Source organism: Thalassophryne amazonica, chromosome 15 (genome assembly GCF_902500255.1).
Source record: "Thalassophryne amazonica chromosome 15, fThaAma1.1, whole genome shotgun sequence".
Classification (NCBI taxonomy): domain Eukaryota; kingdom Metazoa; phylum Chordata; class Actinopteri; order Batrachoidiformes; family Batrachoididae; genus Thalassophryne; species Thalassophryne amazonica.
The window spans coordinates 53,024,279-53,096,367 of record NC_047117.1 but is presented as its reverse complement, the minus strand read 5'-3'; the positions used below and the strand labels follow the sequence as shown (position 1 = coordinate 53,096,367).

Genomic DNA, 72,089 nt, shown 5'->3' with positions numbered 1-72,089 from the left:
GAGGGACTTTGTGGGGGATTCTTGCAAATAAATTAGCTTCACACAGGCGTCTTCTAACTGTCACAGCACTTACAGGTAACTCCAGACTGTCTTTGATCATCCTGGAGCTGATCAGTGGGTGAGCCTTTGCCATTCTGGTTATTCTTCTATCCATTTTGATGGTTGTTTTCCGTTTTCTTCCACGCGTCTCTGGTTTTGTTGTCCATTTTAAAGCATTGGAGATCATTGTAGATGAACAGTCTATAATTTTTTGCACCTGTGTATAAGTTTTCCCCTCTCCAATCAACTTTTTAATCAAACTACGCTGTTCTTCTGAACAATGTCTTGAACGTCCCATTTTCCTCAGGCTTTCAAAGAGAAAAGCATCTTCAACAGGTGCTGGCTTCATCCTTACATAGGGGACACCTGATTCATACCTGTTTGTTCCACAAAACTGATGAACTCACTGACTGAATGCCACACTACTATTATTGTGAACACCCCCCTTTTCTACTTTTTTTTTTTACTAATAGCCCAATTTCATAGCTTTAAGACTGTGCACATCATGAATGCTTGGTCTTGTTGGATTTGTGAGAATCTACTGAATCTCCTGGTACCTTGTTTCCCATGTAACAATAAGAAATATACTCAACACCTGGATTAATCTTTTTAGTCACATAGCACTACTATTATTCTGAACACTACTATATCTTGCAGTCGCACAGTGGTGCAAACAGTTAGTATGTTTGTTTCCCAACAAGAAAGTCCTTGGTTCAGGTGGTTCTTGCACATGTGGACTTCGGTCAGGATGGACATACAGCATAAACATCTTGCCAAATTAATATGCGGATCCTTGCTGGATGTGCTGTGGCATCTATAATTAAAAAAATGTGAGAATCTAAAAGAAACCAAACCTCAGTCTTCTACCAATCGTAAAGCAATTCACGCTTAATTCCTTGACCAGTGAAAATGTAATTTTCACTTACTTGGGTATGTTGGGCAAAAAAAAATGAGGTGTGGTTGGACCATTCCATGTTATGTGCGTTGCAGTTCATCGTTTGCGTAGTTCCTGTACTATCAGCATTCCATTTGATTGTCGTCCAACTTTGTCCAACCTCCCAGTCCGACGTCTTGCACGAACGTTGACGGTATCTGAACGGATCAATAACTAAAGATCCGATGAGCTAAATGTGACTCGTCTATGTGTGTGATGAAAAGCAATGTTGTCATACAGAAACAATAGCGGCAAGAATGTTTGATCAACTACTATTTAATATTTACACATGTTCCAGCCATCTGTGGTTGGTAAGGCTGTGCACACATGTACAATCCAGCTGTTTGTGGCTGGAACGTCTATGCGCACAGCCACAAATGGCATGTTTCGTTTTGATTTTATTTAAAGCGTCAAGGTCGGCGTTCGGTTCGTTTTTCTTTTGTTAGTTCTGGTTTTGTTACGTTCCTTTATGCACTCTTGATTCGTAGGTTTTTCAGTGATGGGAGAAGTGCATGCTCATTTGTCACCTTTTCTCGATGATTTGTGACTTTGTGACTTTTTTCCTTCATTCAGCTATCACCGTATGCCGTGTGACTGGGCCCTTAGATGAACTGGAAACTTTAGAACTGTCAAGGTCTCCCTGCAAAAGAGATCTCCATCTCAATGGGACTAACCTGGTTGAATATAGGTTGAATTAAAATTAAATTCAAGCACAAAATCAAAGTAATGACCAGCAAACTGGAGCTGATCCCACAGTGCATTTCTCCAGGGGTGGAGCAGTGAATTTAAAAGTGGGGGAATACTAATGTGAGACATCAACCCCACTACCCACACTTCCATCTTCAGCATGCCTAGTCTAAATGCCTAGTCTACACACCCCGTGTAGTTCTACATTTTCTGCACCACCACATACAAATAATATTGAGTTCAAAATGTGTTGTGTCACCGCACCATTTTACTCAATAATAATATCTTTACTCAGATTAAAAAGCAAAGCTAATGAGGCTGAATCCCAATATCATCTTGATAGATGTACAGAGATGTCTGATAAAAAAAAGATTTTTTCAAACTTTATGTCTGTTCACACTGAATAAATAATGTCTTCACACTATATCTGTGTTCTTATTTCAACAACAAAAAAAAAAGGAGGAGCTTTTGACGTTTCACCGAGTGGCATGCAGCAGCAGGAGGAAGTAAAAACACTGTGGTTACTGTGAACTGAAGAGCACACTGGAATGGTCTTTCATTATCAGTCTTTTATTTTTATCATGAACAAAATATGCATTCACCTGTGTCTTCTTTCTGGTAAGTTATTTCTTTAACTCAGGGAAGTTCACAGACCATAGTTTCAACTCAAACCTGCTCAATGATATGCTGCATTTATTTGATTCCTTTTTAAATGTCATAGTGGAAAAAGTGGTACTTTGAGTTTGCAAATTAAGAACATGAACATGAATGCACTTCTTTGAATTTTTATGGAATGTTGACCAAATGAGAATTTAAGTATGTTTCCTTGATTTCCATTTGTAGTGATCAATACTGTGGTGACAACATCTCTGTACATAAAAGGCCACGTTGGAGAAAATGTCACATTCACGTGTTCAAACTGGAATATTGAATTTGATGAAAAGTCTTACGTGAAGTACTTCTGTAAAGTGCCGTGTACACAAGAGAAACACGTCCTCCTCAAAGTGAAACCTGGGACAACTGCATCTAAAAGCAGATTAAAGCTAAAGAACAGTGAAGAAGGTTTGTCTGTGACAATCACTGACCTCCAGAGGTCAGACTCCATGGATTACTATTGTGGACTGGACAGAAATGGCCTTGATTCATACATCAAGGTGATTCTGGACGTTACAGATGGTACGTTTATGATATTTCAGAGCTGACTTATCTGTAATTTATTATTTTAGTCCAGTTGATTGTTGAACAGTGTTGCCACAGTAACTTCGAAACGTTACTTTATTAGTTACTTTATACAGTTACTTCATTACCAGCTGTGGACAACTTGTCAGCAGCTGCTGAATGTACCTAATAAAATAACTAGTAATCTAAGTTGGTTATTTTCAAGATTGAGTACTCAGAAAAGTAACTATTAGTGACTTTGCTGATTACGCAGTCTTAGACTAACCAAGTTAGATTACTAATTATCTTATTAGTTACATTACTTATTTATTACAAGTTGTTGACAGCTGCTAATGAAGTAACTGTACAAAGTAACTGTGGCAATCTGTTGTTGAATAAATTTGGTGTCTGTTGTTTTCAGCTGTCCCTCCACCTCATAGAACAACTCCTACAGCAGTCATCGTCACAGCAACTGTCCTCCCTCATGTTGTAAACACTTCCTTTTTGTCTATAGATGGATCAGTGATGATGACCACTGAAGAAGTGACAGCGGTCACATTTACTGACGATGCAAATTCCACAACAGTATCTACTACACCTGTGAAACAAGGACTTGGTGAGTGTGTTGATACTGTGGTAAATCTCTTTCCTCCCCCTGTCTTGTGGCAGCATGATGATAGTTAATATGTTTACCTCCAGTGAAGTTCTCCTTGTGCAATCTTGAGTTGGATCATGAAGTGCATCAAGTGAAAAACTTGTGCCAAATCCATGTGCAGATCTAAACCACATCTGCTGCAGCATCCCTGAGAAAAAAAAAAAAAAAACACACAAAGGAGAAGGCAAAGGAAATTTGGACTCATTCACTCTGTGCAAAGTAGTGCACAATGCTATTGTCATTAGTGATGCAAATATCATTTTTACAACTAGCACCTACATCAGGGGTGCCCAACCTTTTCTGAACCCAGATCTATTTTTAAAGTTGAAAGTGTATCGAGATCTACCAAGCGAAAGCCATAGTGTAGCCACAATATAATAACACAATTTTCTGGCACAAAGATAAAGTTTTAGCAATAATAATACATTACTGATGTAAATGTACATGGTGCAAAGAATAAGCACAAGTAACCGAGGACTGGTCTGTAACAACACAACAACAAACAACCCAAGTAAAACAATGCCTAATTTAAGTTGGAAACATTGCTCCCTACCTTAGCTGGAGTTCTGGCACTGAGAGGAGGAAGCTAGTCTCTCATAGTCCAGACAGGAGCTGAGTGCCAGCTGTAAGCAGGACACAAGGTGGTCATCAGTCACGGGGGATCTGAATTTTGACTTGATGATTTTCATGTGTGAAAAGGCAGACTCACACAAATATGTTGATCCAAAAAGTGCAGTCAAAATTTGTGCAGCTTGTCTGAGGTTGGGGTGCTTCTCTTTCTGCATTAAATTCCAGAATTGAACATTCATGTCAGGTGTTGCTCTGGATTTGATCTCAGTGTCATTTTTTCAGTGTGAGGATCTCCTTCTCAATAGCTATCCAGGTTGAAAAGTGATGCCACTTTGGATGTTATATACATCTGTATTTCCCCCCAAATTAGTGCAGCAGATAACAGAATATTTGCAAGAGGAATCCTTCAAATCCAGTTACAAGCACCAAAGTTTGACTGTGTATATCTTTTGGTACATATTTTAGAAAAATAACGTTAGCCATTTGAATTTTCAATAGGGCCAAGTAGGGGTGAATTGAAGAACTGCATAGGGGTAAAGGTATAGTTTGGACTATCTGTGACTGAATGTTCTGGAGTTATGGGGTAGAAACAGCAAGAATGGTGACAAAGGTCACTTTCAGTTTGTACAGGGGACAAAAGTTAAAGTTGCTCCAATTATGGTAAAACATGATGGAAATTATTGTTCGAGTTAGTAGGATTTTAAAAAAGGAATAGTTTGCACCATGTGACATGCTTAGTTAACATGTTACGGTGTAACATATGCCACATGTCATAGAATCCAATGGACGTCGACATTGTTTGGCCTTTACTTTGGAGACCAAACATTCAGCACAGTCAGAACTATTCCATTTGTTAATCCTGTTAGTTCAACCAATAATTTGCACCACATTTGACCAAAACTGGAGCAACTTTAACTTTTGACCCCTGTACAAACTGAAACTGACCTTTGTTACCATGCTTGCTGTTTTTACCCCATAACTCCAGAACAGTCAGTCACAGATAGTCCAAACTATACCTTTTTTGAAATCTTGGTGATCAGACACATAATGAGATATAGCTTTCAGTATGACTGGAACATTTTTTTTTTTACCCCTATGCATTCTTCAATTGACCCCTACTTAGTGGCCACCTATTGAAAATTCAAATGGCTAATGTTATTTTTCTACAATATGTACCAAAAGGTATACACAGTCAAATTTTGGTGCTTGTAACCGGATTTCAACAATTCTTACAGTTATCTGCTGTACTAAATGAAACACGCAGAAAACTGACAACAGGCTCAGTGGATGCAAAGTCAGTAAAGCGCCTATCAAATTCTGATAAGATGCTCTGCACTTGATCATCATAACATGCACTCTCAAGCTCCACACAGGCTTCGCCCTGATGCTTAAGTTCTTTGTCCATGTGTGAAAAGTTCCACAGATCACTGTTGCAACCTGCTTCATAGCAGGTGTAACTTGCTTTTAAATGTGTTCATGGAGATGACCATGTTGATGATGGGTTTGTTCTTCAGCTTGTCAGTCAGATTAGTAAGAAAGGCTAAATTCAAGAGCCACTGTCTTCCAGCTGTGCATAATCAGCATGGTTTGAACATTTTAGAAATTCTTTAATTTCAGGCAACAATTCAGAAAACTGTTCCAGAAATTTACCTGTGTGTGCAGCAACAGATCTTTGTTGCATGCGGACTGGCTATTTACACCACTGGTGATGTAAATATGGTAAAGCTAAATCCTTATTGACACCACAGTGGTGTAAATAGAGAACTACAAAATCTTTGTTTGCACCATCATCGTGCAAATAAGGGGATATTAAACTTTAATTTGCACAACGGTAGTAGATGTTTCTAATATAAATTAAATTTGTGGAGATGAGGGTGGTGCAAATAGGAGTGTACTAAATCCTAATTTACACCTCAGTGGTGCAAATAGCCTTTTCCGTCTGCACATCTCCTCCACCTGCACACTGAATAAACTCTTCTGCAGACTCCTGGCCTGAACAGAGTCTTGAACTCAATCTTGTCCGCCACATCCAACATGTCCTCCATATTTACAGACTGTCTTGCTGTGTGTAAACTTTTCATTTCCTGGACTTTTCAGACATGCAGAGATGATTTAGCTGGGATGTTTGTGGCTCATTTTGAAATGCTGCTCCAAATTTCCTTTCTTCGGTAAAGCCACATTTGCATTGCAGATAATACAGATGGTTTTGGCATTTGAATAAATGAAAAAAATAATCCTTCTCTACCTCTGAATGAAAATAAGTTTTTGATTTCTTTCGCATGACCTCACTTTTCTTTGACGGCATTTCTTATACCCCGTCACACATAGCCGGAAACATGCAGAATGGTGTCGGAATTATGAATCGGCACACATCTGAAAAGTGTTGGAATTCCGTTCCAAAACATTCTGACAGCCATCTGTGGAAGTCGACACCATTGGTCAAAATCAGTCAGTGGCCAGAGTGTGATGCACATGTTCAAAACTCTCCGGGCGCCGTCGAGATGGGACATGTATCCAACAGCGGTCCACGTGCAGTCTGAGGACCATCTTACCGCAATTTACATATTCCGATGGCGGCAAAATGATTTATTATTATTATTAATAATGTGTTTTCTTTTTCTTGATGGTGGATCTAGAGAGCTCTTAACAAGCCCCCGACTGTGTTCAGTATTTGTCAAAAAACATGTGTAATGTTGTGAATGTCACACACTGTCAGCCGCCATGCACCTAATATGTTTTTAACATCAGTGTGTGTGCGCTGCCCTGGCCTCAGCATTTACACACACAAACACATTCATTTAATTTTCGTTTTACAGTGCGGCGAGCTCCGTGAGAGAACGACGACCGAGCCACACCTTTCGTTGTTTTTCTACACTGTCTCTAAAAGTTCTTTCATTTTTACAAACAACACAGAGATGATGACTACGTTTACATGCAGCCAATAACCCTTTCATAACCGGAATATTAGCAATAACCCGGTTGCGCACGGCCACGTAAACACCCGCAAAACCCCGAATATGCTCATATTCCGGTTTTTAAAAACCCGAATATGACCCCTGGGTTACATCTTTTCTAAACCGAATATCAGATCATATAAACGAGCATTGGAATATCCCCATAGAAAGGAACATTATTTTGTGTTCTGCGCATGTCCAATCTGTAAGGAATCTTGGTCTTTTGAGTATGGCAACTACTTGTATGCGGCGTGCGCAGCCCACCGGACACCACAGAAGCAGAGGTAAACAAGCATGGGGAAATCCAGACGCAGCAGCACAGCACCACACTTCTGGAGCGAGGAGGAAACCGAGTACTTCATTAGTATCGTGAAAGACATGAATATAATGTCTTTTATTGATGGTAGAAAGAGGAAGAAGAAACGGAAATGATGCATATTTGCGTCATGACATTCTGCGTGTCTGGACGTTGCTCATGCGTCGCTGTTTAGATGGGGATATTCCAAATGATACCAGTGACCATGTATACAGGAGTAACTCTGTCTGCTTAAGCATGTAAACGGGTTATTTCTAATGATTCAGAAACTGGAATATTGACCTTAACCTGAATATTAACAGCATGTAAACGTAGTCAATGGCACAAGTCATCAAACAAACAACACTCCACACTTATGGTGCTGTCAGCAAAACACAACCAAACAATTTGAATAAATTTGTAGTGGGATGTACAAACGGAATGTGCATCGATCCATGCCTACGCACACTTTGATACATCTCAATTTTTTGTGCTTATGCCAGTTTCTGGGTTTTGGCATATGCCATGTTTTAGTAGGAAATTCATGCAAGTCTTTGTACACGAGGCCCCAGGTCTGCACTTTATAAGCCAGCCTGTCAGGAGGCAAGCCAGAGTAAGCTGTTTCATCTGTTTTTCCACTTTTTTTGGGATCGTGGATGATCATAATACAATGGCGCCCTGTGAAATGGGGTGTAAACTTGCTGTCAGTCTTTGCTCATGTGCTTTTCACATGGCCACAGCAACTTTCTATTGCAACTGTCATGTTTTCTCTACCATTTCATCTACCATCCATATCTTTGCTTTCAGCTATATTTTGACTGGTTCTCTTTTTTATTCTCTGCTCAGGATATTCCCAGTTGGTGCGTTTAATCATAGTTCTAATGTTACTGATCATCCTACTGATCTTTACCAGGAAGATTTGGAAGAAACTAAGTAAGACAGACTAATTCATAATGTTTGTATTATCCTGGTCAAAATTACTGGCAACTTCCTTTTGAAGCACAAAACTCAGAATATTGCAATCACTATTTTTATATCATTATAATATTTCATAAATGTCTAAGATTGTTCAAAAAATTTAATTAATTCAAAAAATGATATTACATAAGGAAAAATAAGTTGTTTTTTAAGTTGATCTGGTGCATGAAAGTTCTCCATGAATTAATAAGCCACAATATGGGGACTTCCAAAGTGATAGTATTTGTTTTTGAGGTATTATCTAAACACAATGGCTGGAATGGACTAACTCATTCTACATTTTTGCTGTACAAGCCCTATGTAGATACCATTACATCGAAAACTGGTGTTCTATCAATACCTATTCTTAATTTCTGATGTTATTCTGAATTATGTTCTTGTAGGGGTGGTGGCCAAGGTGTTAGTGCACTTGGTTTTGATGCAGAACGTTCTCGGTTCAAATATGTGGAGCTGTGTCAGGAAGGGCATCCGGCATAAAACTTGTGCCAATTCAATATGCAGATCCAGCTCAGGTTTTGAATAATCAGGTCCCATCTTATCTTAGGGACCTCGTAGTACCATATCACCCCAATAGAGCGCTTCGCTCTCAGACTGCAGGCTTACTTGTAGTTCCTAGGGTTTGTAAGAGTAGAATGGGAGGCAGAGCCTTCAGCTTTCAGGCTCCTCTCCTGTGGAACCAGCTCCCAATTCAGATCAGGGAGACAGACACCCTCTCTACTTTAAAGATTAGGCTTAAAACTTTCCTTTTTGCTAAAGCTTATAGTTAGGGCTGGATCAGGTGACCCTGAACCATCCCTTAGTTATGCTGCTATAGATGTAAACTGCTGGGGGGTTCCCATGATGCACTGTTTCTTTCTCTTTTTGCTCTGTATGCACCACTCTGCATTTAATCATTAGTGATCGATCTCTGCTCCCCTCCACAGCATGTCTTTTTCCTGGTTCTCTCCCTCAGCCCCAACCAGTCCCAGCAGAAGACTGCCCCTCCCTGAGCCTGGTTCTGCTGGAGGTTTCTTCCTGTTAAAAGGGAGTTTTTCCTTCCCACTGTAGCCAAGTGCTTGCTCACAGGGGGTCGTTTTGACCGTTGGGGTTTTACATAATTATTGTATGGCCTTGCCTTACAATATAAAGCGCCTTGGGGCAACTGTTTGTTGTGATTTGGCGCTATATAAAAAAATTGATTGATTGATTGATTTGCTGTGGCAACCCGGAGTGCAAACATGGGAGCTGCCGAAGGAACTTGCTATAACAAATTATGTTCTTGAAAGTAAGGGGTGCAAATAACTTTGACCAGGACTGTCATAAACATGCTTGTTTTCATGAAGTCTTTTCAAACAAATAGATGTACTAAATGCATTTCAGAGATCATATCGAGAGATAAGACGCAACAGGAAGATACAAGAGAGGTGAGTTTTTAGCTTTAGTTTTGTGTTGTTTTTTCTTTTCCTCTGACACTTATTGTGAATGTTCCTGGTAGATTTTTGCAAGCGTGGACTTGAACTTTTGTCTCAGGTTGTGTAAGGCTCAGGCGTTTTAGACTTTGTTTTGTTACTATTTTTTATTTCTTCTTCTTGTACAGCACATTGAAAATGCTTTTTGCATTGAGAGTCCATAGAAACAGGAAGTCCATTTCACCCTTTAGAATTGTGGGCCTGGAGCCCACAATTTTTCAGACATCTTTATGAAATTTTTACTGAAGATTCATATCCTCATAGGAAAAAACTGATTTAATTTTCATAGGTCAATTTCAGGAAAAACATTGGAATATTGCAAATTTAGTATTTTTAACATTGAACAAATTTTCAAAAATTCTTATCTGTCAAAAAGATCAAATTTCTTTCATATTTGAAAGCATTATATAGCATGGTATCTTTTATCAACTGACAAAGATTGATCCGGATTTGATCCAGATTACAGATTTTGTGGCCATTTAAATTTAAGACTTAAAACCCCATTTAATGTATATTTTACATTATATCTTAATCAAACATGTCCCAGTCACTCTCATATTTGAAAATGAGGTGCAGAAGGGCACTCATTATCACCTGACAAAAGTTGATCTGGATCTGATCCTGATTCTGGATTTGTGAATTTAATATTGATAAGCCAATTTGGCGGACATTTTACATTATATCTCAATCAAAAGTGCCTCAGTCACTCTCATTTTTCTGTTATGGATTTACCTACACCACTAAAATTGGATGGAGATCCAATTTCATACCTGCTTGTCTATCTTCCTGTTATCAGTCAGAAAGCAAGTGCCAAAAAGCAATGACAAATTGTGCATAGCAGAGATAATCAATGTTCTGTGAAAAATTATCTGGAAAAAAACAAAAAACAAAACTGGCAATACAACAAAAAAAAAACTTTTATTCAAGTGCATTAACTAAATACATACTCCTGACATTTGATTACATCTAATTTAGCTTATGAAACAGGACTTTAACAGGACTTTGACCTTGAAAAATTTTTTAAAGGTAAAGTTTTGTGGAATTGGAAAATGGGCTCTATGAGCGCAGTGCTATAGTTTTGTTTGTAATTTGTGAGAAGTGTAAATTTTAACTTTTTGTGCAAAAACCAGACAACTTTAAGCTATTGACATTTTGTTTCAAAACAGGGACAACTATGGCACTAAATGCAACAGCATTTTTTTTTCTAGTTTGTTGAATAATTTAAAACCATTCTGTGGTCAGAATTTACGTACATGTAGCAACCTCACAAAAGTTAATCCCAGGGCCAGGCTGGGGGTTTGTCTGAAATCACCATTTTGAAAATTTTACAACTAGAAACAAAAATGTGTTTGCCAAAATATTTAAATCTTTTTGTTTTTTTTGTTTTTTTTGCCAAGGTTCTGAGGGTCTTGTTATCTTTGAGGAGAGACATTCTGGCTGGTCTGGAAAGCATTTCACATTGACATGGCAGTTAAAATGTCCGATAACTTACACTCCCTGGTTGGTTCCAGGACCCCTTTGAAGAAAAACTGAATTATCACTCTGCTGGAATGTTATGGCTGAAGGAGTGTTCAGAAAACATCCCCCAGGTGTAACCAAGAATCAGGTCAAAAGTGTAACATGAGTCTTTTCAGCTCAAGACATAACTACAGTACTTCTGGGGAAGAGAATGAATGTACTTTATTAAATTTAATTCTGAATGAGGGTATCTTCACTACACCAGTGTAATACTAAATTTGCAAAACATATCCCTCTACACTTTTTATGGGTACGTCTCGTATGTACGTACGAACAGGCCCCAGTGTCAATTTGAAAATTTCATTCCCTGACACGTAGACTGCACTGTCACCAGAGTGAATTTCATGCACTGATGTCCCCGCTAGGATAATGGATTCCACACCACATTAATACGAGGCCCTGCAGGTTCTCTAATAACCTACTCCATGGCCTGATGTAGAGTCCTAATGTTACCCTCCCTGTAGGACTCCATCTATGTTCACCGATAAGATGATGGCACCTTCCCCAATAGGGTAAAGGCCGTCCAGCAACAGCAAGCCACGGCGACTCCAGAAAGGCTGGCAGTTATCAATAAAAGTAAAGCCTTGCTGTCTACAAAATTATGCCAGCCACCTATTTAACAATGTCAGCCTGCTAAACGCCTCATCATTACCCCAGGAGGGGAGTGGGCCAGAGACTATTAATTGATGCCGACTCATTACAAGTCTTCTCTATGTCCATTTTTGTGACCTTGGAGTGCTTCATCCTGACATTGATATTGTGAATAACTATGTGACTTTATCTTGTCTCATGTTCCTTTGTCTGTCTACGCTTCTGCACCATCAGCACCCTAAGATGGGAGGCAATGTAGGGAGCTCTGGCCCCAGAAATACATTTAATGTCAGCCGGCGTCTGTAACCTGACTTTGCAGGTGATAGAATCCCCTATCACTAAAGCCCGGCATTTCGGCCTGGAGATAGGAGTGGAAGTCACCTGTGGGCTCAGAGAATTCACATCAGGCATATCCAAGGTAGAAAACCGGTTCACAGTTCGCAGTGGCGAGTGTGATCGGGGTACCGCAACCGGGTACCAAGCCGTACGCGACTTCCTCCACCTAACCACAGTCCGAAAGCCATCATCAACAGCCAGCTTTTAGAAGCTGATGCTAATGGGCGTGCTAGCTGGCCCAACACTAACCTCGTCTGGAGTGCCCGTAACTTCTGTCTCCACTGAGCTAAGAAGCTGATCTAGTTTACGGACATGGCTCTCTAAAAGAGCCACCCTATCTCCCAACATCATGCAGGATTTATGTAAAGTAGTGTACTTTGTGCGCCAGAAAATCCAAGCTAGCGTGAGCTAACCACTAAAAAAATGTTAACCACTCCTAAGACTCTCATAGGAGTAAAATAATGACCTAAAATTCGCAACAGTTACACTCAAAAACTAACAGAAGTATTAGAATGGAAGAAACTGTATTAAAGAAACGGGGGGCGGGGGGGGGGGGGGGGGGGGTGATGCGAAATGTGCAGTGAATAGAAACTTGAGATGTGCATCGAAAGTGACTTGACAATGTCAAGGATCAATGTCAGGGTCAATGCACCCTGTCTGAGATTTGAGCAGCAAAGGCTAGTTTGAAAACACATAAAACAAAGAGGGCGGAGTGACACCCAATGAGTCTGTCAGTGTAAGGACATCTAATTGGGGATAGTCTAGAGATGAAGCAAAAAAATTGAGGACAAGGTCTGTGGTTTAACAGAAATCGCCCATCATGGGGATGCACAGAAAAATTGCATGCTGAGTCATCTTAAATGCATAATTCTAACAAATATATCAGGATACCAAACAGAAACTCCTTTCAGGAATCACACAGATCTTTGGTTATTTGTACTTACTGTCTGTGTATTATTTTATTTCCCCCCTTTTTTTCTTGCCATTTCTTTTTCAAGGATAATGTATACGAAGAAATGAGAGGTGATGACCAGAACACTGAAAACCCAACCGGAGCCGACCCTGCAGTCCATTTCTCCAGGGGTGGAGCAGTGATTTTCAATGCGCAGGGGAACTAACGTGGGACATCCACACCCCCACCTCCATCTTCAGCACCACTTTCACTGTCAACAGCATGCCAAGTGTATTTCTACATTTTCTATACCTCCATATACAAATAGTATTTAGTTCAAAATGTGTGTTGTGTCACCACACTATTTATTCTAGATAATGTATTCACCAGGATTTAAAAAAAAGTTTAATACAGCTGAATCCCACTATGATCTTTATATGACAGCAGACATACAACTGCAATTTTTTTACGATTAAAAAAAAGATTTAATTTAAGTCCGATGAGGGTACATGGAGATATGCAACACCCCAAAACACGAAATTTGATATTCTGACCAATTGGTAAATGGACTGCATTTATATAACGCTTTTCCATCTGCATTAGAAACTCAAAGCGCTTTACACATCAATGCCTCACATTCAACCCAATGTCAGGCTGCTGCCATGCAAAGTGCCCACTACACACCGGGAGCAACTACGGGATTAAGGCCATTTCCCAAAGGTTTTCCGGTCAGGGTGGTATTTGAACCAAGGATCCTCTGGTCTCAAGCCCAACGCTTAACCACTAGAACAGGGGTAGGCAACCTGTTCCAGAAAGAGCCATGAGGGTGCAGGTTTTCTTTGCAGCCGCTGACTCCACCAGGTGATTTTACTGATTAATATCACTTTGAGCAGATGGAATCAGTTAAACATCACCTCCCCAAACCCCCCACCACCATCTTCCCAACCAGATCTCAACAAGTTGCTACAAATGAAGACAACTTGTTCTTTACAGCAATTATTATAGCTATTAGATGATTATACTCTTTTGAACCGGATAAAAAAAAACCTTTATTTTAGTAAATTTACAGTTTCACACATGGCAGGAACTAAAATACTTACTAATATGTTTAAAATATCAAGGATATCAAATAAATTCATTCTGAATCTGATGGTTTTCATATGACAAATGCAAGAGAACAGGCTTTTGTCTTTTTTGATAAATTAGCAACCCAGTTATCCTTTTCAGCACTTTGCATTATGTGATTGCAAGTTCTCAAATAACCATAATCTGTTGCTTGTGTGTGGCACATGCTTGACAAGATTATTTTTCTATTTAGACAAAAATTAAGTTAAATTTTATTGAAACTAGTCTTTTATTTTTACGGAGCACTGGAAGTGTCATCGCAAAATGTTTTGCATATGGAGAGAATGTGCACACGTTTTATTATATTGTGTGCTCGTTTTATTATATTGTGTGCATGTTTTATTATATTGTGCACTCGTTTTATGATATTGTGCGCACATTATATGTTATTGTGCGCACGTTTTATGATATTGTGCGCATGTTTTATTATATTGTGCGTACGTTTTATTATATTGTGCACTCGTTTTATGATATTGTGCGCACATTATATGTTATTGTGCGCATGTTTTATGATAGTGCGCACGTTTTATTATATTGCGCACTCATTTTATTAGATTGTGCGCTCGTTTTATGATATTGTGCGCACATTATATGTTATTGTGCGCATGTTTTATGATATTGCGCACTCATTTTATTAGATTGTGCGCTCGTTTTATGATATTGTGCGCTTGTTTTATGATATTGTGTGCACGTTTTAAGCATCATTTGAGTAAAACAAGGGCATGATCTACTTAAAAGTGGCCACAATTTGTAAAACGTGCATTCAATATTGTCTTGACACATAAATGTTGGCTATTAGTCAACAAACCAGCAGACAGTGTAATACATTTCCCCATTAGAAATGGATCTGGTCAGGGTATATCATCATGTTTTGGGCACACAAGGACATACATACAGAGAACTCCAGCTACCCAGCATGGCATTGTCTGGAGTTTAAGCACATTAAAAAGGATGCTGATTGAGGGCGAAGTATCTCCCCATCGTGAGGATGACAATTTAGGTCATATAATTTTGAACGAAAGGAAAACGTGCGCACGTTTTATTAATTTGAGGGCTCAATTAAAGGAAAACGTGCTCACGTTTTATTAATTTGAGGGCTCAATTAAAGGAAAACATGCTCACATTTTATTAATTCGAGGGCTCAATTAAAGGAAAATGTGCACACGAATTATCACGGCCATTAAAGCGTGAGCACGAATTATCACGGCCAGGAAAACGTGCACACGTTTTATTAATTTGAGAGCACGTTTTATTAATTCGTGGGCTCAATTAAAGGAAAACGTGCAGAAATTATCATGGCCAGAAAAAAAATATCACTTTAAGTGATCTCTCCTGGGTTCCGTATATTTTACTTACTTAGATATCACTTTTTGCAGTGATTGAACTATTTCAACTTCACAAGCTAATTTTTTTAAGAAGTCCTTTGGAAAATGACACTTTTAGAGGCCTTAGGGAAAGGGCAAAAAAGATGAGAGGAAAGAAAATTAAAAGCAAAACATAAGCCATGCTTACTAAAGGTGTTCATGGGGATAGTAGCAGTATTAATAGAAAAAAAAAACGACTTTTATAAGAGTTAAAGAGTACATTGACTAGGTGGGAATTATAAGAATGAAAGTGCACATACATTTGAGGGAAAGCTGAAATCCTTTGTGCTGGGTCCAATAGGTATAATGAGATGTGTGACGATTGTGAGGAATTGCATCAATACCATCTACCCCCAAAATGCAGGTGCGGTTGCACAGCACACAGGAGGCCCAAAGTCACAGTAAGCACCACATGGCACAGAGCGCCTCACTACTGTGGCAGAGGACATACACCACAAAGCAAGTGGGTGGCTAGAGACAAACACAAGGGACCACAGACCAGCCACTTCAGGAGCGGTTAAATACGGGTGCCCCCCTACCTGTCTGCATTGTGTAGTAAAGCCACATCACAACCACTGCTGTGTGATGTAACAGTTTTCACTTTGCATATCAGTCTTGGATTTTTTTTTTTTTCTATAATGTTCTGGTATACAGTGGTAATCCTTGGCGTGTGTGTGTGTGTGTGTGTGTGTGTGTGTGTGTGTGTGTGTGTGTGTGTGTGTGTGTGTGTTTGTATTTATCTGTCTGTGGGGGGAGAAGGGTCTTTTATGGGGTAAAATCGAGGCATTCAGGAGTGTTTTTTTTTTTGTTACAAGCATCACAGATGATTTAAATGAGCTGTGTCAGACCTAAATGATGCATAAATATGTAATATAATATGTACTAACATAAGTCAATCAATCAATCAATTTTTTTTTTATATAGCGCCAAATCACAACAAACAGTTGCCCCAAGGCGCTTTATATTGTAAGGCAAGGCCATACAATAATGATGTAAAACCCCAACGGTCAAAACGACCCCCTGTGAGCAAGCACTTGGCTACAGTGGGAAGGAAAAACTCCCTTTTAACAGGAAGAAACCTCCAGCAGAACCAGGCTCAGGGAGGGGCAGTCTTCTGCTGGGACTGGTTGGGGCTGAGGGAGAGAACCAGGAAAAAGACATGCTGTGGAGGGGAGCAGAGATCGATCACTAATGATTAAATGCAGAGTGGTGCATACAGAGCAAAAAGAGAAAAAACAGTGCATCATGGGAACCCCCCAGCAGTCTACGTCTATAGCAGCATAACTAAGGGATGGTTCAGGGTCACCTGATCCAGCCCTAACTATAAGCTTTAGCAAAAAGGAAAGTTTTAAGCCTAATCTTAAAAGTAGAGAGGGTGTCTGTCTCCCTGATCTGAATTGGGGGCTGGTTCCACAGGAGAGGAGCCTGAAAGCTGAAGGCTCTGCCTCCCATTCTACTCTTACAAACCCTAGGAACTACAAGTAAGCCTGCAGTCTGAGAGCGAAGCGCTCTATTGGGGTGATATGGTACTACGAGGTCCCTAAGATAAGATGGGACCTGATTATTCAAAACCTTATAAGTAAGAAGAAGAATTTTAAATTCTATTCTAGAATTAACAGGAAGCCAATGAAGAGAGGCCAATATGGGTGAGATATGCTCTCTCCTTCTAGTCCCCGTCAGCACTCTAGCTGCAGCATTTTGAATTAACTGAAGGCTTTTTAGGGAACTTTTAGGACAACCTGATAATAATGAATTACAATAGTCCAGCCTAGAGGAAATAAATGCATGAATTAGTTTTTCAGCATCACTCCGAGACAAGACCTTTCTGATTTTAGAGATATTGCGTAAATGCAAAAAAGCAGTCCTACATATTTGTTTAATATGCGCTTTGAATGACATATCCTGATCAAAAATGACTCCAAGATTTCTCACAGTATTACTAGAGGTCAGGGTAATGCCATCCAGAGTAAGGATCTGGTTAGACACCATGTTTCTAAGATTTGTGGGGCCAAGAACAATAACTTCAGTTTTATCTGAGTTTAAAAGCAGGAAATTAGAGGTCATCCATGTCTTTATGTCTGTAAGACAATCCTGCAGTTTAGCTAATTGGTGTGTGTCCTCTGGCTTCATGGATAGATAAAGCTGGGTATCATCTGCGTAACAATGAAAATTTAAGCAATACCGTCTAATAATACTGCCTAAGGGAAGCATATATAAAGTGAATAAAATTGGTCCTAGCACAGAACCTTGTGGAACTCCATAATTAACTTTAGTCTGTGAAGAAGATTCCCCATTTACATGAACAAATTGTAATCTATTAGACAAATATGATTCAAACCACCGCAGCGCAGTGCCTTTAATACCTATGGCAGTGCCTTTAATACCTTTAATACCTATGGCATAAGTCTAAATATTTAGCTAAATGTTGAGACAAATATGCACCTTAATAAAAGAGTAATTGTTCCTCCCTGTAAGACTAATAAAGTATCTAATGTAAGGCATGTTTATTCAAACTTGCAATTCATGGATGTTTTGTTTTGAAGTAATATTGTAGCTTTTGATGTCAATTTCAATTGCAATTTCAGGGGCACTTCTAAAATATTATTAATAAAATAATAAAAAAATGGCCGTTTGTGCAAAATTTTGTCTGTTGTTTTTAGGTGGGGGGTGGCACTTGGACGGAGTGTCGCCCAGGGAGTAATTCAGTGTAGAACCACCACTGGAAATGAACCAACTTTCTGTGTTTCTAACAGAGAGGTGGTCATTGATATTACACAGGTTCTATGGACCTAATAGATATAGTCAGTAACTGGTCTGTCTCCAAAGAGGAGTCAATGTCAAACCATCGACAACTCCACTTCATACTGAAGGCAGGAATTACAGAACCAGTAACTTATAGAAACCCAAGGGGGACAGACTGGGATCTTTATCATAAGACCCTGGCATTCCTCATGGGGGGGTAGAATTGTCAGAATTAAAACTGTATAAGATAGAAACTGAAGTGTCCAGTTCACAGTAGACTGTGTTGATGGCCTATGAGACGACTTGTTCACAGAAGACCTGGAAGCCTGGTAAGACATCATCATGGTGGATAACTAACAGGACTAACAGGACTCTGGCAAGAAGTCAGAGGCAAGTGGTGCAGATATCGAGCTCAAACATCTGGACAAAGATGGGAGCAATATGTTAAGACTAGAAATAGTTACAAAGCAGCCATTAAGAAAGCCAAAAGACTGTCCTGGAGAACCTTCTGTGGTGAGGTGGAAGGCCAAAGTGCATCCTCCAAACTGTACAGAATCTCGGGAAAGGATCCAGTCAATAGCCTGTAGTTCGCTTGTCCATCACAGGGCATTCTGAACACCCATGTGAATGTCCTAAAGAATCTGCTCCAAGCACACTTTTCAGGGACTACTGACAAGCGTCCAATGGATGAGCCTAATTGTGTCTCCACTGTGGAGGATTGGTCTATAACGGGTAAGATAGTTAGTGAAACTAGAGTGGAATGGGCAGTCAATTTGTTTGGCTCACACAAAACTATTGGCATTGATAAGATTTTCCCTGCTCTTCTACAAAAAGGCTTGGATGTGCTAATCAATAATTAAGATGCATCAGGCATGTCTGGTTAATGACTATGTTCCCAAATCGTGGAGACTGGCCAGGTTGATTTTCTACCCAAGCTGAAGAACCCTTCTTATGAAGAAGATAAAGCATTTAGACCTGTCAGTCTCACATCATTCCTTTTGAAAGGTTTGAAGAGACTGATAGATATGTCAGAGATGGTGTCCTTAAAAGGTCACCGCTCAATGTTTGGCAACATGCATATCAAGCAGGGCTCTCCACAGAGACTGCCCTGCATGATCGTCTTATGAAAATTGAGAGAACTCTGTCTCATTGACAGTATGGATTAGGTTGTTTTCTCAATATTCAGGGAGCATTTGATAATGTATTTGTTGATTCTATCAAAGTAGCTCTGCAGTCCAAGCATGTAAACAGCACTGTCACCAATTGGATTGTTGCCATGCTTCAATGTAGAAAGGCAAAGATTTCACTTGGTGACAGTACAGTGATGATGGCAGTGAAGCATGGGTGTCCTCAAGGAGAGGTTAGCTCTCCTTTTTGTTGGTTATTTGTTGTGGACAACCTTCTCACTGGTCCTCTTCACAAATAAGAGAACCAAATTCGGTCTAGCTCTACCAAATTGGGCAATATTGAGCTATGACTATCTGAGTTGGTTAAGTTCCTTGGTGTCTATTTAGATAAACTTAACTGGAAGAGACACATAATTGAGAAATGTCATAAGGCAATTCTGAGTTTATGACAGTGCCATTGTATTGTCGGACGAAGATGGGGAGTTAGTCCCAATGTGATGAAATGAATCTACACGGTGTTAAGACCCATGATAAGTTATGCTGCGATAGTTTGGTGGGACCTGAGACATCTCTCCATTTATTGGGCCATTGTTCAGCATTGGATAGACCAAGGCAGAGGTTTTTGAAATCCTTTATCTTGGAACCTGACCAGATTAGGAAACTAAAGTCAAGAAACCTGGTATCCTTTGTCAAGGTTACCGAAAGGTTTAAGTGTTTAACTGAGAAGGTATATTTGGGGGGGGCAATGGGCCCACTTGTGGCCTATGCTCTGCAGGGCTGATAGTCCACCCCCCTCCTCTAACCTAATCTAGTGCCACTTGGACAGACATTACAAAGCTAGAGAATTGCTTTTCATGGTTATTCTGATGACATCCATCTTTATATGCCAACTAATGCAAATAATCCCAATCAAATTTGGATTTTACAGGCTTGTTTGGCTTCACTGAACAACGGAATGTTGCATAATTCATTACTTTTAAATTCAGAGAAGACAGACGTGATGGTCATTGGTCTCAAGAGACACACATATTAGTTTGACCGGTTAACGTTTAGACTGGATGCATGTGTTATTCACCTTGCAGCTGCTCCTGCTTTTTGTTCAGGGTTGTCACACGGATTCAGCAGAAGTCCACATTGGGATTTGGTACAAGTTTTATGCCTTTGATGCCTTTCCTAACACAACTCCAAGTATATCTGGAGAAACAGACAACTTCTGAAGAAGTCTACCATCCAAATATTAACCAGGACTCACTCTCCATAACTTCTGAGATCTCATGGGATCAGGCCCATGGGTTATTGAGAAAAGTAAAAAGCAAAATAAATAAATAGAAAAAATAGGGGTGATCTTTGATCCATTACTGTCCTTTGTGTTATGGTTAGAGGTCCAGATGGGACCGGGTGGTCATGGTACTTGGTGATGGACTTTTAAACAAAAGAGCAATGCTGCGCTGGTTAGGCAGCCTGCTGAGTGGCAAGTCAGCCAGCTAATAGCGGTGGAAATTAGGGTGCTGCAGGTTCCCAAGCCAGTCTTGAAAGAAACTGAAATCCTGGAGGATATGGATACTGAAGTCTGGGCCAGGTGGGACACACAGAGCCGAGAACAGGAACTAGGAGAACGGAGGACAGAGATGGTGAGTGACTGCTCTCATAACACTGAAGCCTTTAACAACAGACAGTTCACTGAAGGCTTAAAACAGAAATGTTCACAGTTCTGGGAATAATGTTCTCCATTTAGGAAATACGGTTTGCTGTTCAGAAATCGTTCATGTTCAGGAATCAGTTCATGAATTATCTTCAGAGGTCAAGTGCTGCTCGTCTTGTAACGCAGTTCCAATTAAGCAGAACTTGACTATAGAAACAACTTGGAAAGTTCTTAGTGGTTCAGTATCAGAGCTCATACAGTTCTTGGAAACCAGTTCTTGGAAATAGTTCTTAGTACTAGTTCTTGTAACAGTTCTTGGAGACAGTTCTTAGACATGCACAGTCACAGGCAGGAGTGAGTGAGAGCAGAATTCCACAGAACATGAAGGAACTTAACTGAAGTGGGGCAGAGCTTCGCGCTCTGAGCTGTAAGCTAGAGACTTCCAAAGTGACGTTGTGGTGCAGGTAGCTGTGGAGCCAGGAGTCGATGCAGCGTGGAAGCAGGATAGTGTCTGGAAACACCAGGGAAATCAACATGCTCTAATACGGAAATTAGACTGGCTAGGTTACTTTAAATATAACGGCGGAAAGCACTGTTGTCTGAGCACATGGAAGCAGCAGGAAAAATGAAGTCAAGGTCAACGAATGATCATGGAGAATCAGGCGTGGATCATAGTGTGGAATCTGGCTTCATGGCATGGAAAACCCAGCCCAGTCTCACGTTTTTTTTTTTTTTTCATGCTTTTTTAACTCACTATTACAAACCCTACTACTACCCCCAACCCTAACCTTAACCATAACCTAGCCCTACTCCTTCCCCCAACCCTAACCATAACCACCCCAACCCCCCCGCTTCACTTTTAATTTCATGCAGCCATCACAGAATGTATTGGAATGAATTTGCGCTGCCGTGATGAAAATGAGGCACTTTCGTGACAATATCACGTACCTATAGATTAATGTACGAGGTCTATTAGAAAAGTATCCGACCTTATTATTTTTTTCAAAAACCATATGGATTTGAATCACGTGTGATTACATCAGACATGCTTGAACCCTCGTGGGCATGCGAGAGTTTTTTTACGCCTGTCGGTTACGTCATTCGCCTGTGGGCAGTCTCTGAGTGAGGAGTCGCCCACCCTCTCGTCGATTTTTTCATTGTTTAGGAATGGCTCAGAGACTGCTGCTTTGTTTGATCAAAATTTTTTCAAAACTGTAAGGCACAACTGAGTAGACACCATTCGATAAATTCAGCTGGTTTTCGGTAAAAATTTTAACGGCTGATGAGAGATTTTGGTCTGGTAGTGTCGCCGTAAAGACGGCCCACGGCGCCTGACGGCGATCTGTGCTTCGAGGCGGCAGCGTCTCGCCGTTTCAAGTTGAAAACTTTCACATTTCAGGCTCTGTTGACCCAGTAAGTCGTCAGAGAACAGAGAACTTTCAGAAGAAGTTGGCATGAGGAGTTTATTCTGACATTCCATTGTTAACGGACATTTTGTAATGAAAGAACGTGCGGGCGTGCGGGGGGTCGCGACAGGAAAAACACCTCAGTTGGAAACCTTAACGGGCAAGTTGGAACATGCCCAAGCTGTTAAACAATTTCTCAGTTACTCACTTGTTGAAAGCCATCAAAAGCCGCCTGAATTTTACAAATGCTTTTCAACACGGAGGTGTTTTTTCTGTCGCGGCGCACACAGATTTGCCGAGTCGTCATGGAAACGACTCTGCGAATTTGCGCGCACGTCTTTCATTAAAAAATGTCCTTAAACAGTGGAATGTTCACATAAAGTCCTCATGCCGGCCTCTTCTGAATCTTCTCTGTTCTCTCACGACGTCCTGGGTGAATTAAGCCTTAAATTAGGATGTTTTCAGGTCAAAACAGGCCGACGACGGCGCCTGGAAGCGCTGCACGACGTCTCGCTCCGTGGGAAGTCCTTACACCGACAGAAACACCCCATAATCTCTCATCAGCCGTTAAACTTTTCACCGAAAACCAGCTTAATTTCTCGAATAGTGTCCACTCGGATATTCCTCACAGGTCCAGAAAAAATTTTGATAAAGCAACTCGCACCGTCTCGAGCAGCGTGTGAAACAAAGGAATTCAGCCGAGAGGGCGGGACCACATCTCACTCAAGGCCTGCCCACAGGGAAATGATGTCACCGACACGCGTGAAAAAACTTACGTATGCGCACGAGGGTTCAAGCATGATTGGTGTAATCGCACGTCATTCAAATCCATATAGTTAAAAAAAAAATAAAAGGGTCGGTGTATTATCTAATAGACCTCGTATATTTCATGCAGCTGAATCATGACATGCCGTGAGACTGGGTTGGGAAAACCACCAAGAATCTGATAGTGAATAAGCAGAAAGCCTGGGTTTAAGTAGCCCTCTGCTGATGAGCCATTCATGTATGTCAGGTGTGTGTGTGTGTGTGTCGGTGATGAGCAGCAGGTGTTCCTCGGCTCTGAGTGCTCCATCTGGGGGAAAAACTCACAAACTACACTCAAGGTTAAAAACAGACAGGACAGGGATGCAGACAAAAGCAGACCATGACACTGATCTACACATTAGAGAAATGACAAAGATTTCTTTCTTTCATCTACATAATATCGCAAAGATCCCAACTATTGTAACTACGACGAATGTGGAAATGCTGATCAGAAGCACTGACTTTGTTTCATCTAGACTTGACTGTTATAATGATTTATTTTCTGGCTTCACACATACAAGTACTATGGGTCTTCAGGTCATTCAAAATGATACTGCTTGAGTTCCAACTGCTAGAAGAAAGTTTGACCATATTACTCTGTCCTTGGATTCCCTTCACTGGCTTCCTGTTTATACAAGGTCTAATTTTAAGATATGGTTCTTAAAATAGATCATTCTTCATGGACGAGTGTCCCCATATTTGCTCAATTTACTTGCACTTTATGTACCAGCCCATGCCCTGCGTTGTTGGGATCAGCAATTGCTGTGTGTTCTGAAGGTAAAGAAGAAGTCATCAGGTCACATAGCCTTCACTTTTCATGCACCCTTTTTGTGTAAGAGCCCCTTCACACATAGTGTGAAAGTTGGATGGCGTTTGGATGAAAACGGCGAAACAGCACGAAACAGTTCAAACTTAGTGCACAAAACATTGCGCTGACGGGTTGGCATGCAAGAACTCGATGTGAGAGTTTGTGCACGCACCGGTGTCCGTCGAGCAGGTGCATGGCGCTGCTTATGTGGAAGAAATAAAAACCAGCCAGTACCGGTGGGACCACATCGCACCACTTATGTGGAATAATAAAAAAAGAAAAAACTAGGACCGCAGCTATCAATTATTTTAGTAATCAAGTATTCTATTGATTATTCTCACGATTAATCGAGTATTCGGATAAAAAGATTAATCGAGTATTCGGATAAAAAATTAATTTCATTGATTTACTTAAGCTTATTTAACAATTATGCCTGACAGAGAAAATGATGTCAGTTTAATGAACAAGGAATTCAACTGCTCTTAAAATGAACATTTTTATTGGCAGACTTTGGTGGCATACTTTACCTGGTAATTACTTCTTTAAAGAAAGAAAAAAGAGTCAATTTAAGTGGCATTGGCATATTCTGGATTACTTTTAAAGATGACAAAAAAGATGACCAAAAAACTTAAAACATATGACCATATTAGGCCTGAATAGGCCTTAAAGAAGTTTCTGTTGGAAGTATTTTAGATATAGGATAAGCAGGTTAGGTGAATTGGAAACTTTATCATTGTCCAGGTCTCCCTTGTAAAAGAGATCTTGATCTCACTGAGACTAACCTGGTTAAATAAATATTAAATTAAAGTGGAAGGGGGAAGTGTTGGCTTTTTAAATACTTAACAGATACTGGACTTGAAAGTATTTGGTAGTGCTATAGCACTATGTAACAAAATTTTTGTTCCTGGCTTCTAAGTGTTATATTTCAACTGCTTATGTCTAAAGTCTATGGAAAAATGACTACATTCAGCACAAACTTTGATTTTATTTTTTTAATGTTTTTAATTTTTTTTTAACATTTTTAAGAATATTCTAGAAGACAACTCAGTAGTAGTGAAGGCGAATCGAGAATATTCTTAAAAACAGGCAAATTTCAAAATATCATTGTCCTGATCACAGAAGCAAAGTTTCTGTGGAATAACAGCTATATTCTATTTATTTAAGGCATAACAGGTTAGGAAAACACACTGTGTACCCAGGAACAAAACAAAAATAAAAATTTGTTACATAGTGTAATGGACCGATGCCAAAGGTGGCAGCAATGCAACAATAAGGATGCCGGTTGCCATTAAACTCCACAGAATAAGTGAGGGTACGTTTGGTTTATGTCACAGAAGCGCGTTTTGAGGCAGAGCGCATTTCTGCATTCGCAAAATGCCTCAACAAACCACAAAAAATGCATAAAAGTACTTAACTCATATTTGTTGCCATTCTGAGTAAATCGTCAGACTCTGACCCACTGATTAAGCAGTTAATCTCATTTCCATGGCAGAGTGTGCGCCAGGGTGCATTTGTTTAATATCACGGGACCACGCATTTCTGCATTCACAAAATGCCTCAAAAAAAAAAAAACAGCATAAAAGTACTTACTTTACTCATATTTGTTGTCGTCTGGGTAAATCGGACTAATTTCGTTTCCTCAGCGGAACGTTCGCGAGACAAAAACAAACATGTTTCAGCTTAGGTGCTGTAGCTTGAAGAAGTGTTGTTATGGAAAGCTAATTTCTTGTTGCAATAAACGCATTGTACTGTGTTTTTGCTTTGGGTTTAACTGATAATGGTCCGACATTTTCTGGCGTTTTCTCTGTGGGTTATTTTATGCTCCCTGCCGCTTACTGTTTTTGTCTCCGTCCATCTCTATTTTGCATTCCGCGCTTCACATACGCTTTACGGTGCGCTGTGCATGTATCGTGCACATAGTAGTAAATTAAACAAAGCCTCGAAGCAGAGAATTTTGTCTCGAAGCATTTTAGTAATCGAATTACTTCAATTATTTGAGGAATTGTTTCAGCCTTAAAAAACACACACCCGGGATGCGAACCATTCAACACCTCTGATTCCCAGTCAGAGACTTTACCACTGAGCTACAGAGCTGTTCTATGAAAGCTGTGGGAAGCTGCCTCATATCAGGAAGGACATGGATGTATTACAAAAAAAAAAAATCCCACACCATATAAAAACACCGCATTTTTCAAGCGAGCAATACAAATATGATCCGTCTGTTCCTCTGGTGATGACCCATGGTCACAGACATACAGTCATGAAATGCCATAAATGAGAAGCAGTGTGATGTCCACATCTACTGGTCAGGTGCGTCCAGTCAGCCGCTCGCATGTTCTGCCCAACACGAGTGTCTTGTGGATGGCGCGCAAGAGCACAGACACTGCATCATGTGGAACAGAGCTCACGAGGGAGAAGTGACATTCGGATCACCCACTGCGTGTTCTGATCTGACGGTTTGTTTCAACCTGGGGTGCTGTCACTGTCCACTCCATGCATGCGCTTGCTTGCTGCAGCTTGTCGCCACCATGGCGAAATATATTTTTATTTAGGTCCACATAAATACAGCAATCAGACACACGTGCCTCATAGAGGACAGTTGTTAGTCCATGACTGTCCAAACACCTTAGGTGTTGTGTAGCTGGAATGTCCAGAATGACAGATCACCACAGCTGCTTCTGTCGGAAGCCATGCCTCTCGTGAGTGGAGCGCACACACCCATGTGTCAGTGTGTATGTTTGCAAAGTCACACTCGTGGGGAATTTAGACAAATTTCACAGCAGTACGACAGTGGTCATCTGCAGTCTGTTGTCGTGCCAAACGTGCGACTGGCCACACAGTTTCTAAGTGTCATGCGAGTGGTGTTAGGTGTTCATGTATGTCACCTGGAATATGGCCAGCGCCTGCCGCGAGAGGGCGCAATGGGTTTGCACAGCGCACATTTTTTCTTTCAGGCACTTGTGTGCACAAATAGTTGCAGCAACAGGTGTATGAGGCATTGGCAGTGACAACATTACACAGTTTGCACACGATTCCTGCGTCATGCGCACTAAGTCTGCACTTTGTCCAAAGTTCATACTATGTGTGAAGGGGCCCTAACAGTTTGCACATTGAAATAAAACAGTCTGATTCTGTGGACTTATTTAAATCCAGGTTAAAGACTCATCTGTTTTCTCTGTTGTCTTTATCACTAATATGGACTTACTTGGTTTGAATCATTCTTTTTTGAGGGGGTTCAGTGATTGCCATGATTGCTGGAGAGTCTCAGTGTCACTGCATTCAATTTTTGGAGTAACATTGGTGAAGGGTGGGATTGGGTTGTCCGTGAACACTTCACCACTTTGTCCGCTGTTGTTTGATGGTGTTAAGGCATATGAATAATTGAGCACAGTGGTTTTCAAACTGTGAGGTGTGCCACCCCTAGGGGGTGCCAGAGTTCTTCAGGGGTGGCACAAAAAAAAAAAAAAAAAAAAACTGCAACACTGTTAACCAACAAAAGAAGAAGGGAAAAAAAGAAAAACAAAAACATTGGTAGCTAACATACCAGGAGCAAAATGGATACATTTGCAGTGTCTTCTACTCTGTCTTCTACCAGTGACAAGACAGGGTTTAGGGCAACCAGTATTCACACCTCGGTGTGTTATCACATGCAACACAGGGAACACACTCTAACCACAAGTGGTGTCACTTTGATATGTGCATTGCCTCTACTGGTGGTTGGCTCTCACTGCGGTATTGTATCACTTCCTGTTCCGGAGCACAGCGGTGTTTTGCTGTATCTGTTAGCTGTTTAATCTGCGCAGTTAGATTGATCTAGTTACCTAGATAACGATTTGTTTCACAGTGTTATCTTCACGTGCCTTAACTAAAGCACTCCCTCTGCTGAATCACCTCTAAATTATTTACACGTTATTCACTTTGCGTGTTTTTAGGAATCCGGTAGCTACTAGCTCTTAGCCGGTTTAGCATGGCGGCTTCTCCTGTCTCTCCCGCATTTTTCTGCTCTGGGTGTGAAATGTTTAGTTATTCCTCGGCCTCCTTTAGCAGTAATGGTACTTGTAATAAGTGTAGCTTATTCGTAGCTTTGGAGGCCAGGCTGGGTGAATTGGAGACTCGGCTCCGCACCGTGGAAAATTCTACAGCTAGCCAGGCCCCTGTAGTTGGTGCGGACCAAGGTAGCTTAGCCGCCGTTAGTTTCCCTCTGGCAGATCCCGAGCAGCTGGGAAAGCAGGCCGACTGGGTGACTGTGAGGAGGAAGCATAGCCCTAAACAGAAGCCCCGTGTACACTGCCAACCCGTTCACTTTCTAACCGTTTTTCCCCACTCTGCGACACACCCGCCGAGGAACAAACTCTGGTTATTGGCGACTCTGTTTTGAAAAATGTGAAGTTAGCTACACCAGCAACCATAGTCAATTGTCTTCTGGGGGCCAGAGCAGGCGACATTGAAGGAAATTTGAAACTGCTGGCTAAGGCTAAGCGTAAATTTAGTAAGATTGTAATTCACGTCGGCAATAATGACACCCGGTTACGCCAATCGGAGGTCACTAAAATTAACATTGAATCGGTGTGTAACTTTGCAAAAACAATGTCGGACTCTGTAGTTTTCTCTGGGCCCCTCCCCAATCAGACCGGGAGTGACATGTTTAGCCGCATGTTCTCCTTGAATTGCTGGCTGTCTGAGTGGTGTCCAAAAAATGAGGTGGGCTTCATAGATAATTGGCAAAGCTTCTGGGGAAAACCTGGTCTTGTTAGGAGAGACGGCATCCATCCCACTTTGGATGGAGCAGCTCTCATTTCTAGAAATCTGGCCAATTTTCTTAAATCCTCCAAACCGTGACTATCCAGGGTTGGGACCAGGAAGCAGAGTTGGAGTCTTACACACCTCTCTGCAGCTTCTCTCCCCCTGCCATCCCCTCATTACCCCATCCCCGTAGAGACGGTGCCTGCTCCCAGACTACCAATAACCAGCAAAAATCTATTTAAGCATAAAAATTCAAAAAGAAAAAATAATATAGCACCTTCAACTGCACCACAGACTAAAACAGTTAAATGTGGTCTATTAAACATTAGGTCTCTCTCTTGTAAGTCCCTGTTAGTAAATGATATAATAATTGATCAACATATTGATTTATTCTGCCTTACAGAAACCTGGTTACAGCAGGATGAATATGTTAGTTTAAATAAGTCAACACCCCCGAGTCACACTAACTGCCAGAACGCTCGTAGCACGGGCCGAGGCGGAGGATTAGCAGCAATTTTCCATTCCAGCTTATTAATTAATCAAAAACCCAGACAGAGCTTTAATTAATTTGAAAGCTTGACTCTTAGTCTTGTCCATCCAAATTGGAAGTCCAAAAAAACAGTTTTATTTGTTGTTATCTATCGTACTCCTGGTCGTTATTGTGAGTTTCTCTGTGAATTTTCAGAACTTTTGTCTGACTTAGTGCTTAGCTCAGATAAGATAATTATAGTGGGCGATTTTAACATCCACACAGATGCTGAGAATGACAGCCTCAACACTGCATTTAATCTATTATTAGACTCAATTGGCTTTGCTCAAAATGTAAATGAGTCCACCCACCACTTTAATCATATCTTAGATCTTGTTCTGACTTATGGTATGGAAATTGAAGACTTAATAGTATTCCCTGAAAACTCCCTTCTGTCTGATCATTTCTTAATAACATTTACATTTACTCTGATGGACTACCCAGCAGTGGGGAATAAGTTTCATTACACTAGAAGTCTTTCAGAAAGCGCTGTAACTAGGTTTAAGGATATGTTTCCTTCTTTATGTTCCCTAATGCCATATACCAACACAGTGCAGAGTAGCTACCTAAACTCTGTAAGTGAGATAGAGTATCTCGTCAATAGTTTTACATCCTCATTGAAGACAACTTTGGATGCTGTAGCTCCTCTGAAAAAGAGAGCTTTAAATCAGAAGTGCCTGACTCCGTGGTATAACTCACAAACTCGCAGCTTAAAGCAGATAACCCATAAGTTGGAGAGGAAATGGCATCTCACTAATTTAGAAGATCTTCACTTAGCCTGGAAAAAGAGTCTGTTGCTCTATAAAAAAGCCCTCCGTAAAGCTAGGACATCTTACTACTCATCACTAATTGAAGAAAATGAGAACAACCCCAGGTTTCTTTTCAGCACTGTAGCCAGGCTGACAAAGAGTCAGAGCTCTATTGAGCCGAGTATTCCTTTAACTTTAACTAGTAATGACTTCATGACTTTCTTTGCTAATAAAATTTTAACTATTAGAGAAAAAATTACTCATAACCATCCCAAAGACGTATCGTTATCTTTGGCTGCTTTCAGTGATGCCAGTATTTGGTTAGACTCTTTCTCTCAGATTGTTCTGTCTGAGTTACTTTCATTAGTTACTTCATCCAAACCATCAACATGTTTATTAGACCCCATTCCTACCAGGCTGCTCAAGGAAGCCCTACCATTATTTAATGCTTCGATCTTAAATATGATCAATCTATCTTTATTAGTTGGCTATGTACCACAGGCTTTTAAGGTGGCAGTAATTAAACCATTACTTAAAAACCATCACTTGACCCAGCTATCTTAGCTAATTATAGGCCAATCTCCAACCTTCCTTTTCTCTCAAAAATTCTTGAAAGGGTAGTTGTTAAACAGCTAACTGATCATCTGCAGAGGAATGGTCTATTTGAAGAGTTTCAGTCAGGTTTTAGAATTCATCATAGTACAGAAACAGCATTAGTGAAGGTTACAAATGATCTTCTTATGGCCTCAGACAGTGGACTCATCTCTGTGCTTGTTCTGTTAGACCTCAGTGCTGCTTTTGATACTGTTGACCATAAAATTTTATTACAGAGATTAGAGCATGCCATAGGTATTAAAGGCACTGCGCTGCGGTGATTTGAATCATATTTATCTAATAGATTACAGTTTGTTCATGTAAATGGGGAATCTTCTTCACAGACTAAAGTTAATTATGGAGTTCCACAAGGTTCTGTGCTAGGACCAATTTTATTCACTTTATACATGCTTCCCTTAGGCAGTATTATTAGACGGCATTGCTTACATTTTCATTGTTACGCAGATGATACCCAGCTTTATCTATCCATGAAGCCAGAGGACACACACCAATTAGCTAAACTGCAGGATTGTCTTACAAACATAAGGACATGGATGACCTCTAATTTCCTGCTTTTAAACTCAGATAAAACTGAAGTTATTGTACTTGGCCCCACAAATCTTAGAAACATGGTGTCTAACCAGATCCTTACTCTGGATGGCATTACCCTGACCTCAAGTAATACTGTGAGAAATCTTGGAGTCATTTTTGATCAGGATATGTCATTCAAAGCGCATATTAAACAAATATGTAAGACTGCTTTTTTGCATTTACGCAATATCTCTAAAATTAGAAAGGTCTTGTCTCAGAGTGATGCTGAAAAACTAATTCATGCATTTATTTCCTCTAGGCTGGACTATTGTAATTCATTATTATCAGGTTGTCCTAAAAGTTCCCTGAAAAGCCTTCAGTTAATTCAAAATGCTGCAACTAGAGTACTGACGGGGAGTAGAAGGAGAGAGCATATCTCACCCATATTGGCCTCTTCATTGGCTTCCTGTTAATTCTAGAATAGAATTTAAAATTCTTCTTCTTACTTATGAGGTTTTGAATAGTCAGGTCCCTTCTTATCTTAGGGACCTCATAGTACCATATCACCCCAATAGAGCATTTCGCTCTCAGACTGCAGGCTTACTTGTAGTTCCTAAGGTTTGTAAGAGTAGAATGGGAGGCAGAGCCTTCAGCTTTCAGGCTCCTCTCCTGTGGAACCAGCTCCCAATTCGGATCAGGGAGACAGACACCCTCTCTACTTTTAAGATTAGGCTTAAAACTTTCCTTTTTGCTAAAGCTTATAGTTAGGGCTGGATCAGGTGACCCTGAACCATCCCTTAGTTATGCTGCTATAGACTTAGACTGCTGGGGGGTTCCCATAATGCACTGAGTGTTTCTTTCTCTTTTTGCTCTGTATGCACCACTCTGCATTTAATCATTAGAGATTGATCTCTGCTCCCCTCCACAGCATGTCTTTTTCCTGGTTCTCTCCCTCAGCCCCAACCAGTCCCAGCAGAAGACTGCCCCTCCCTGAGCCTGGTTCTGCTGGAGGTTTCTTCCTGTTAAAAGGGAGTTTTCCTTCCCACTGTTGCCAAGTGCTTGCTCACAGGGGGTCGTTTTGACCGTTGGGGTTTTTCCGTAATTATTGTATGGCTTTGCCTTACAATATAAAGTGCCTTGGGGCAACTGTTTGTTGTGATTTGGCGCTATATAAATAAAATTGATTTGATTTGATTTGATTTGCATTGCACATCTGGGCGTGTTATCACATGCCAAACAGGAAACAAACTCGTTATGGTAAATTATGTCCACAATGCCCATTACGTGTTGAATGCCTGCCACACTCTCAAAGTGAAAGACCCCACTCTTGAATGAAGAGTGGGAATAACTGTCATGTGCTCTTCAACAAAAAGAGGGAATAACCATAACATTACTCAGACACTTGTTTGGACTTTGTGGGACACCCAGGACAGCAACAAGGAAGCTAGTCTACAGTAAGGCTAGCTATTATGTTTTTAAAATGTAATGGCATTTTTCTAAATTTATTACAATTTGGGCCTGATTTACTAAAGGTTTAGATGTGTTAAAGTGTATTAAAATTAATTACTCCTGCAAAACAACAAAGAAAAATGATTTTAAAAAGTGCATGCACACTGAGGATTGTGTCTTTCCAGTGTGCAAAAAACAAAAAAAACACATATTGTCCATTGTACTTATTTGCCATCATGAATATGCAATATGGGGTGTGGCCACCCAAGTGTGCAAAATTACCTGCAAACAGATGAGGTTTACACATGCAATGAAGTTTGTCCAGTAGTGGGCACAGCTAACCAAAAAGTTAGCTTCAATAACTGCTAATCAGAAAACTGAAAAAGTTATCTTTAATATAGCGATGTACTGTTAAGTTGTGATTCAAACTCAGCCACATGGGGTGTGCAGCCAGTACATTCTGAGTGCCAGTCCCAAGCCCGGATAAATGAGGAGGGTTGCATCAGGAAGGGCATCCGGCGTAAAACAAGCCAACCGAACTATGCAGACTCAGAATCGAATTCCCATACTGGATCGGTCGCGGCCCGGGTTAACAACGTCCGCCACCGGTGCTATTGCCCAACAGGGTGCTGGTGGAAATAGGGCTACTGCTGGGCGAAGACGACGAAGGGAGGGAGCTGGCTGATATGATGGAGAGGAGAAAGGTAGACATATTTTGTGTGCAAGAGACCAAGTGGAAGGGAAGTAAGAGCAGGAGCATCGGCGGTGGGTACAAGTTGTTGTACCATGGTGAGGACAGGAAGAGAAATGGTGTTGGGGTCATTTTAAAGGAAGAGTATGTTAAAAGTGTGTTGGAGGTTAAGCAAGTGTCTGATAGGGTGATGAGTGTGAAGTTGGAAACTGAAGGGGTGATGATGAATATCATCAGTGCATATGCCCCACAGGTAGGTTTTGAGATGGAGAAAGAAGATTTCTGGAGTGTGTTAGATGAGGTGGTGGAGAGTGTGCCCAAGCATGAAAGAGTGGTGATAGGAGCAGACTTCAATGGGCATGTTGGTGAAGGGAACAGAGGTGATGAGGAAGTAATGGGTAGATATGGTATCAAGGATAGGAATGGGGAAGGACAGATGGTAGTTGATTTTGCAAAAAGGATGGAAATGGCTGTGGTGAATACCTACTTTAAGAAAAGGGAGGAGCACAGGGTAACATATAAGAGTGGAGCAAGGTGCACACAGGTGGATTACATTCTTTATAGGAGATGCAAGCTAAAAGAAATCACAGACTGTAAGGTGGTAGCAGGAGAGAGTGTCACTAGACAGCATAGGATGGTTGTTTGTAGGATGACCTTAGAGGTAAAGAAGAAGAAGAGAGTGAGAGCTCAACAAAGGATCAGATGGTGAAAGCTGAAGGAGGAAGACTGTTGTGTGAAATTTAGCGAGCAGGTGAGAGAGGCACTGGTTGGAGGGGAAGCAATTTTGGACAACTGGAAAAGTACTGCAGATGTGGTGAGGGAGACAGCTAGGACAATACTGGGTATGACATCTGGACAGTGGAAGGAAGACAAGGAGACTTGGTGGTGGAATGAAGTGGTCCAGGAAAGCATAAGGAGAAAGAGGTTGGCAAAAAAGTTTTGGGATAGTCGGAGAGATGAAGAAAGTAGACAGGAGTACAAGGAGATGCGGCGTAAGGCGAAAAGAGAAGTGGCAAAAGCAAAGGAAAAGGCATATTGCGAGCTGTACAAGAAGTTGAATAGTAAGGAAGGAGAAAAGGACTTGTACTGATTGGCCAGACAAAGGGACAGAGCTGGAAAGGATGTGCAGCAGGTTAGGGTGGTAAAAGATGCACATGGTAATGTGCTGACAAGTGAGGAGTGTGTGTTGAGAAGGTGGAGGGAATATTTTGAAGAGTTGATGAATAAAGAAAATGAGCGAGAGAAAAGGCTGGATGATGTGGTGAGAGTAAATCAGGAAGTACAAGAGATTAGCAAGGAAGAAGTGAGGGCTGCAATGAAGAGGATGAAGAGTGGAAAGGCAGTTGGTCCAGATGACATTCCAGTGGAGGCATGGAAATGTCTAGGAGAGATGGCAGTAGAGTTTCTAACCAGATTGTTTAATAAAATCTTGGAAAGTGAGAGCATGCCTGAGGAGTGGAGACGAAGTGTGCTGGTTCCTATTTTCAAGAACAAGTGTGATGTGCAGAGCTGCAGTAACTACAGAGGCATAAAGCTGATCAGCCACAGCATGAAGTTATGGGAAAGAGTAGTAGAAGCTAGGCTTAGAAAACAGGTGAAGATCTGTGAGCAGCAATATGGTTTCATGCCGAGAAAGAGCACTACAGATGTAATGTTTGCTCTGAGAATACTGTTGGAAAAGTACAGAGAAGGACAGAAAGAGTTACATTGTGTGTTTGTGGACTTAGAAAAAGCTTATGATAGGGTGCCAAGAGAAGAGTTGTGGTATTGTATGAGGAAGTCTGGAGTGGCAGAGAAGTATGTTAGGGTAGTGCAGGACATGTACAAGAATAGTGTGACAGCGGTGAGACGTGCAGTCAGAATGACAGACTCATTCAAGGTGGAGGTGGGATTACACCAAGGATCAGCTCTGAGTCCTTTCTTGTTTGCAGTGGTGATGGACAGGTTGATGGATGAGATCAGACAAGAGTCCCCATGGACTATGATGTTTGCAGATGACATTGTGATCTGTAGTGAGAGTAGAGAGCAAGTTGAGTCTAGTCTGGAGAAGTGGAGATATGCTTTGGAGAGAAGGGGAATGAAAGTCAGTAGAAGCAAGACTGAGTACATGTGTGTGAATGAGAGGGAGCCCAGTGGAATAGTGCAGTTACAAGGAGTAGAAGTGGTGAAAGTAGATGAGTTTAAATATTTGGGGTCAACTGTTCAAAGTAATGGAGAGTGTGGTAGAGAGGTGAAGTAGAGAGTGCAGGCAGGGTGGAGTGGGTGGAGAAAGGTGGCAGGAGTGATTTGTGACTGAAGAATATCAGCAAGAGTGAAGGGGAAAGTTTACAAAACAGTAGTGAGACCAGCTATGTTGTATGGTTTAGAGACAGTGGCACTAACAAAAAGACAGGAGGCAGAGCTGGAGGTGGCAGAGCTGAAGATGTTGAGATTCTCTTTGGGAGTGACAAGAATGGACAAGATTAGGAATGAACATATCAGAGGGACAGCTCAGGTGGGACGGTTTGGAGACAAAGTCAGAGAGGTGAGATTGAGATGGTTTGGACATGTGCAGAGGAGGGACCCAGGGTATATAGGGAGAAGGATGCTGAGGATGGAGCCACCAGGCAGGAGGAGAAGAGGGAGACCAAAGAGGAGGTTCATGGATGTGCTGAGAGAGGACATGCAGGTGGTTGGGGTGACAGAGGAAGATACAGAGGACAGGGTGAGATGGAAACGATTGATCTGCTGTGGCGACCCCTAACGGGAACAGCCGAAAGACGAAGAAGAAGACTGTTAAGTTGTGATTCGACAACCATGTGATATAACCGGGTGCCAGTAGATGGCAGTGTTCTATGCATTTTGAATATTCTACTGGATGGCAGTGGCAATGGCGCCCAGTTATATCACAGGGTTGCTGACCTGAATCACAACTTAACAAACAAAACAGACTTTTCAGTTTTGTAAATGCTTTTTTTTTTTTTTTTACAAATGAATAAAATGAAATATTTCACAAAAGCACATTTATTTGTAAACACCAACACACATGTTATAATAACTTTTGTTGGTTTTTACATAGAATGAATGAGTCAAAACAATTCAGTGTGAGCGGAGGTTCAGTTTACCCATAATCCCTTTGGGCATCTGTTTGTGCTAATGATCAAAACTTCAGAATTAGTGCATTATTCACCGAAGCACTTTAAAAATAAAAAATGGAAGTCTTGGGCTTGAAATTTCAAAATGACTCCACTGATCAACCAGGGTAGGTCTAAGCAAAAGTGAAATTTAAGTCAATTGAAATTTAAGTCAAAAATTGGCAGAAATTACTATCTGTGAATGAATGAAAATTCTGCAAAATGGAAAGATGTAACAATTTCAAATTATGTGCAGATGATGATGTGCAGATGATGATTAGCAGTGATTGGCAGTCCTGGTAAACACTGAAGTGAAATTGGTCAATGAGGATGACCAGATGTGAAGAAATAGGGCTTCAGTAAGCTCTTTACTGATTGGTATTCTGGTTCATAAATAATTTATTAACTCAAACTGAAATTTTGATTGCAAGTAGGCCTATCTCATAACAGCCTTTCATGTTTTCCATCACTATCTTAAAAGTATAGAGTAAAGAGTTCAATGCCCTACTTTGTGGCTCGTGACCTTATTTCATGCTTGATATAATAATTATAACAGGTGGATTTCCTTACTCGGTACTTTCTCTTGGAATTAGCAAGGTATTTACCATCCTCAAATATGAAATACAGTAACCATAAGTGTATGATGACACATTAATATAATTTACTTGTAACTGATTTAAAAACCTTGACATTCCTTTACTTGCATAGAAACTCTTACAAACTGAACATCACAGATGTGATACCCTCTTGGTGTGATGCTCGTCTCCAAGAAATTTACTGATCTTATTTTATTGGCTTTCTATTGGTAAGTAAAATGTTATTTTTAGCTTTCAATTTGATATAATATTTATAACGGATGAGAAAATCAGTAAATAGGTAATGTACTGAAATCAGTTAATATACACATTATTTAATTTATATAAATGAATAAAGTAGAAATTTCATTGTATCTGCTATTATTGTCAATACACGTATATTCACTCATAGCAATAATTTGTGAAGATCACTGTACAGGTGAGGCATCATAGGTTTATTCAACGCTGTTTGTTTTTTCATTTGTTCATTGTTATAAAAGAACCATGTATAGCTCTTTCATCATGCTAAACTACATGAACCCGGATGCCCAGGAGTCAGTATGTGTCTGTGTGCAGGCCGATATGTTCAAAGACTCACTATTTGTTCACCTTAAATCTCCTTCGGAAATATAATATACATCCATAATGCTATGAAAAGCATGCCACACTCTTCAGCAGAAGAAAGTTTTTTTTTTGTGTGTGTGTGGAAATCTCTTGTTATAACAACACACATTAGTGCACAGACTACACACAGTATTGTTGTGAGCATGCTAAGAAGCTCAGGTCATGGGGCTACATTAAATATCACTTGTAGTTGGCACTAATATAACACACAACTATTAACTGCTACTGGGAGGAATCGGTCCCAGTTTCCTTATTTTTAGAATCAGGAAGGCAATCACAACCACATATCAACAATGTGACACCGGCTTATTAGATGTGGTGCATAAAATACAGAATCTTGAAACATTTTTATCATTATCTTTAATTTCCAAAGCCTTTGTGTTTTAGCCAGTAAAGGCCATCGTTACTTGTCTCACATCAAATAAATTTTCAACTGTTAACTTTATTCCAAACTTTACATCTGTTTATCTGTGAATAAATAATGTTGTCACACTATATCTGTGTTCTTATTTCAACAAACAAAAAAGAGGAGCTTTTGACCGAGTGGCATGCAGCAGCAAGAGGAAGTAAAAACACTGTGGTTACTGTGAAAAAAAAGATTTTTTCAAACTTTATGTCTGTTCACACTGAATAAATAATGTCTTCACACTATATCTGTGTTCTTATTTCAACAAAAAAAAAAAAAAGGAGGAGCTTTTGACGTTTCACCGAGTGGCATGCAGCAGCAGGAGGAAGTAAAAACACTGTGGTTACTGTGAACTGAAGAGCACACTGGAATGGTCTTTCATTATCAGTCTTTTATTTTTATCATGAACAAAATATGCATTCACCTGTGTCTTCTTTCTGGTAAGTTATTTATTTAACTCGGGGAAGTTCACAGACCATAGTTTCAACTCAAACCTGCTCAATGATATGCTGCATTTATTTGATTCCTTTTTAAATGTCATAGTGGAAAAAGTGGTACTTTGACTTTGCAAATTAAGAACATGAACATGAATGCACTTCTTTGAATTTTTCTGGAATGTTGACCAAATGAGAATTTAAGTATGTTTCCTTGATTTCCATTTGTAGTGATCAATACTGTGGTGACAACGTCTCTGTACGTAAAAGGCCATGTTGGAGAAAATGTCACATTCACGTGTTCAAACTGGGCTATTGCATTTGATGAAAAGTCTTACGTGAAGTACTTCTGTAAAGCGCCGTGTACACAAGAGAAACACGTCCTCCTCAGAGTGAAACCTGGGACAACTGCATCTAAAAGCAGATTAATGCTAAAGAACAGTGAAGAAGGTTTGTCTGTGACAATCACTGACCTCCAGAGGTCAGACTCCATGGATTACTATTGTGGACTGGACAGAAATGGCCTTGATTCATACATCAAGGTGATTCTGGACATTACAGATGGTACATTTATGTTTAATTTCCCATCAAATTTGCATTTTATTATTTTCGTCTGAAGTGATACGCTGAGTTGACTGTTGAATAAATTTGGTGTCTGTTGTTTTCAGCTGTCCCTCCACCTCGCACAACAACTCCTACCGCAGTCATCATCATAGCAACTGTTGTAAACACTTCCTCTTTGTCTGTAGATGGATCTGTGATAACTACCACTGAAGAAGTGACAGAGGTCACATTTACTGAAGATGCAAATTCTACAACAGTATCTACTACATCTGTGAAACAAAGACCTGGTGAGTGTGTTGATTCTGTGGTAACTGGCTTTTATACCCCTGTCTTGTGGCAGCATGAGGAGCAAAATAGTATGTTTACCTCCCATGAAGAAGTTCTTGCCCATCTGGAGTTGGAACAAGAAGTGCATCGACTGAGAATCTTGTGCCAAATCAATGTGCAGATTCAAACCATATCTGCTGCAGTGTCCCTGAGCAGAGAGAGACCAAAGAAAATTAGCCGTCTTTCACTTTACAAAGTGGTGCATAATGCACGTATCATCGCTGATGCAAATATTTTCACAACCAGCACTCACATCCTCTTAATCATGATACTTGTTTCATGTGTGCGTGTTGCTCTAAAACTCAGCTCCAGAGTGCAGATAAAGTTTCATAATGTTTCAATGTTTTCTTGAGCACTCAAAATGTTACTGTGTGCACACAAGACATAATTATTTTACATCTGCGATGTACCAACTTGCCATGGATGCAGAAACAATTGAGCAGTGGCGGCTCAAGTTATTGTTTATAAGGCTGTGTTATTTATGTCTCCCCAAGTGTAATTTACAGGTGTTTAAAATCAATTTTAACATTTTTGATTCACTGTGTCCCAGGCACTAATTCACGGGGCACAGTGAAGCAACTTAAAATATAATAAAAAAAAAAAAATACGATTACAAAGATTTTTTCAAAATGTGCAAACCTCCGCCAAGGCCTTGGGGTCACTGACGCCATAACATCTACACACTGCAGAATCATTGAACCTAAAAAAGTCTAACAATGATGTTTGCTCAGTAGTAAAAAAAATTTAATCTGCTGTGACTGGATAGCATGTATTCTTAACGCTTGGCATCACAGTTTATTGCAACTTGCACCTTTCCCAGAAGCTACTGTCATCTGAGCACTGATATTGATATTGCATGTGCTTATAGACAAAAAAAAATAAGAGACAACATTCAATTTATTATTCAACTAAACTGCAAATATATGATTTTTTTTTAACATTTATGAAACACTTCTCTAAATAAATAACAGTAAATTCTGAAATAGAACTATTTTTCACTGACCCTAAAGAGATTCCCTCCTTGGCACAGTGATCTATTCAACAATTCAGTGTTACAACCAAAACTATGATACATACACTTTTCTTTCCTTTATATTTGACATCCTTGACCATGAAAACATACCACTAGAACTTAGAATCACTTTTATGTCTTTATTAGTTCAAAAGTTATTGTATAAAAACGATTTTTCGGTAATGGCGGTTTTCTTCTGGATCTAGCTCCATAACATTTGAAGCTACATCAAATCTGATGACACCTTACTGAATCAGTACAGATTCAGCTACAATTTGGTGTTAGTTGTGCATCTCTAGCTTCATTTGTCACCTCACACTGACACATTTTCTATTTTCCCTATATTTTTGCATATTCTGAATCACCAGATCCGGAATCCGGATCCAATCATCACCAAACGTTATTGTTTGATAGAACATTTGACTATGTTACACCCTAATTTTTTTCAAGCCTTTCTGCCTTGTTTTTGTGGAGTTAGAAACTAGAATGTCAAAATGCCCCCTATCCCGCAATGGTGAAGAATCATTTAAAAAATACCTGGATCCAGATCGTGATCCGGATCACCACTAAAATTTAATAACTTGTTCCTCTTGTCATTTCCAACCACTCCACAAAATTTCATCAAAATCCGTTCAAAACATTTTGAGTTATCCTGCTGATAAACAGACAAACAAACAAACAAATTCGACCGAAAACATAACCTCCTTGGCGGAGGTAACTATAATCCAGCAAACCAGCTATGTAATGTGTGAGTGTCTTATATAATGATATAAGTCCTTTAGAAACTATTATAAATACAACTGCCATAATTTAATAATCACATGTGGCCCGGGTGCATGTGACACACGAGTCATGTTATCAAATAGCAAAAAGACATAACACATACACATCAGTTGGACGGAGTAGTCTTCTAACTAATAACAATTTTTTGGGCCACCTTTCCTCTGTTGTGAGAAATAAATACAAAGAACCTGACATCCACAAAATGTACTTTTGATAGGAATAAAATGACTTCACTTGCCACTTAGTTTACCTTTAATGTATCCAAAAATGAAACACTAATTTATAAGGGGGATGTCTTTATGCATAAAAATATGGTATAACTGCTGCAAATCTATATGTAGTTTTGCAGATATAGCTACTAATTCACTGTTCCCCGTGATGCCCAGGTGTCCCCTATTGTTCAAATTAGTCATCCGGGAAATGTGGCATTGTTTTGTCACCTCATGTAGTAATACCATCAGTAATAGCAGATAGCAACACAAGACAAAGATTTCCCTTGACACTAGTGGACAGCTATGTCCAGTTCATCGCATATGTTATAAAATTAAAATCCTCAGCTCTCCAATAACTAAGATGATCAACATCTACGTGGTCATCTGTTAAAATGCCGTCAAATAGAAAAAGCAGGGCATGGTTCTCCATTTTTTGCATTCTAAGAAACCAACAATTCTCAAGATTGCGCCCAGTGAGTCTGTGTGATAAAGCTTTTTCAGAACGTGTTCCTGTTTTTTTTTCTTTGCTCAGAACATGCACTGTACTGGTTGACGGGTTTGATCATTTTGGTGACATTACTGATCGTCCTACTGATCTTTGCCAAGAAGACTGTGCTGAAAAACCAGAGTAAGACACACATTAACACATATGCATATACGAGGGCTGTCAATAAAGTTACGGTCCTTTTATTTTTTTCAAAAACTATATGGATTTCATTCATATATTTTTACGTCAGACATGCTTGAACCCTCGTGCGCATGCGTGAGTTTTTCCACGCCTGTCGGTGACGTCATTCGCCTGTGAGCACTCCTTGTGGGAGGAGTCGTCCAGCCCCTCGTCGGAATTCCTTTGTCTGAGAAGTTGCTGAGAGACTGGCGCTTTGTTTGATCAAATTTTTCTAAACCTGTGAGACACATCGAAGTGGACACGGTTCGAAAAATTAAGCTGGTTTTCATGTGAAAATTTTAACGGCTGATGAGAGATTTTGAGGTGATTCTGTCGCTTTAAGGACTTTTCACGGTGCGAGACGTCGCGCAGCGCTCTCAGCCGCCGTCATCAGCCTGTTTCAAGCTGAAAACCTCCACATTTCAGGCTCTATTGATCCAGGACATCGTGAGAGAACAGAGAAGTTTCAGAAGAAGTCGGTTTCAGCATTTATCCGGATATTCCACTGTTAAAGGAGATTTTTTTAATGAAGACGTGCGGACGGGTCCGCGCGTCGGGACGCAGCCGCCGCGACGCTCCGCCACAGGAAAAACACCTCTGTTGAAAAGCCTTAAGGACAAGTTGGAACATGTCCTGCCTGTTAAACAATTTCTCATATACTCACTCCACTGAAAGCCATCAAAAAGCCGCCTGGATTTTACAAATGGTTATCAACACGGAGGTGTTTTTCCTGTGCCGCCTCACCGCGTCGGCTGCGTCCCGACGCGCGGATCCGTCCGCACGTCTTTCATTAAAAAATCTTCTTTAACAGTGGAATATCCGGATAAAATGCTGAAACCGACTTCTTCTGAAACTTCTCTGTTCTCTCACGACGTCCTGGATCAATAGAGCCTGAATGTGGAGGTTTTCAGCTTGAACAGGCTGATGACGCCGCCTGAGAGCGCTGCACGACGTCTCGCACCGTGAAAAGTCCTTAAAGCGACAGAATCACCTCAAAATCTCTCATCAGCTGTTAAAATTTTCACTGAAAACCAGCTTAATTTTTCGAACCGTGTCCACTTCGATGTGTCTCACAGGTTTAGAAAAAATTTTGATCAAACAAAGCGCCAGTCTCTCAGCAACTTCTCAGACAAAGGAATTCCGACGAGGGGCTGGACGACTCCTCCCACAAGGAGTGCTCACAGGCGAATGACGTCACCGACAGGCGTGGAAAAACTAACGCATGCGCACAAGGGTTCAAGCATGTCTGACGTAAAAACATATGAATGAAATCCATATAGTTTTTGAAAAAAATAAAAAGGGCCGTTACTTTATTGACAGCCCTCGTACATATATTCCTGGACAAAATTATTCGCACCCCTGATTTTTCAAGGACAGAAGTCACAATAACTTCAGAAATAAAGACAAATGAGCCAGGTTTTGTAAAATCCGAATATTTAGTAAACTGTGTACAGTGCATCTAGAAAGTATTCACAGTGCTTCACCTTTTTCAATTTTCACATTTTGTTATATTACAGCCTTATTTCAAAATATATTGAAATTCATTTTTTCCTCTAAATTCTACACACAATACCCCATAACAACAATGTGAAATGTTTTTTTTTTAGATTTTTGCAAATTTATTAAAAATTATTTTAAAAACTTAATAAATCACACGTACATAACAGCCTTTGCCATGAAGCTCATAATTGAGCTCAGGTGAATCCTGTTTCTACTGATCATCCTTAAGATGTTTCTACAGCTTAACTGGAGTCCACCTGAGGCTATTCAGTTGAATGAACTTGATTTTGAAAGGCACACACCTTTCTACATATAAGGTCTCTCAGTTGACAGTGCATGGCAGAGTACAAACCAAGTATGACATCAAAAGAATTGCCTGTAGACCTCCGAGACAGGATTGGCATCTGTTGCATATTCTGTGACAAATCTGCCCATTCTAGAGTGTACTTTAAAGCATGGTGGTGGCAGTATCATGCTGTGGGGATTTTTTCAGCAGCAGGAACTATGAGACTAGTCAGGTTTGAGGGACAGATGAATGCAACAATGTACAGAGACATCCTGGATGAAAACCTGCTGCAGAGCGCTCTTGACATCAGACTGGGGTGACGGTTCATCTTTCAGCTGGACTGTGACCCTAAGTACACAGGCAAGATATCAAAGGAGTGGCTTCAGGACAACTCTGTGAATGTCCTTGAGTGGCCCAAGTACAGCCCAGACCTGAATCTGATTGAACAACTTTGGACAGATCTGAAAATGGTTGTGCACCAACGCTCCCCATCCAACCTGATGGAGCTTGAGAGGTGCTGCATAGAAGAATGGGTAAAACTTCCCAAAGATAGGTGCGCCAAGATTGTGGCATCATGTTCAAGAATACCTGAGGCTGCAATTGCTGCCAAAGGTGCATCAACAAAGTATTGAGCAAAGGGCATGAATACTTATGTACATGTGATTTCTTTAATTTGAAACAAAATTTGAAAAGAAAAAGCTTTTTTCGTGTTGTCATTATGGAGTGTTGTGAGTAGAATTTTGAGTGAAAAAATAAATTAATTCCATTTTGGAAAAAGGCTGCAACATAACAAAATATGGAAAAAGTGAAGTGCTGTGAATACTTTCCGGATGCACCATAAGGTTACTGAACAACATAAGTAATAATCAATCATAATCAGCCCCTTTTTATGCTGTTAAAACATCATTCATTAGTTCGGGCCCCTTCGCACATAGTATGAATGTGGCCGAATTGTGCATGAAGCAGGAATCATATGCACTACGTGTAAAACTGGAGCTGCCTCCAACGCTTCGTACACCTGTTGCTACAACATTTTGTACACACCAGTGGCTGAAAGACAGAGGTGTCCCTGTGAGAGAGCATTTGATTCCTCTCGTGGCAGTTGTTGCCAAATTCCAGGTGACACACATGAACATCTAGGCGCCGCTCGCTTGGCACTTAGGAAATGTTGTGGCCATTCGCGCGATAGTATGAAAGAGGTCAGCAGATGATCACTTTCAAGCTGGATGTAAAATTTGTCTAAGTGCCCCCACTAGTGTGAAGTTGCCCAAGTACACATGCCAGAGTGTCGGCTCCCCCCAGAACACGTGTGGGTGTGTTTTAGCGCGCCAGCGCCCACCACTCTACCCCAACACATGGCATGCGTGTGGTTCAACCCCCCCGTTGCCTTCCGCAGGCAAGGCGCCTCCCATCTGATCACAGAGTGACACCTTGGTCTGTGCACTGAACGGACAGGGGCATGGCTGGCTGCTATCTCTGGTCCTGGACGTCACAGCTGCAGAACATTGTCCACCATGATGCGTGTGTGTGTGTGCTTACTGTTGTCACGTGAAAATACATTAAAAACATGTATCACTTTTGTGACAGGCTGGAGAGCATGCACAGTGCGCACATTGACAGCATGACACACTGAAACGGACTGTCAGTTCATGTGGACACACAGCAGGTGATCTGAATGTCACATCTGTCTGACAGGACATGCGCGCGGGCCCGGCCCGACACGGACGTCCTGTGAGCGGCGCGCCGCAGGGCCATGTGACAAGCCAACATTGTTACAAATACGCCACTTTCAGTCACATATCAGCAGAAATACGGCGTAACAAATACTGTTTAGTCAGTTATCACGGCGCTGTTTTCTGTTTTTAAGAAATGCGTTTATGTCCTTGATTTTAGTAATTTCAGGCTGCTGTTATAAGACAGTGATTGTAGCGCAGTGGCAAAGTTTCCGTCTGTTAATCAGAACTTTTGTGAATTGTTGGTGCAAATCCCGTGAGCAGCATTTATTTTTTATTTAACCGTGGGGTTCTTTATTGCGTCCCCTTTTATTTAATATGTATATGTCACAGACATGAACAAGCTCTTCTTCAGCATCTCATCACGTCATTAAAGTCCTTCAGACTTTTTTTTTTGAGTAAATGCTTCAAGGGAGCATGCGCATGGCAAAAACCTTTCAGCTGCTGGGGGTGGGGGGGTGCCCTGCCTTTTTTAAGGATTTTTCTTTATTTGCCAGTCACATGCCTGGAAAAGCTCCTCCCCATCTAACCATGTCCTTTAGGTCCTTCAGACTTTTTCAGTAAAATTGTTTTGGGAGCATGAGCATGACTAAAACTTTTCAGCTTGTGGGGGAGCTCTGCCCCCTATACTCCCCACCTTTTTAAGCATTTTTCTTTTTTGCTTTTCAGCTGACCCCCCAATTACAGCCCTCTTAACCCCCTGCCACTTTAAGATTTTTTTTTTTTATTGTAGATGTAAATTAATATTCAAAGTTTTCAGCTAGTTGACAGTAGGGCTGTACAATATGGCCAAATTATCTTGTTTCAATATTGTCATATAAATTGTCATGTAAATGTCACTTATATACATGCTGTCCATATTCTAACAAAACAGCAATAATACCACACTCATTTTTACACTCATCATAAGGTTAGGATACTGTGCCCTCCAAAAGTATTGGAACACTTGTAATTTCACACATTTTAATTTGTTTATGCCATTTTAAATACTAGAAATACAAAAAAGAATTAAAATTTCTAAAATTATCTTCCTCAAACTAAAACTGAAAGCAAAACTCTAAAACAGTTTTATTGCCAGTTTTCTTTAGACAAGTCAGAGGATGGAAACATGAACAATATGTCTTGGACTTTACATCAATTATGAAGAAATACAAAAGTTTCTTTCACCAAAACATCAAATCTAGGCTTTCATCTCAAATGTACTTTCTGTCAAATTATAGCTGAACTTTCAGGTCTTCTTTTTAGGAAAATCCTCCTCTACACCACTTCATCAGGAAGCTGGATTTTAGATTTGCTTTCAGTTTGAGTTAAGGAAGATAATTTTAGAAAAAAAAAGTAATGTATATATATATATATATATATATATATATATATATATATATATATATATATATATATATATATATGAAATAGAATAAACAAATTAAAATGTGTGAAATTCCAAGTGATCCAATACTTTTGAGGGCAAATGAGAAACACTGAGAAGCAGAATCTTACTTTTTATATATAGTGCAGCAGATAAGAAAATATTTAGAGTGGAATCCTGCAAATGGTGACACAAGCATCAAATTTGGCACAAATAATCCATAGACATGAACTCTTTAAAAAAATAACAATAAAATTGATTGGCCACTGTAATTTCCAATAGGCAGCCAGGTAGGGGTCAATTGAAGAATTACACAGGGGTCAAAATCAGGGGTGGGCAACTTGTTCCAGTAAGGGCCAAGAGGGTGCAGGTTTTCTTTGCAGCCACTGATTCCACCAAGTGATTTCACTGATTAACTGATTCCATCTGCTCAAAGCAGCGCTGCCGTTCGGCATAAGCAGACTACGCAGCTTGCGTGGGGCACCAACCATGTTGCACTAGTTTGCAGGGCCTCCAATTGACTGAAAAATGTGTTGAAATTATTACATTATTACATTTCAAAAACAATATGAATTATTTATGAATAGGCCCATCGTTTTTGTCTTTAAACATTGTGTAGGCCCCTACCCCATTACTTAATTGGGCAAATTAACAATTTTTTTGCCTAATATAAAGCCCCCATCCACCCCCGCCCCGATTCCCTGAAATGGTACAGCTCTGTTTGCGTCTTTCTCTGTTCGCTGTGTCGCCTAACCAGGGTTGCCAGATGTGACGATTTCCAGTCCAATAAATGCTCAAAAATGCATGGAGGCACTAAATCCTGCGCAATTTGAACTGATTTTTAAAATGTGTGTGGCAATTCTATACAAAAAAACTCGTCCAGTGCCATATTGTTACCCTAAACAAACCAACTGGATGGGAAAACACCCAATCTGGCAACCCTGTGCCTAACTGAAGTAGCACTGCTAGCCCGCATTCGTTTCTGACGCAAGACGACAAGTTGCCACTATGCCACAATTAAACAATGAAGTGACAGCAGGAGTCTGGAGCTGAAAAACGGAGGAAAAAGAAACAAAAAGATGATGCCCATGCATCCCTTGCTGGTAAGTACGTGTTAAAGGTTTAGATTGTTTTGATTACTTAATGTTCAGTGGTGCTGCTTAAGTTAGGTTGCGTTGGCTTTGCTGATTTGATGTAGCTTTAAACGCTAAACTAATCTGGATATTAAAAGGCATGTGGCACGTTTGCAAATAGTTGGGCAGTGTAGTTTGAAGATTTTGAGTGCCTTGTAAGTCAACAAAGTCCTAGTTAGCCGTCAGTGCACTACTTAGGTCCAAATCTATTCTGCCTGACAACATGATCAGACAGCAACTATAAATTTGACAGGCTGATAAATATACCAAGAATAGTGAGAATAATTTCAGAACTTTTATTTAAGGCATATATAAGGGGGGGGGTTCTCTTGTATGGCGGTGGGGGGGCCTCCCTGACCAGTTATGCTTAGGGCCTCCAAAACCTTAGCAGCGGCCCTGGCTCAAAGTGATATTAATCTGTGAAATCACCTGGTGGAATCATTGGCTGCATAGAAAACCTGCACCCTCTTGGCCCTTTCTGGAACACGTTGCCCACCCCTGGTCTAAATTAAAAGATGCTTCAGTCATATAGAAAACTACACCACATTATTTGCCTGATCATAAAGATTCCAAAAAAACGTAGTTTGGACTATCTGTGACTGAATGTTATGGAGTTACGAGGTAAAAGCAGCAAGAATGGTGACAAAGGTCAGATTCAGTTTGTACAGGGGTCAAACGTTAAAGTTGCTCCATTAATTTTGCTCCAGCTGTATTTGTGCTGAATTTGATGCTTGTACCACCATTTGAAGGATTGTTTCAGTTATCTGCTGCTTAATAAGCCACAAGAACAAAGCTGCTGTCTTAGTTTAAAAATGTGTACATAAGGCCACCTGAATTAAAGGAGAAATGGTAGTAGAGAAGCTTGAATCTTCGACTGGACTGGGTTGCTTGACGCGAGGATGTTTCGCTTCAAGTCGCAGAAGCTTCCTCAGCTAAAATTCTTGCTCTGGTGGTCTGACTTCTGTCTTGACTCTTGTAGAGAAGAATAATCAAGAAGTCACAAAAGCTGGAGTTTTAAACCTAACCAGACCCCTCCTACCGAGAGGCAGACTGCTATAGGCTAGTGACTAAACAATTGCTCTAGTTAGCACCCTCCTAATAACAGGGCAGCTGTCCCTCTCCTGATGGCTCCCTTGACGACTCTGCTGATGACGTGAATCACTCATTACCATGAACAAAAGACTGAAACTGCTTTGACCTGAGTACCCCAATGTAAACAGGGGATAAAGCATGTCTCAGACCCCCTCCCTGGTTAAGGCTGGGTTTCAGATGTTTCACAAAGAATGCCTCCTTGACCTCTCTCTCAAACCATTTCTTCTCTCTGGCTAATATTTTAACTTCCTTGTCCTCAAACGTGTGGTTATTGTCTTTAAGGTGGAGATGAACTGCAGACTGAGGTCCACTGGTGCCCTCTCTGCGGTGCTGGTATAGCCTTTTGTGTAAAGGTTGCTTAGTCTCACCTATGTAGTGTTCGTTACAGTTTTCCGACATCTGATAGAATACACTACATTGCTCTGTTTGTAACTAGGGATCCTGTCCTAAGGGTGAACTAGGGTGTGTCGAAGCATCCTGATCACCCCGAGCTTGTGTTCAAGGGGGTGGTTTGTCCCTGGACAAAGTGCAGAAGTCCCAGAGAACAAAGAGACCAGATAGACAGGAGATGGAGACAAGAAGAAGAGGAGTTGTGTCTCCCTTATTTAGCAGGAGTAGGGGAAAAACTACAGAGGATCTTCAGACAGCACAAAAAACCAGTTTACTTTAAACCGGTTAACACCTTGGGACAGAAATTAGTTCACCCTAAGGACAGGATCCCTAGTTACAAACAGAGCAATGTAGTGTATTCTATCAGATGTCAGGAAAACTGTAACGAACACTACATAGGTGAGACTAAGCAACTTTTACACAAAAGGCTATACCAGCACAGCAGAGGGGGCGCCAGTGGACCTCAGTCTGCAGTTCATCTCCACCTTAAAGACACTAACCACACGTTTGAGGACAAGGAAGTTAAAATATTAGCCAGAGAGAAGAAATGGTTTGAGAGAGGGGTCAAGGAGGCATTCTTTGTGAAACGTTTGAAACCCAGCCTTAACCGGGGAGGGGGTCTGAGACACGCTTTATCCCCTGTTTACAATGGGTACTCAGGTCAAAGCAGTTTCAGTCTTTTGTTCATGATAATGAGTGATTCACGTCATCAGCAGAGTTGTCAAGGGAGTCATCAGGAGAGGGACAGCTGCCCTGTCATTAGGAGGGTGCTAAATAGAGCACAATAGGTGCTAATTAGAAGCTATTGGTTAGTCACTACCTATAGCAGTCTTCTGCTCGGTAGGAGGGGTCTGGTTGGTTTAAAACTACAGCTTTTGTGACTTCTTGATTATTCTTCTCTATAAGAGTCAAGACAGAAGTCCAGACCACCAGAGCAAGAATTTTAGCTGAGGAAGCTTCTGCGATTTGAAGCAAAACGTCCTCGCGTCAAGCAACCCAGTCCAGTCGAAGATTCAAGCTTCTCTACTATGGAAACCACCTGGACAACTGAGAGCCTACACAGAAATAAAGGAGAAATGCTGCTTTTAACAACCTGGACCTCATTTCTGTCATAAAATACGGTTGTTTACTCACCAATATAAGTTGGTGTGATTAGAAGTCCATAGTTTCAAACGACATGTTCAGTTCAAAATCTGGAGCAAACATTTTTCTTCTTCTACTAAGGTGGATTAGAACTTTTTGTGGTACACAGCACCAACTACTGGACAGGAGGAACCTAGCAGTCAATGTGACCCACTGATTTGAAAATGCAGCTCTTTCAACCAGATGTGTGGTGCTGTGACATGTCAATCAACTGTGTCCAATAAATAATAATAATAAATTAAATAATTAAGTATTTAATTGTACAAAATGTATTCTTTGCTTATTTCTGAAGATATTGTGAACTATGCTTTTTTAAAATCACGACTGCCAATAATTTTGACCAGGACTACTGTAAACTGTAATATTTTTTGTAAGTCTACTTCATATGAACACATACTCTAAATGCATTTTAGCAACTGTATCCAGATATGAGGGTCAACAGGAACATTCAGTACAGGTGAGTATTCAGTTCAGCTTTTTGTACTCTGACACATACAGAGAGATGCTTGAATGCTGTCTTCTAGCAGTATGATATATATCAGCTTTTATATCAGGGTCTGAGAGGCTTAAATATTAAAATTTATAGTTTTAGCCATCTTTGTTTTATTTCTTCCTCGAGGAAAGTTAATTGAAAATGCTTTTAAAACGGTCAGACTATTTGAACATTCGTAAAATGGTGCCCTTGAACTCAATGTTAAATTCATTTACCACCTTAAAACCACAGAAAAAATGGCAGTATACTGTATGAAAAGCAGTAGAAAGCATACCTTCTCTAGAACAAAGAATCCAAGCCCAACATTTCTGAAATAAATACAACAAAGACGTGAGATAGTCTCCAGGTTAAAGTATACCTTGCTCACTTCCCAATGGCATCACATTTGGGCAGGGCTAAAAAATTAAAGTCCTTCTCTGAAGATGGACAGCAGACTGGCAGAGGATTATCTTGATGGGTCAGTGCCCGTTTTTTTTTTTTTGTTTTTTAGCTTGATAACAGCTACAGCGTCCTTTGCATAAAATATGCATGAAATAAATGGTGGCTCTATGGCACAAACAGCTGTGTAAAATGGGGAGGGTGTGAACAAAGATGAAGACAGATAGTACCAAAAAAAAACCACTGGGGAAAGAGATGAGTAGAGTATGAGTACAACAAACAAGACATTCCAGATTCACATCTCTTCACACAAAAGGCCTGAAAATCAGTCGTAGAGTGTATCCCGAAAAACTTCAGCAATGATAGAATGCGATAACTGGTATATTTTGGTGTACTACAGTATAGATGGTACATCTCTGTGCCACAGGGGGTGCATATGTCAGTGGCTGGTACTGAGGTTGAGCTCAACGCACCACTGTGCAATAATCATAATGTTTAATCAGCATCTTGATCAGCCGTACCTGCCACATAATGTAGATAGATTACCTTGGGAAGGATGAAGTGCCAACTAACACAGATGGTCACAAAGTTGTGAACAAAATTTGAGATAAAAGCCTTTTGTGTTCATAGAAGAAATCTTTAATACTTTACTTAATATGAACAAAAACAAAAGCACTGCAGTCAAATTTTTGTTGAGTGTAAATTCCTTGATCAGAGATTGTCAACTAGATCAGGCTGAGGAAAAGCTTACTAAATGAAGCATGACAGAAAAAAAATGTCCAAAAACCAAGCACAGAACAGATGATATAATCATGACAGCTTCACAGAGGGTAAAATAACCATCCAACGTTGATCTAGTATTGATCCAGTCAATGTAGAAAATAAGCTTAATTTGAAAATTGGATCAACGTAGAAATCCAAATATTGGATCAACACAGATATTCAATGGAGACATTCAATATAATATTCAACTCTTTATAATAATTGTCAAAATAAATAACACATTGCTGCTTTTGTGCAAAGAAATTTAAATTAAAGATACTACCACATTGGGAGATTACCATTGGAGCGACATTGATATCATGTTGACTGGCACAAAACATGACACAAATATAAAACTATGTTGCTGCAACGTTGCCATGCCGCTGGTCTGTCTCAGTTATCTTGTTGTTCTTATTACTACCTTTCTAAGTATTATTTTGTTTACTTGTGTGTGTTTTTTTCTTGTCTCACTCCTTCTTATTTCAAGGATGTTGAATATGATAAAATCAGAAGTGAAGACCAGCAACCTCAGAGCCCAGCTGTAGTTGATTCTACAGTCCAACTCTCTGCAAGCAACACAGGCGTGAACCTGAATGATCTCTATGCTAACACGTCTCTGTACCAGTACACAGAAGTATCATTTGTTCAGAATAGTCTGCTTTCAGAAAATGGGTTTGCACATTCCATCATAAACCCAAAGGTCACAGCTAATCCAGTCAGGGAATTTACAGAAAGCAGAGTTACAGCTTCACAGGATAACACAACATATTCTGTTGTTCAACACAACCAGAACAAATCTGAACCATCTCAACACCAAAACAGTGATTGTCTCTATTCCATGGCAAATCTACCGCAAGCTACCTGATGGAGAAATAATATATAAATAATGAATGTATATGAGTTCAATGGTACAAATATTTAATTTAGTGAAAGCTGCTTTCACTAAATTAAATATTCATTCCATTGAAAGAATGAAAAATCATTCATTATTTGTTTTATATAACAGCGAAAATAGATCCTTGTCATTTGATATTTTATTAATTTATAAATCAAATCAAATCAATTTTATTTATATAGCACCAAATCACAACAAACAGTCGCCCCAAGGCGCTTTATATTGTAAGGCAAAAGCCATACAATAATTACAGAAAAACCCCAACAGTCAAAACGACCCCCTGTGAGCAAGCACTTGGCGACAGTGGGAAGGAAAAACTCCCTTTTAACAGGAAGAAACCTCCAGCAGAACCAGGCTCAGGGAGGGGCAAAACTAAGGGATGGTTTCAGGGTCACCTGATCCAGCCCTAACTATAAGCTTTTTCAAAAAGGAAAGTTTTAAGCTTAATCTTAAAAGTAGAGAGGGTGTCTGTCTCCCTAATCCTAATTGGGAGCTGGTTCCACAGGAGAGGAGCCTGAAAGCTGAAGGCTCTGCCTCCCATTCTACTCTTACAAACCCTAGGAACTACAAGTAAGCCTGCAGTCTGAGAGCAAAGCGCTCTATTGGGGTGATATGGTACTATGAGGTCCTAAGATAAGATGGGACCCTGATTATTCAAAACCTTATAAGTAAGAAAGAAGAATTTTAAATTCTATTCTGGAATTAACAGGGAGCCAATGAAGAGAAGCCAATATGGATGAAATATGCTCTCTCCTTCTAGTCCCTGTCAGTACTCTAGCTGCAGCATTTGAATTAACTGAAGGCTTTTTCAGGGAACTTTTAGGACAACCTGATATAATAAATTAACAATAGTCCAGCCTAGAGGAAATAAATGCATCAATTAGTTTTCAGCATCATTCTGAGACAAGACCTTTCTAATTTTAGAGATATTGGCGCAAATGCAAAAAGCAGTCCTGCCATATTTGCTTAAAATGCGCATTGAAGGACATATCCTGATCAAAATGACTCCAAGATTTCTCACAGTATTACTGGAGGTCAGGGTAATGCCATCCAGGGTAAGGATCTGGTTAGACGCCATGTTTCTAAGATTTGTGGGGCCCAGTACAATTCAGTTTTATCTGAATTTAAAAGCAGGAAATTAGAGGTCATCCATGTCTTTATGTCTGAAAGACATTCCTGCAGTTAACTATTGGTGTGTCCCCTCTGGCTTCATGGATAGATAAAGCTGGGTATCATCTGCGTTACAATGAAAATTTAAGCAATGCTTTCTAATAATACTGCCTAAGGGAAGCATGTATAAAGTGAATAAAATTGGTCCTAGCACAGAACCTTGTGGAACTCCATAATTAACCTTAGTCCGTGAAGAAGACTCCCCATTTACATGAAAAAATTGTAATCTATTAGATAAATATAATTCAACCACTGCAGCGCAGTGCCTTTAATATCTATGGCATGCTCTAATCTCTGTAATAAAATTTTATGGTCAACAGTATCAAAAGCTGCACTGAGGTCTAACAGGACGAGCACAGAGATGAGTCCACTGTTTGAGGCCATAAGAAGATAATTTGTAACCTTCACTAATGCTGTTTCTGTACTATGATGAATTCTGAAACCTGGCTGAAACTCTTCAAATAGACCATTCCTCTACAGATGATCAGTTAGCTGTTTTACAACTACCCTTTCAAGAATTTTTGAGAGAAAAGGAAGGTTGGAGATTGGCCTATAATTAGCTAAGATAGCTGGATCAAGTGATGGCTTTTTAAGTAATGGTTTAATTACTGCCACCTTAAAAGCCTGTGGTACATAGCCAACTAATAAAGATAGATTGATCATATTTAAGATCGAAGCATTAATTAACGGTAGGGCTTCCTTGAGCAGCCTGGTAGGAATGGGGTCTAATAGACATGTTGATGGTTTTGAGGAAGTGACTAATGAAAATAACTCAGACAGAACAATCGGAGAGAAAGAGTCTAACCAAATACCAGCATTACTGAAAGCAGTCGAACATAAAGATATGTCTTTTGGATGGTTATGAATAATTTTTTCTCTAATAGTTCAAATTTTATTTGCAAAGAAAGTCATGAAGTCATTACTAGTTAAAGTTAAAGGAATACTTGGCTCAATAGAGCTCTGACTCTTTGTCAGCCTGGCTACAGTGCTGAAAAGAAACCTGGGGTTGTTCTTATTTTCTTCAATTAGTGATGAATAGTAAGATGTCCTAGCTTTACGGAGGGCTTTTTTTATAGAGCAACAGACTCTTTTTCCAGGCTAAATGAAGATCTTCTAAATTAGTGAGATGCCATTTCACCAGTGAAAATAGATCCTTGTCATTTGATATTTTATTAATTTATAAACAATTTACATTTTGGTGTTCCACTGGTGCTTAACAGTCCAACACGAACTTTAAACTGGAGTCCAAAATTGCAACGATGTACTCCATGATGCCGTGCACTAACTTTGTGTACTTCCTGAGTCCAGCAAAGGAATCACGTCAGAAATTTGTCCAGCTTTCAACTTTCATCCTAACAGCTCTTCATGCCTCCAGATGGCTTATAGCCCCTTCACACATAGTACAAATTTGGTTGAATTGCACATAAATTGCACATGAAGCAGGAATCGTATGCAAAATGTGTAAATTCATACCTGCCTCTAACACCTCGTACACCTGTTGCTACAACTGTTTGTGCACACCAGCAGCTGAAAGACAGAGTGTGCGCTGCGCGAGCCCATCGATCCCTCTCGTGGCAGGTGTTGACCAAATTCCAGGTGACACACATGAACATCTAACACCGCTCGCATGGCACTTAAAAAATGTGTGGCCATTCACACTATCATCACGAAAACAGTCTGCAGACAATCATTGTCACGCTGGATGTGAAATTTGTCTAAGTGCCCCACGACTTGGAGTTGCCGAGTGCACATGTAGCATGCCAGAGTGTCGGCTCCCCCCACAACACGTGTGTGTGTGTGTGTGTGTGTGTCACACGCGCCCCCCCCCCCCCCCCAACACATGCACACATGTGGTTCCCCCCCCCCCCCCCCCCCACAGGCGAGGTGCCTCTCATCTGATCAAAGACTGACACCTTGGTCTGTGTGCTGAACGGACGGGGGGATGGCAGCTGTTGACAACTCTGGTCCTGGACATCAGAGCTGCAGAACACACACCGTGTTTTGATGGACATGCACGTTTGTGTGCTTGCTGTCCTCACACAATACATAAAAACATATATCGCGTTTGCGATGGGGTGGAGAGCATGCATATTGACAGGGTGTTCCAGCTGGTCAGTTCATGTGGACATGCAGCAGGTGACCTTAACATCACGTCTGATTGACAAGACAGTGAGTGGCGCACCATAGGACCATATGACAGGCCAACAGTACGACAAATATGCCACTTTCAGTCACATATCACCAGAATTACCCGTACCAAACACCGTATGGTTAGTTATCACTGCGCTTTTTTTTTTTTTTTTGAAAATATGTTTATCTGCTTGTTGAGTTTAACCATTTCATGCTCCTGTTATGAGACAGTGATTGTAGTGCAGTGGTTAGGTTTCTGTCTGATAATCAAAGTGTGTGGGTTCAAATCCCATGTGTGGCTTTTTTTTAACTAGGGTTATTTAACTGCGGGTTTCTGTATTGTGTCCCCTTTTATGTATTTGTTGGGTATTTTCTCCTCCAAACATTCTTAAAACCTTTGATAAGACAAACAGAGTCAAGAAACACCAGTGAGACAGAAAGTCAAATTAATCACGCGCGGAGTGCGGCCAGGCTGTACACCAAGGCTACACTAAAGTCTGGCCTGTGCTCCCGCTGTTTTTATTAGAGAAGCCCTCATTACATCATAAAACTTGTCCTAAGGGGGGGGGGGTGCAACGCGAGACAAGTTTCTTCCCGTAACATAAACACATACGTCAATAAGTGCAGCTGTAAGGAAAAACAGTTTCTTTCTTTTACTCTTATCGTCGAAGGTCAGCACATCCCGTTCGTCTGTTGCAGTTATCAGCTGTTGTGCATCTGCCTGGAGTGTCCTGGTCTTCACACTCAGCATCACATCACAACAGTCAAAACAACCTTCAGTTCTTTTACTCCCAGTTCAGATTGACCCCGTCATGCTTCACTCCCAGGTCGTAGCGGCTACGAAAACAAGTTGTATATAATAATAATAAGTACATCCAGCTCTTCATTCCAGTTCAGATTGACCCCAGCATGCTAAAACAAGGTTGAATAACACGTACATTCTCGGGGTTAGGTGCAAACAGCACAACACCGTTCTCATGAGAAAGAAGACAAAGTACAATGTTTAACAGTGATAACATATATACAAAAATCTTTAACATTCCCCTCCTGTTTATCGCCTGTTAAACATACAGTAGTAGTTTATCACCTAGCTTAGCACTTCTTTTTGAGATTTTCACTAAGAGGTTCATCATGGTATGTTCTATAGGCTTACACCCCAGAGGTGATGTCATCATTGTCACCATCATCGGTGTCTGGGTCATCATACTTCCATGGGTCTGGGTACAGGTCATGGGAGTCATCGTCCTCCTCGGTGTCGTCTTGCCCCAGGAGTGGATATGATGTTGGTCCCCTCCTGGTCCTGGACTTATTTGCTGCGGTTATCATTCTATTTACAAGGCCTCGGAGACATGGAATACAACAACATCCACACAATGTTAGAATTGCAGCAAATACTGCTATAGACACTAATAGTGAAGAAATCAAAGACCTCCATCTTCCCATCCCTTCCAGCCACAATCCCAGCCTCGGTGTTTACTCCACTGTGCTCTTTCATCTTCCTGTCAACGTCCTCAGCCCGTCAATGGCTTGAGTGAGACTGCCGTCTGCAGCGTGTTGTTGGGAATGAATGTGCAGCATTGTTTCTCCGAACAGTGGCACAAACACCTCCTTTCTCCGCCAACAACATATCCAGAGCATACCGATTCTGGAAGGCCATAAGGGACGTGGCTTCTAACTGTGAATGGACAGCCTTAAATCCTTCCTCAGTCCATTTCCTAATTTCTGTACATTGTAGTGGATGTAGTTTATTCTGTCCACGTTTTTATTAATTGAACACCACCAACAGATGGAAGATTCGAATCCAGCTGCTATTTGATCAACCAGTTTATACTCGTCAGGCACTCCTCTGGGGGCTCCTATTGCGTCAATATATGTTGGATTTCCTACTCCTTTCCACTCTCTTTTTACTCTATGTCTGGCTATGCCTTTCTGCCAATCTCAGGAATGAGAGAGGCCTGCATATGTCGTAAACGTCTTCAGGGGTCATGGGTATGGCTTTAACTGGTAACAATAATGATATTAATGCACAATAACCTGACACATTTCGTGGCAGTCTGTCAAAGATTCTGTTATCACCACACCACCACCATACATCACTATATGGTACAGAGATGACCACAGAAGCTTTTCTAGGAATGCAGGCTTGTATACCAAATCGGTACGCATTGTTCCTATCACAGCTATGTACTGTGTCATTTATTATCGGACTGGGGTCTTCGTTACTTCTTTTTGGTCTCTGCAATCTGCGGAGGTGATCCTTATTATCATGTCCCGTGCTTATGGCTTTTAATAATAAGCCCAATCCAAAAAAGAAAAGTAGCATAACAAGGACTGTCCATGGGGTCCAGAAACCCTCGTTCTTTTGTTTTTTTTCTTTCGCCATTTCTGCACACTACAGCACACCTATGTTCAGAACAGTGGCTTCTTAATGTCTTCTGCTAGCTTTCGTGTCTAACCTGGATCTTAACACCAAGCTCACACACTATTACTAGTCTTGTCCTACTGTTCTTACTGTTTGTCTGTGTCTGCAGAAATGACTTTCTTACAGTGAGTCAAATGAATCCATGTACTTCTTTCCCCAATTTTCAAGGCTGTGGGTGTTGTGAGTAGTACTTGATGGGGCCCTCCCATTTAGGTGAATGCCAGTGTTTTCTCTTGATGCTTCTTATCAACACCCAGTCTCCAGGTACCACTTTAGGGTCCTCCTGTGGAGAAATGGGATCATCAGTGTTTGGAACTCTCCCTCGTTGTCCTTCTAACATTTTTCTCATGTAATCCGCCAAATTGGCTCCTCAGGTACATCCCAAATTTGCCCATAATATGGCAATCGATATTTTCTGCCAAACAATGTTTCATACGGTGTCAACCCCATGGTACTAGTTATGTTTATATACATTTTTACCAAATCTACACAATGTGTCCATGGTCCTGCCTGTTTCCTCCATTGTCTTTCTAAGTCTGTTTTTTACTGTTCCATGTCATCCTTTCCACTAATCCGGCGCTTTGTGGATGATAAGCACAATGATTTTGAGATTGACCTGTAGCGCTTCTCCTACGTATTGCACTATTGTATTAACAAAATGCGCTCCATTATCTGAATAAACTGTTTCTGGTATTCCAAATCGTGGAATGATGTCTTTGCACAATGCCTTAGCCACTGTAAGTGCATCTGCATGTTTTGTAGGGAACAATTCTACCCATTTTGAGAAGGCATCAATTACGACTAAACAAAATTCCTTCCCTTCATGTTTACTCAGCTGTATATAATCCATGGAATCACTTGAAAGGGATATTGTGGTGTTGGAAATTTGCCTCTTTGGGGTCTCAAATTGCCTTGTGAGTTGTGTTTTGCACATATCATGCATGCTCTACAATGCTGTTTTGCATATGCATCGAACCCATAAAGACAAAAAATAGATTGCAATTGCGATATCATACCCCCTGATGAGACATGCGTCACGCCATGGCTCATAATAGCTGCCCATTTAAACATATTTTTTGGCAATATGGGTTTCTTTTGTGGGCATACGTACAAATCATTTGCATACGTAGCTCCTTTATTTATCCACATCTGTTTTTCTCTTTCAGTTGCCTGCTGTTGCATGTCAGCAAGCAGTGTACGACCTAAATGCAAATCTGGAGTGGTGTCCTGTACAACAAAAATAGAAGAAGCCGCTGCTGCCTCTTTTGCTGCTCTGTCAGCAAAATCATTTCCTTTTGAAATACTGTCAGAGCCTTTGGTGTGAGCCGCACATTTGCATATAGCAATTTGGTTAGGCAATCTCACAGCCTTCAGTAGTGCAGTTAGGAGAGTGGCATGAGTCACTGGCTTTCCAGATGATGTCACCATTCCACGCTCTTCCCACAGTTTTGCAAACACATGCACTGTGCTGAAAGCGTACTGGCTGTCTGTATAAATTGTTACAGCCGTACCTTTAAACAGATAGCAAGCTGCAGTTAAAGCAACTAATTCAGCTGCTTGTGCTGAAAATGACGATGGCAATGAAGCAGAATCCAATACTTCTGAATTTGTGACAACAGCATATCCAGATTGTGTTTGTCCATAAGCGTTTTTAGTGGAAGAAACATCCACATACACAATTGTACTGTTTGGGATGGGTGTGTCCTGGAGGTCTGGGCGTGCTTTCGTACAGACTGTAGCTACATCAAGACAATTGTGCGGCTCACCATCCTCAGGTAAGGGTATCAATGTGGACGGATTCAATGTTGTACAGCGCTCTACCGTAAGGTGTGGTTGTGATAATAGCAAGGACATGCACGAAAGATGTCTTGCTGGGGACAAAAGGCTCATGTTTGTCTGCAACAGAAGTGCAGAAACTGCATGTGGAACTTTCAGTGTCAACTGATGGAATAGAACAACATTACTGCTACTTTGAACAGCCATAGAGGCTGCAATAACAGCTTGTACGCATGGTGGTAGAGCACTTGCCACTGCATCCAATTTAGATGAGTAGTAGGCAACTGGCCTCAATTTTGAGCCATACACTTGAACCAAAACACTAGTCATGAACTTATTCTTACAATCAACTGTTTGAATGAATGGTTTACTATAATCTGGTAGTGCCAAAACTGTGGATGACACTAATGTTTGTTTTACTTTTACAAAAGCTTCCTCAGCATCTTTGTTCCATTCCAACACGGTTGACATTGAAATATCATCCTTGTACATCAAATCAGAAAGTGGGCTAGTCAATTCTGCATAGCAGGGAATCCATGCCCTGCAGTAATTAGTCAGTCCAAGAAATGACATCATCTGCTTTTGGTTTGTGGTTTTGGAGCGTGCAAAATTGCTTCCTTCCTGTCAGACAGGATCGTGCGCCCTGTGGCTGATAATTCATGTCCTAAATATTTTACTTTATCCCTACACAACTGAACTTTGTTTTTACTCACTTTGTGGCCATTATCAAATAAGAAACATAATAATGCTACTGTGTCAGTTATGCAGTTTTCTCGTGTGTCAGAGGCAATCAAGATGTCATCAACATACACCAATAGTTGGCTATCTGCCGGTGGAACAAAATTGGCTAAACATGCTGACATGACTTGAGAATAAATAGTTGGACTCTCTGCGTAACCCTGCGGTAATCTGGTGAATGTATATCGTTGTCCCTTAAAGGTAAAAGCAAACCAAAAGTAACTATCTGGATGTACTGGCACAGAGAAAAATGCATTACTTATGTCAATTACTGAGAAACTATTAGAATTTGGTCTCAGCGAATTTAACAAGGTGTGTGGATCTGGAACGCATGGTGCTCTTTTAATCACAGCAGGATTTACTGCCTGCAGATCTTGAATCATTCTCCACCCCACTGAGGGCGGAGCCTTTTTTACAGGAAATATGGGTGTGTTACATGGTGAATCTGGACATTGCACTATTACTCCTGCTGTTAATAAATTCTCTACTACTGGCCTGATTCCTTCAATTGCATCAGGTTTCAATGGATACCGTCTTACACATGGTCTGTATTCTGTTTTTGGTCTTATAACTACAGGTTGTGCATTTTTTATCAGTCCTACGTCTGAAGGACCTGTTGTCCACAATCCTGATGGTACCGAAGAGAGAAAATCATCTTCTTCAGGACTCAACTGAAACACTCAGGATTGTGAAGTGGACACATCAATGTGTGTTCCAGCTGTCAGCACCAATGAGACATTAACTGGCACTTTGTACAATTTAGTTGATGGACTGAACTCCGTTCGTGGTCCAACTCTGCTCCAATCAGTGGCTGACAAAGCTGTTATGACTGTCAGTCCCAATTCTTGCCATTCTGTCAAATATGGCTTACAAAGTGACACATGCAAAGGCATACCTGTGAATCTCAATTTTAAAATGTCTTCAGTGGCACCTGTCACTGTTATGACAGCTGTTGAGTTGCCATCATGAATCAAATCGGTCATTGTCAGCTTCACAGGTGAAACGTTTTTCAATTTGTTTTCATAGTCACCATCCGGACCTGGAGGATCTTTATGCCACATTGTGACATGCAGGTCAGGTGGTGACATCTTTTGTTCAGGATTTTTTAGTAGGGCTGTCGCTTGCAAGACGACATCTTTACCCCATCCTGCAGCATCTTCTTCTGAAATGTCAAATGTATAGTAATAGTGGAATGTGGGGTCATCGCTTTCTTCTCTTACCATGTTAACGCCTCCTGTGCGTTCAACAACTAATTTCCCTTGTTCCACAATTATGGACAAGCCCAATGCAGTCAATCCGTCTCGTCCTAAAAGGTTAACTGGACATTGTGGCATGTTCAACACTGACATAGTACATGTCAGGCCAAATGGATCTGCCAACGTTATGGGTTTAGTGATAGGGACGTCTGATGTTTGTCCATTTGCAGAGCGAACCCTAAAGATTTTGTTGCTTAATTGATGGACAGGTATGTTGTCATTACATGTGGTTCTACATGCTCCTGTATCACAAAGGAATGTCACTGGTCGTCCATTTACCAACAAAGTCACTTCTGGTTTTGGTACCGGATTTCCCAGTAAGGCACACAGATCCATATCACAATCAGACTGCCTATCTGATGTGGAATCATGGATTATGGATTCTAGTCATTGTGGATACTGTGGCTGCGGAGGATTATTCCGTTGTGGAATTCCTCCTGCTGCTCCCTCAGTAGGTGGATTCGGACAATTTCTATACATATGTCCCTCTCTCCCACAGTTCCAACAAATCAGGGGACCACGTGGTGGCCCTCCTTGTCTGTGCTGCTGTTGTGGTTGCCATGGTCCTTGACGTTGTGGCTGTCCACCTTGTCTGTTTTGCCATGGCTTTTGGGGGCGTTTGCACTGCTTCTGCTGTCTTAAGTTACCCTGTTGGTAACATATTTCATCATCTCCGTGTGCTACATACACTCCTTTGTTGCTGTTCCCTGTCTTTTTCTGCTTTAAGACTCCTTCTGCATGACAGCAGTGTGTATGTGTTTCTTCCAATGTGCCTGTAGGCAATCCAATCCAATGTTTCTGTATCCAAGCTTTTATATCCTTGTTGGAATGTTGGATCAGAGCGTTTTTCAATTGTTGTTCATACACAGGTGTTCCTGGCAATATGCCACTATGGACTCTAAATACATTCTCAAATCTGCATCTAAACTCTGTCCATGGTTCTCCTTCTTTCTGTGTTGTCCTGGTAATTTCTGTGTAATTTATTTTTGGCCCTAACACACCTTTTGCTCGTGTAATCATAGCTTCCACTCTTGTTTTCAAGACTGGATCATCATGTGGCACCGGTACGCCATCCTGGTCTGCAGGATTCCAGTCTCCGCGTATCTGACTCCATTTAGGGCCACATGCTTTCATCCACACCTGTTGGACTTCAGGTCCACTAAGGTGGTAAGAATTTCTAATGTTTTCTATATCCTGCATAAATCCCTCAATGTCGACATGTGGCGATGGTATCATGTCAACTGCTGCTTTGATATCATCAGCATTCCATGTTCGATATACGAGCATGGTTGATCGCTGTCCTGCTGTTCCTGCACGAGGATTTGGTACTTCTATCATAGGATAGGCACCTCCCTGGTCACTGTGTTCCACCATGGGAGGGGCTGTGGGCACTTTCGCTTGACTGCGTGTTTGTGGTTTTTCTGGTTTTTCTGGTTTTTCACTTTTTACCTTAGGTTTTACTGCTAAATCATACTGTGGTGGCGGTACATCGTCATCCTCTGGTAGAGGAGATAAAGGTGTTGTTGTCACCGACGATCCAGCCGGCGGTGGTTGTTGAGGCTGTTCTGGTTCTCTGTGCTGAATTATCACATCTTCTTCTGCCTTACCTACAGCTTTCTTTTTCCTTGCTTTCTCTAATCGTCGCTTCTCTGCTCCCTTCCGTCTGTTCTCTGCTTCCTCCTCCCAAAATGCCACTAAATCTGCCCCTACTTTCTGCATCTTTTTCTCATCACCTTTATGTTCCTGTTCTAACTCCTTCTTTAGCTTCTGTATACTGATCAGGTTCAGTCGTCCGTCAAAGTCATGTTTATTTATCCAGGTCTCCAATTTCTTTGTTGCTTTTGGATTTTTTGCTTCCATAAATTTCCAGTCGTCAGTTGATAAATTTTCCTTATTTTTAGACGTCTTACCCCCCATTTTATTATCCCTTGTTATAATTTGGACTTCAGACGGGGGCACACCTGGGGTGTTCTAAATCTGAAGTTTTCACTTTCTTTGGACGTGACAATTAATTTGCCGTCGTGTGGTTGATTCCTTTCACCTCCCCGTAGGAAGCGGAATCACTTGCCTTCGCTTCCACACACACGGTTGTCACTAACGTTGTCCAAAGTATTACACTTTCACACAGTTATTTACACTTACACAAAACACTATTTACACATAGAAACACTTTTAATAATCGTACGCGTATTCTTATGCCAGGGGAGCTCGCCCTCCCGTGAAATTTAACTAATGTCCTGCATTAGGGGACTCCGCCGTCCCTGCCAGATTTAACTGCTTTTTTACAGTGCACGTATTTCTACCCGGGATTTCCTTTACGTATTAAAACAGAGGAGTCCGTACCCTCCTTCCGGAATTTAACTACGGGCGTCCCTCGCAACCGTAGAGGAGTCCGCCCTCCTCGCGGATTTTAACTGCTTTACATTAACAGACGATTCCACGCCATCGCTTACGGAGTTTAACTGTTTTATGTGATCTGATCACCACTCACTCAGTACTGTTACAAAGAAATTCTACTCACTGACTCGACCTCCTGTCTGTCTTCTTCGGGAAAATCTCGTCAACCAGACGATGCCACCGGCGGTCGACAATTGCAGACACGATCAATCGATCGGACCTTGGCCAAGGATTTACGTCTGGACTTGACGACCTCCGCCGGACACCTCCGGTATTGTTGAGATCCCGGACGTAGCCCCCAGTCAATGTTGGGTATTTTCTCCTCCAAACATTCTTAAAACCTTTGATAAGACAAACAGAGTCAAGAAACACCAGTGAGACAGAAAGTCAAATTAATCATGCGCGGAGTGCGGCCAGGCTGTACACCAAGGCTACACTAAAGTCTGGCCTGTGCTCCCGCTCTTTTTATTAGAGAAGCCCTCATTACATCATAAAACTTGTCCTAAGGGGGGGGGGGCAACGCGAGACAAGTTTCTTCCCGTAACATAAACACATACGTCAATAAGTGCAGCTGTAAGGAAAACAGTTTCTTTCTTTTACTCTTATCGTCGAAGGTCAGCACATCCCGTTCGTCTGTTGCAGTTATCAGCTGTTGTGCATCTGCCTGGAGTGTCCTGGTCTTCACACTAAGCATCACATCACAACAGTCAAAACAACCTTCAGTTCTTTTACTCCCAGTTCAGATTGACCCCGTCATGCTTCACTCCCAGTCGTTAGCGGCTACGAAAACAAGTTGTATAATAATAATAATAAGTACATCCAGCTCTTCATTCCCAGTTCAGATTGACCCCAGCATGCTAAAACAAGGTTGAATAACACGTACATTGTCGGGGTTAGGTGCAAACAGCACAACACCGTTCTCATGAGAAAGAAGACAAAGGTACAAATGTTTAACAGTGATAACATATATACAAAATCTTTAACAGTATTATTTATATCAACCCAGTGATATTCGCTAATTACACAGCTGGTTTTTATTTTACGAGGACTATTAGAAAAGTATCCGACCTTATTATTTTAAAAAAAAAAACATATGGACCACGTGATGTGTGATTGCGTCAGACAAGCTTGAACCCTTGTGTGCATGCGTGAGTTTTTTCATGCCTGTTGGTTGCGTCATTCGCCTGTGAGCAGGCTTTGAGTGAGGTGTGGTCACCCCTCTCATCTATTGTTTATTGTGAATAAATGTCTGAACGATTTGGAGCTTTGCTGCATCAATTTTTTTCCAGAAACTGTGAGAGACCTCCAGGTGGACACCGTTCAAAAAATTAATATGGCTTTCAAGGACGATTTTATGGGGATAAAACAGATTACGGAGTGTTACTGCCGCTTTAAGGATGGCCCACAACTGCTGAGAGCGCGGCGCGCTCCCAGCCCCCATCGACAGGCTGACACCCCGTTGAAACAACCAGATCATTTCCAACGTGAAGGCTTTGTTGATCCGGGACCTCGTCTGACTTTCACAAAAGGGCAGAAGATGTGGACATCAGCACTTTTTCGGCACATTCCACCGTTACAGGAGTTTTTTTCATGGAAAGAAAAGCGGAGGGACGCGCCACAGAGCCGTCTCACAGGACGGCTTTCAGGTGAATTTCAGACTGATTCCGGTTGCTTTCCAGTCGTGTGAATATACGATTGTGATTGTGCATGAGCCGGACATGTCCCATGAGGCTTCATCACAGCGTTTCTTTGCGCCGAGCAGCTGCACCGCGACTCTAATAAAGTAAATGTCACCCGGACCTATAAAACTTGATTCTTTAAATGGAAAATGTAATCTACAATGAATGGTAATAGCTACTGTAACAAAATGGGGGAAAGTGAAGCGCTGTGAATACTTTGTGGATGCACAGTGCATGATGGTGTAATTGAGATGTCAGTTGTAAAGCCTTTGGAGTTGCTGCCTCAGTCTGTTTTGCCTCTTGACTCAGTTACTCTGAAGCTGTCATAATGTCAGCTACGGGCAGACAAAGGAGCACAAAGACTTTCTTCTCAGAGGTGTAGCTGAACAAACAAAGTGTGCTCTGCCATTGACACCGCCAACGGTAAGGACAATACCTCAAAACCCAATGAGAATAAAATATGAGACATAGCATCCTCAGTTTCCTCAACAGCTTTCAAAGGACCTTGGAATTCAACATGTTCAGATAATGCGGTTCTCATGATATCATACTAAAAGTTACTAAAAGTTTGTGCATATTTCTGTTAATTTCCACATGTATGTATAATGTGTGCTTGGCATTTAGCATTTGTGTTTTGCATTTAGCATTGAGAAACATGTGTTAGGGTTGGAATAACAAAAGCATAAAAAAAAAAAAATTCTGCATTCTTTTCCACTTAGTTAATCCAACATTTTATTGTCTATGACATTTTCAGATCATGCTGGCCAAGGAATATGTGGGATATGTACAAATTCAGGTGAAAAATATGTACAAATATTTGTGCATTTTTTTGTAAGTTTGATATTGAATTTTTTTCCTGAGAATAAACTGTAGATTTTTTTTCTATTCTGTTCTTATATGAGCTTACATATCAGACTAAAATCCTACAGTGTCAAAATCATGTTGCTGCAGACTGCTTTCTGCTTCATCACATATATGTGTGCAATTTATAAAATCAAACACACAAACAGGGATGTTTGATGATGGTTTAGGCTTCTATTAGGGTTAAAGGATATTGATACATGTATTCTGCAATCGTTCTGGTGTACTTGTCATTGGTACTGCCACGCTTTTTTCGTGCTCCCAACATGAAATGAGCAGTGGTGTCAAAAGTACACACATTTGTTACTTAAGTAGAAGTATAGATACTGCAGTTTAAAAACACTCTGGTAAAAGTTGAAGTATCAACTTGACCTCTTTACTCAAGTAAAAGTGAAAAAGTATGTGCTCCAAAACCTACTTAAAGTATAAAAGTATAAAGTAACCTTTAAAAAAAAAAAAAAAGGTAGATGCCACTATATGAATTGAAAGCTTAATTTAAAAACTGATTCGTTCTACATGTGGCCCAAGACCCAAAACCCCAAATTACCCCCCAACACCACCTGCACGAAAATGTTTCAATTCTAGAAGCTCTGAAATGCAATCTGGGACTATTCCAGACAATAAACTGCAGTGAGTGCAGCATCCATTTAGTGAAGGAAAAAAAAAAAAAAAAAAAACACAACTTTCCTTATTCAAATTAATTCCAGTAGTATTCTGCTCTTACTAGGATGCAGCAGTTTTCTAGTTTGGCAGATAGTTCTGGAGGAAATCACTGAAGAAATTAACAAACTGAAAATATGGTTTGACTGAAACAAACGGTCATTAAACTTAAATAAGACGGGGATGAAATGGAGGAGTAAGAGTCACTAGGTGTTCACAGGAAACATTTATGTACGTATGTATTTATTTATGTTGGGTGGGCCGCCAGAAGAGGAGGTACTGCTGGCCCACCACCAGAGGGCGCCCTGCCTGAAGTGCGGGCTTCAGGCACGAGAGGGCGCTGCCGCCACGGACACAGCCGGGAGTGACAGCTGTCACTCATTAATTCCTGACAGCTGTCACTCATTCTTCATCATCTCACTCCATAAAACCCAGACGTCATCTCCACCTCATCGCCGAGATATTTCTTTGGAGGTAATCTTCTCTGCCAGTATTCTGTGATTTCAGGAGGTATTGTTTTGCAGCTGTCAACCAGAGGACCGGCGTGGGTCGCGACTGTTTCGTCCTACGTCTGTCAGATAAGTGGTTAAACAGACGCTGCACGAGTGTGTGTTAGAGGTGGAGGTGGCATTCCCACCGCTGTTGTTACTGGGTGTACACACACCCACACTTGACTGTCTTTGTTCTTCGCCAGCAGTACCAGATCCGACAGTCGGGGACGGTGATCACCTGGGAATTCGGGACTTGGCGGCTCCAGTATTCACCAGGTTCGGTGGCGGCGGAAATCGTGTGGTTCCGGCTCTTCTCAGGACAGACGTCTTCTATCCTCAAGCCTGCCCACACGTCACCTTTGTGGATTGACTGTAATCATATTCTGAGATTGTCTGTATATTCGTTGTGCACCATCACAACATTAAATTGTTACTTTTTGGCTCATCTATTGACCGTTCATTTGCGCCCCCTGTTGTGGGTCCGTGTCACTACACTTTCACAACAATTTATGTATGTTCATTGTTAGTTGCTTTTATATTTTCTGTTGTGTTTCTATTCAGGTTCTTTTTGCCTCTTTCTCTAGAATTGTATATAATAATAATAATTAGATTATTAATATATAAACAAAAATAAATTTAAGAAATATTACAATTTGAAAACAAATGCACCCGAACGTGATGAGAGCTGCAATTGCTAAATGCTAACTTTTAACATTGAAAATGCCATAGACATGCTAACGCGTTAGCGTCGCTCCCGTTTTTAAGTTATAAAATACATCTATCAACTCTTTCAGAAGACCATAACAGGTCGATTTAACATAGAAAAGGTAAATAATACTCACAGAAGTATGCTCTTTAGGGTTTTAGCGGGGGGAAATTAAGCGAAAGAAAGAAAGAATAAACGAAGCAATGGTCGAAGCATTGCTTCAATCTGCGAACCACTGCTTGGTTCACGGTTCAAAGCAAAGCCGCGCTGCAGAAAAGTTGATTACAGGCGCACATGACGTGAAATATATATATATAAACATTAAACTGAAGCCAAGAGTAACGAGGCTGTTTGTTTTAAAAATGTAAGGAATAGAAAGTACAGATACTTGTGTGAAAATGTAATGAGTAGAAGTCCGAAGTAGGCAGAAAAATAAGTAATGGAGTAAAGTATAGATACCTAAAAAGTGTACTTAAGTACAGTACTTGACACCTCTGGAAATGAGTCACATTTTCATGATGCGGTTTTGTTCTTTTACTATTTCTAACCGTAACCCTACCCCTTCCCCTAACCATAACCCTCTTCCTGCCCCTAACACTAACCATAACCCTCCAGACCTCCCCGCATCACCCCACATTTCGTGCTCCCATCCAGGGGCGTAGGTTTGCATATGGACCATAGGGACAAGTCACAACCAATATTTTGGGATGGCAAAATAGTCCCTACCAATATTTAGCATTTTTTTGTATAACAAAATCACTATTTTTTTGCGAACTCGATACTATAATTTTAGTCGTCACGTTTTGTGTTTTCGACGTGCCAGAATGCGAACAATGCTGTGCGCCACACTTAAAATAAACTGCACACACCTTCACAAATGACACTAACATCCTGCCTTTTCCTTAAAAAATACATTTATGTTTGCTGTCTGTCTCTGTACTTTTCTGTCACTTTTGCGCTCTTTTTCATACTTTTCCCTCGTTTCAAAAGTCACCGAACGCACTTTACCATAATATATGTAACATATAGCATACTGTTGGAAAGCACGGGTTCTTGGCTTGCTGTCAGTGTTGAAATTTTTCAGAGTGAGGGCTTACATGAGAACTTACGGTAATGAGAATCAGCGGCGCACTAGTGTGAAACTTCCGTGTTTTTCCTCTGCGTTAAGACATCACAGGCTTACGTTTACCGTAATACACCATATATATAATTGGAAATCCCTTTTTTTTTTTGGCAAATTAGGTTGCCAGATACCTACAACTGCATTATTGATGAAGAGAATAGATTATACATCTTGTTTGCAAAAACTTTTTTTTTTTTGTTAGCTCCACAAGTATTTTTTTTTGTTGTCTTGTTCTCTCAGGTGTAGGCCTATAGAATAGATTCGTGATTTTGGGTGCAATTTTGTTATTTAAGCTATTTGTTTGTTTGCCTACACACTTAATATTGTAAATAAAGTGTTAAATTATTCAGCATTATGTCGTCATATGTTATGTATTATGCTGTACTTGTGCGTCTAATGGTATGAGTGGGTTAGGGGGTGATGGTGGTGAGCAGGGGGGCCGGGTGGGGGTGGTGGTATTGTCCCTACCAAAGCTGAGACCAAACCTACGCCCTTGCTCCCATCAGAAAATTAATTCATACTCCCATCATAATGAACTAATAGATTAATTTACTTTTCATGATGCCATCATGAAATAGTGTGAGATGGAGTTGGGCGGCGATGGGGCGGATTATATTTCAGATCGTTCTGCATCCCCAAAGCCACATTACACAGCCCACGAATGCTCCTTGTCACTGCTTCCTGCACCTCTAAATGCAGATCTGTTGGTGTTATTTGTTATAAAACATTTTCAACCTACTTCAGTTTGTTTTTATTGTAATTAATCCTCAGCTGTATTCTAATGCAAATTTAAAATTACTTGTTTAGACTCATAATCATCTCTGTAGCACCAGCTAGCCATCCTTTAGAATTATGACTTGAAGATTTTTTTTTTAATTACAAGAAAGGTATTTTGCTGATTCTAGATCATGTCATCGAGTAATAAGAAACAATTGGATATTATGTTAAGTCCAGCACCCAATCCATGCAAGCATGGAACAATGCATGACCCAGAACACATCCTTGATGAACATCAGTATTCACGAGGAAAACTTCAGAGATTCTGTCCCTGCTCCACACAGTAGTCACAATACCAGTGCCAGTGGAGTTCACAGGACTGGGTTTTACAATCCCATATTGTAACTGGCGGTCATTTTTACTGGGAGTTGGGTTAAATCCTTTTTTGTAGTTATCAAGTGGGAAGCCTTCTTGCCTGGTGTTTCATTGATAGGTCCAGGAAACCTCCAGAGAGTCCAATGCTGACACAGCCCAAGTACAGCCTCTCCACCTTTACTCCTCCTGCTGACTGATGGCCATCTTGTTGCCTGTGTATAGGCTGGTTATGACGTTCAGAAAATTGTTGGGGATCCTGCAAGTTCTCAAGATGCCCCATGGAACAGCCTATTCATTCATTCATCCACTCATCCATTCTATAATCCCTCCAGCATTTGCTG

At 40.7% G+C, this 72,089-nt stretch overlaps 2 protein-coding genes across 2 annotated transcripts; both read left to right on the top strand.

The window, feature by feature from the left end:
- The first annotated feature begins 2,192 nt into the window (after window positions 1-2,192).
- On the top strand, window positions 2,193-3,492 carry LOC117526595. The gene is made up of 4 exons (XM_034188654.1): window positions 2,193-2,278; window positions 2,504-2,836; window positions 3,240-3,434; window positions 3,488-3,492. Exons 1-4 carry the CDS (start codon window positions 2,209-2,211, stop codon window positions 3,490-3,492), a joined length of 603 nt encoding a protein of 200 aa, XP_034044545.1. The 5' UTR covers window positions 2,193-2,208.
- A 34,939-nt stretch (window positions 3,493-38,431) lies between these two features.
- LOC117526594 lies at window positions 38,432-53,217 on the top strand. Its single transcript, XM_034188653.1, has 6 exons — window positions 38,432-38,517; window positions 38,743-39,075; window positions 39,261-39,362; window positions 41,942-42,037; window positions 51,133-51,176; window positions 52,840-53,217. Exons 1-6 carry the CDS (start codon window positions 38,448-38,450, stop codon window positions 53,215-53,217), a joined length of 1,023 nt encoding a protein of 340 aa, XP_034044544.1. The 5' UTR covers window positions 38,432-38,447.
- Window positions 53,218-72,089: the final 18,872 nt, after the last annotated feature.

What these genes read in the sequence shown, in the direction of transcription:
- LOC117526595 (XM_034188654.1), top strand. Translation starts at nt 2,209, where the DNA reads ATGGTCTTTCATTATCAGTCTTTTATTTTTATCATGAACAAAATATGC. An exon ending in TCACCTGTGTCTTCTTTCTG is followed by an intron (nt 2,279 to 2,503) that starts GTAAGTTATTTC and finishes TTCCATTTGTAG; the next exon opens with TGATCAATACTGTGGTGACA. An exon ending in GATTCTGGACGTTACAGATG is followed by an intron (nt 2,837 to 3,239) that starts GTACGTTTATGA and finishes TGTTGTTTTCAG; the next exon opens with CTGTCCCTCCACCTCATAGA.
- LOC117526594 (XM_034188653.1), top strand. Translation starts at nt 38,448, where the DNA reads ATGGTCTTTCATTATCAGTCTTTTATTTTTATCATGAACAAAATATGC. An exon ending in GATTCTGGACATTACAGATG is followed by an intron (nt 39,076 to 39,260) that starts GTACATTTATGT and finishes CTTTGTCTGTAG; the next exon opens with ATGGATCTGTGATAACTACC. An exon ending in ATCTGTGAAACAAAGACCTG is followed by an intron (nt 39,363 to 41,941) that starts GTGAGTGTGTTG and finishes TTCTTTGCTCAG; the next exon opens with AACATGCACTGTACTGGTTG.